Genomic DNA, 72,089 nt, shown 5'->3' with positions numbered 1-72,089 from the left:
GAGAGTATGTGGCACCATTTGTGATCATATTTTGACCAAAAGTTAGGTAATATGGGCTTGTCCCTATTGCTGAGTGAACTGATGAACGTAATGAGCAGCATATGCTACTCAGAAGTTCATCCCAATTATTCTGATCTGGTTTAATATATGCTTTTATAGCCGCTAGTACTGACCTATTCACCCTCTCCGATGCGTTGGATTGGGGAGAATGAACAGCCGTATAAATGTGTTGGACACCATACCTTTTCAGTAGCTGGTTAAATACAGATGATTTAAGCTACGTGTGAAAAAGGTCACTTTCAAGATATTTTACCACAACATCAGCAGTAAATTTCTTTATGGGCTTTAAAAATGGAAATTTCGAATAAAGGTCCAGGACAATAAAAATGCCGATGTGTCCAGTTTTTGATCTTGGGTATGGAACAAGAAAGTCTACATACAGTTTTTGAAAGAATCTACATGTTTCTGTAGTCTTTCCCATAGGGGGTCTGAGCACCGTGTTAGGATGTTTTGTAGACTTGCAAATTTCACACTTATTGATGTAGTCTTTTACATCTACCACCAAATTAGGCCAATAACAATATTTTCTTATCCTGGATAAGGTTTTATTTATTCCACCATGGGAGGAAAGGGGGTGATCATGAGCTCTTTGCAGAACATCGGGTACCAAATTCCGAGGTATCCACAATTTCCAGACTAAATCGTCGTGAATCTGCTCGCCGGTGGAATGTTCTGTTCGCCTGTAAATATAATCATCTACTATACGAAGATCTGGCATTTTATCAAGAATTCCTCTTATCTTGTTTAGAAGTTGGAGATACTCCTCTGATTTAAAATGCTCAGATTTCAGATCTACAAACAAACCACTGTCACTATCTTCGTGGGTGAGACCACAAATAGCAGAGAATTCCTCCGTATTGGCCCTTGAAAGCTTATCAGGGACTATGTTTAAATTACCACGCCTGTGTTGAATGCTAAATTTGTAACCTTGAAGTTTTAGCGACCACCGAGCCAGCCTTGTACTTAGATCTGTCTGGGACATGAGCCACTTTAATGACGCATGGTCAGTAATTATCGTGAACTCATGCCCTTCGACATATGGTCTAAATTTCTTAACACTTAGCATCGCAGCCAACATTCTTGTTCGGTAACTGAATAATTACGTTGGGCTTTGTTGAGTGTATGAAAAACGGCTGTGAAAAGTTAGGGCTGTGCAGGACAGGGGCTGAACTCAGGTGAGACTTTAGAACTTCGAAAGCCTTTTGGGCTTCTTCGGTCCATATAAATTTTTTTCTGCCTTGCAGCAGATCTGTCATAGGTGTGGTAATTGAAGCATAATCCCTAATAAATTTTCGGTACCATCCGGTCATTCCTAGGAACCGTCGAACTTGCTTTATAGATCTCAGTGGAGGAAATTCCGTAATGGCCGACACTTTCTCCGGGTCTGTACGGATTACGCCGTTTCCAACTACATGGCCCAAATATCTAACCTCGGGAACGCAAAAATGGCTTTTTTTCGACGTTAATCGTAAGGCCAGCTTCCCGAATCTTCCTCGCAACTCGCCTAAGAACTTCGAGATGCCTATTGGAAGATTCCGATATGACCAAAAGATCGTCGAGATAGACGAACACTTCCGCCCTCAAGTCCGGGGGTACCACTTTGTCCATCAACCGGGACATGGTTTGAGGCGCGTTGCACAACCCAAAGGGTATGACCTTAAAGTGGTACAACGGCCTCCCCGGGACGGTAAATGCTGTCTTTTCCCTCGATTTTTGGTCCAAAGGAATCTGCCAAAAGGCATCTTTCAGATCCAGGCTAGTTATAAATTCTGCTTTCGGAAGTCTGCTCAGTATGCCGTCAATCTGAGGTAAGGGGTAGGCGTCCCCTATTGTGACCGAATTCACCTTCCTACTATTCAAACAAAGCCTATTCATTCCGGGTTTTCTATGGAGAACGACAGGAGAGGACCAAGCGCTATTGGACTCCTCAATTACATCGAGTGCTATCATCCTGTCGAGCTCCTCATATATTAATTTCTCTATAGCAAGGGACACCGGGAAGTGACGCTGCTTAATGGGCTTGGCTTCACCAGTATCAATGGTATGACAGAGAAAATCTGTTCTGCCAAGACCCTCTTTGGCGTAGGAAGGGAATAATCCAATTATTTGATTAAGGCGCTGTTTTTGTCCATCATATAGAGGGATCTGTCCGGAAAGCTCTGATATACCAGGTGTTACATGGCTATTATTTCGTTGGAATTCGGGTGGCAATAAATTGAATTTTTGCCAAAAATCAATGCCAAGAAATAGGTCTCTGTCAAAACTCGGAATAATAAAAATATCGATTGGCATTTTAGCGTCTTTAAAGGCTATCAAGGTTTCGACGAAACCAATAACCTTCTGTCCTTTACCATCAGCTGTCCGAACGGTTGTATTTAATTTTTTGAAGGGTAAATTGGACTCTAAAAACTTCTTGGCTGCGTTGGAGCCAACACAACTAATGGAGGCTCCTGTATCCAGAAGTCCCATCATTTTCTCCCCGAATAACTCTACTTCAGCATACGAAAGTACATCTGAAGGGTTATCCAATAGGGAACAAACTAGTTTCCTCTTAAAACTTTTTACCTTCTTCCAAAAAGAACTAACTCTTTCAGAGGATCGTGTAGATTTGTTTGGCTTAGTCTCCCCAAAAATTCTCTGTCTCGCATTATTGTATTCCATTAACCGAACATGGAGAGGCTTGAAACTATAATGAATTTTCGTACTTTCATTATTTGAAGATGTAGTAGATAAATATTTTGACAACATATTGTTATCACTATCTGACGTAATATTTTGTGGTTTTGGTATGTCATATCTGGATATAGGGGCAGGAATCGGAGGGATAGGTTTTAAACCAGATCCATCGATCCTTGCATATTGGTTGCACTCTTCAGTGCATTCGCTCTTGAGTTTTTTGGATTACATTTAGGGAAATTGGGTTTGTAGGTGTCCGACGCTCCGCACCCATAGCAGAAAATACTACGCTCCGACAGACACTCTTGATACCTGTGCCCGCTCTTTTTGCAATTCCAGCAAATTAAAGAAATTGCAGAAACTTCATCCGTTTGCAAATCCTGATTTTCTGGGATTTCCTGTCCCTCAACATCAATCTCAGAAACTCGTTTAAATGTTGACATTGGTTTTTGTACTCCGAATCCATGCCTTCGACGCATGTCCTGCATAAAGAACTCGCGTCGTCTGCAGGTGTCCCTCAAGGACTGCAAGGATTTAACCTCAATATTGAGCATTTCATGTTAAATCTCCGGAAGGAGGTTTCTTCGGAGTATTTCAACCAATGTAGCATCAGAAAGTGGAGTTTTAAGTCGGTCCGTCAAAGCTATAATTGAATCGTAGAAACAGTCGAAAGATTCGTTTGGTTTCTGCTTACGTTCTCGGATTAGCTCTCGGATATCGATATCGGTGCGGGAATCTTGGTATTGCTCCATCTGATCGAGCTAACCGAACGATGGTATCGCCAAAACCAATCGTTGGCTTTTCCATCAAAGAGGGAACTAGCATTTCCACATAACAAATCATAATTCCCCTGTAAGGTTTGAGCCGTTAAAGCTTCAATTCTATATATGAAATTATCAATAGACAATCCGTTCTGTCCTCCGTTAAACTTCAGTTTCCAATTAGACATAATCTGGAGAACCTTGTCAGGACGTGATTGAAGATCGGACGAAGTATTGGTACCATAACCTGACATGTTCAACCCATGTCTATTTTGAGGGGGTCTATTCGGAGTAGTGTTATTTTGTTCATTATTAGGCGTAATGCATTTGTTGAGGGGAAGTTACGGTTGGTGGAGGTGGATTTTGAGGTGAATTATTAGACATAAGTCTAGACATACTAGCCGATATATTCTGCTCAATCAATTGAGTCATCTGTACACTAAATGCTGCGAGCTGTGCAGAGACAATATTCGTAACCATCGACTGAATTCGCTCCTGACTTTCTGCTGAACGGTCTATATTTTCAGGGGCATTATTGGCAGTTTGAATCGTGTTTGAGGTGTCTGAGACGGTAGTGTTAGCTGTATGTCTGGATTGGGCCCTAGTCCGGATTTGCGAAGTACTCGGTGTTTGGGTTTCAATCGAAATCCTAGCATTACAAATCGGACAAAAAGGTCTAGCCGTAACACACACTTCCAAGCACGATTTGTGAAAAACGTGGCTACACGCTATCTTTTGTAATACCGAAGCTGAAGAGATCGCCTCACCACACGCATTACAAGAGGGGTGACGATCCCCTTCAGAGGTTGCAGATGCATCCGTAGGACTCGTAGCCATAATTAGAAATTAAAATTTAGTATATATATACAGAAATCCAATCGAAATTTAGAAAAAAAAAATGGATGTGTAATTGAAACACAAGAAAAAATTCAAACAAAACCAAATTTCAAAACAAAGGCAGTTCTGAACAACAACTAAAAGCGCTATATTGCACCATGAAAATTAATTGCGATAATCTTTTGAAATTTATATATGAAATCAAGTAATGCAAATTTAAATGATAAATTTCAAAGGAAATAGTGGTTGATTTAGAAAACTAAATCAAAAAAAAAACCCAGTGTAATAATATTTGGTGTAACAACTGTTTAATGATTCTGATCAAAACAGAGGTTATATGCAACCGAAAAATTTTTAAGAATATAAATATATATTTTCAGAAGCACTTTTATACGTATTTAGACAGAGGCAAAATCAACCAAACACACCGAATGCTGCTGCTCTTAATTAATTCGAAAACCAAAAATATCTCGAAATTGAAACATAGAAAATATGAAAATATTTCGATATATTTATAATAAAGGATATGATTGAACATAAAGGGAAAAAATAAAAGCTTGTAATAAAATATTAAAAAAATCTTTAAATTTAAAAAAGAGCTATGACTAGTTTCTTGATTCCAAAGCTTTTGGGTAAGGTTAGTATTGAAGGAAAAAAAATCAACCAAAGAAATTAAGAAGTGTGAGAGTAAGAAGCATAGTAAAGAGGGAAAAGGTTACAAGAGGGATCTGAATCATGACTATGTGAATGATCCAATTTTCCAATCCTGTAAAGATTGAAGTTACTATAGCTGCTTATAATCTGTGGTCAGAACCAACTTACTCTGCCAGAATCTGTATTCCTATCAGACCAATAGCAAAAATAGTATCCTCAAGTGAATGTATGGAAGGGAGATTCTTTTAATGAATAGGTTATGAAGAAATACTAAAAATATTATGATTCTTTTAAATTCCATACATTACAAAAAATCTTGTATTGATACACAAAAGTAACAGAAGGAAGAATGAAACTATTAGAAAAAAATGAAGCCGAACAAAGTTTTAAAGATAGGTTATAAAGCCTACTACTAAAAGATGTAATGGATTTAAGGTTGTTGTTCGGGCCCCACGTTGGGCGCCAAAAATAATATATTATGTAGCATACAACTAAGGAAAATGGAAGGTGATGGTTTTAGAGGCATTGAAGGAGAAGCTGGAGCACGTTCATCTCCGGCCTTATTGCTCGTGGGTTCTTTGCTTCTATGCCTTTCCTTCATCTACATAAGATTATTTTAAATGCGTGCTCGTTATAGGTGTATTCAGGATAGAGGATAGATTTGAAGATAATATTCTTTGATGGACTTCTTAATTTATCGAACGACTAGATGTTTTGCATCCGAGTTACCCTCCCAACCGATCACAGTGTGTTTTATCAGTGGAAAACAAAAGAATTTTACCTGTGATACCCATCCTTCGACTAACCTATTTACCCTTTCAAGCTACGGAATCAAAAATATAAATGTTTACATAACGCAAGACATTATGGTTTTATTCAAAAATAATTCAACAGTATTCATAATTAAACTATAGATATTTTCACTTAAACACAAAATTAATTCCTATTAATGTTTTAAAAATATTCTTTAAATATTGAAATACCCGCATATTTATTCAAATGGATATATAAAGAATTATACCTTTATGCATTAATCGATAAATGTAAATAAATATGATCAAAAGGGCGATCAAAATTGGATTGATAAATTCCAACAAATAAAGTGTGACCCACTTTAAGGTATCTCATATAATAGCTTGGAATTCAAAATCTAAGAATACCAAATGTTTAGAGAACAATGTTAAATCAGAATTCAAAAAAAAAAAAAAAAACAGCAAATAGGATGATAATAAAGAGTGTAATAATATAAAAGTTGATAAAGAGAATGCAAAATAAGAGATGTTGATTTACTCACACTCACTGTTGTTTGATCTGCTGGCTCCCACGTTGAAAGGCCTTTCGGCGTGAACAGCTGCTAGTTGTAATTATCGGAGAGTTACATTACAAAATTTACATCAACCGTTTGTTCTCTCTCATCAACAATGTTGCTAAACATTTGGTGTAGCTATCAGCAACACACTTATGCTTATGATCTTATCGCACACAACCCACTTAGCAATGTCGCAAATAAGAATATATATATATATATATATATATATGCAATTGTTATCACAAATGTAGTAAAGGTTGTGTGTGTATCTAACTCCCTGTAATGAACGAAAAAAAATGTGACTACTTATAAATTAAATTTACTGTGTTTCAGGGTATCGGCACAAGAATGGTTAAATATTTAATTTATGAAACATAATGAATGCATTCGACGGTTAATAACAAAATCAGAAAAGGGGATTTCCCGAAATATAACCAAAAAGAAAAATTAAACTTTTTCCACCTTTTATGCCACTTGAAATGTATGTTATTTAATTCGTTTACCTATACACTGCACACAGAATATTTCAAAAATAGAATTTTAAATTATACTTAAATAATTGTCTTAATAATTTTTAGAATTTTAACTGCATTCCATCAGAGGTTTGTTGCTTGGTGCGTACTATTTGCTGGGTTTAGTGGCTATTCTGGACGGTAGATTTATTGCCTCACAATGTCAATTAAAAGTGATTTTCCCCACAGTTTTAATTCAATATTAATTTCTTCAATTCACTGATTAATATTTTCTTTTTATTGGCCTGGTTTCATCTATTTTAACCACAATTTCTTGAGTTTTTGGGCAATTTTTTTATAACAATTTTTTCCTGTTGGCACACTGCACAATTATTAGATCACAAATATATGCTGGTGATCTATATTGTGAGAGCAGAGCTAAAAAGTGATGTAGGGCATAAAAAACCAGTATTTTGCCGCTTCTTTTGTTTGTGCTTAGAAATTGTTATATGGCTGGTGCAAATCTGTATAAAGAGATAAAGAAAAAAAAATCAATTCTCAATTAAAGTGAGAATAAGCAAATTATAATTAGGTTTATTTCCGTTTCTCCGAAGTGCCACCAGAATAAATAGATAATAATTCAAAGAAGAATCTTCGGATTTTTTGCAAGTTTTGCCGCTCACGGAATTTTATGTTAGAAGAAGTGTTGCAATCTATGAATTTTAAGATTCCAGTAAGAATAAATGAAATGTCAACTAATTAGGTTCAGGAAACTTACCAAAGAAATTAGAAAAAAATAGTTTGGTTAATATTGTTACGTTCTTGGATTTTAGTTAATCCCGTGTATACGTTGTTTTATTTCCCGATAAAATTCGTACCAAATAAAACGCGGGTTCTTTCAGATTACGATTATTACAATGACTTTATTCACAGAACTTTACTTTGCACTTTACTTTACACGACGGTTTCAATTCGCGATCTGATTCACAACTGACTCACTGCCTTTCCATTCCCTCTATTTATATGAGCCCTGCCTGTCGCTACAGAAGTTTCTAGACGATCTGGTAACACCTAGATCACGAACAATCTACCAATGCAACAAACACATTGAGTAACAATAACAACAACAAACTTACTGAGTGAACAATAACAACAACAAACTTGAGTAAACAAACTTACAATAACAACAACACATATACAGGCGAGGGAATAACAAAGAAAGAGGAATAACAACAACACATATACAGGCGAGGGAATAACAAAGAAAGAGGAATGACGTTTAACAAGAATTGTACGACAATAACAAAATAGAAAATGAAAGAGGAAATGGAAGGATGTAGAAAAATCTATACAGTGGTTGTTGTTGTGAAGTTATTCAAATAAACTGCGTAGTAGAAATTTACGTTACAATTCAAATTCTTAAATTAACGGAATTCATCTAAATTAACTTAAATCTAAAGTTATATTCGTAACATTGCCCCCCGCTTAAGCCTGTTCGTCCCGAATAGGCACAGTTCCCGTTCCGTAGGGGGTCAGCCGCTCCAAATGTACAACTTTCATCTTCGACCTGGGACTGTCGCTCCTCTGGATGCGATAAACGACGTCATTTATTTTCGTGACAATCTTGTAGGGTCCTTCCAAGTGCGTTTGCAATTTGGGGCATAGTCCTTTCTTTCGTTGTGGGTTGAACAATAGTACCAGTTGCCCTTCTTGAAACCCATCGGTATTTGCCGCTCGATCGTACCTTGCCTTCATGCGGTTGCTAACCATTTTTATTCGATGTCGGACTGCATCGTGGACTTTACTAAAAGAGTTTTGGCTGTCTTCATCTTGGTTCACATCGTCGTTTGGGGTAGCGCCGAATATCAAATCGCCAGGTAGCTTTAATTCATTTCCGAACAGAACTTTGGCTGGGGTCCGGGATGTGGAATCATGAATGGCCGATCTATAAGCCAATAAAAACTTTGGAATATGCTCATCCCAGTCTCGTTGGCCACTGTCCACCACTTTCCGTAGATGTTCTTCAAGGGTGCGGTTGAATCTTTCCACCATGCCATCTGATTGTGGATGTAGGGGCGTCGTTCTGGTTTTCTTAATTCCGTAGGAGTCACACATCTCCTTGAAGATCGCTGATTCAAAATTCCTACCTTGCATGGCCGACGAGACAGGGCATCAGCATTACCGTGTTTTCCGCCTTTTCTGTGCTCGATTCTGAAATCATAACTCTGGAGCCTCTCGATCGAACGGGCTAGTTGACCTTCCGGATTCTTAAACCGCAGCAACCATTGGAGAGCAGCGTGGTCGGTCCTCAGCAGGAAATGCTGACCATATAGGTATTTGTGGAAGTGTTTAACGCTCTCAAGGGCAGCAAGCAGCTCTCTCCTCGTCACACAGTAATTCCTCTCAGGCTTCGACAATGTCCGGCTGTAGTACCCGATGACTTTTTCCTGTCCGTCGATTTTCTGGGAAAGGACGCCACCGATGCCGCACGCACTTGCGTCTGTGTCCAGAGCAAACTTTCCGCCAGGTATAGGGTATGCCAAAATGGGGGCTCTACATAGCATGTCTTTGAGTTTACTGAACGCCTCTTCTTGGTCGTTGCCCCACTGGAACCTCTGGCCTTTTTGCGTTAAGCGGTGTAGACAGGCGTCGATGTTGGCAAAATTTGGGACAAATCGACGGTAGTAGGTGCAGAGACCCAGAAAGCTTCGCAGCTCATGGAGATTTCGGGGCTGCGGCCAATCTCTGACGGCTTGAATTTTCTCCTTATCCGTCGATATGCCCTCCGGCGTCACGTGATGCCCCAGGAACTTCACCTCTCGTTGGAAGAGACTGCACTTTGGGTTCAGCTTGAGGCCTGAAGACGAAAGCTGCTGAAGAACATCCTATAAATTCTTGATGTGTTCGTCGAAGTTGCGTCCCATGACTATGATGTCATCCAGGTATATGAGGCATGACTTCCACTGCAGCCCTTTTAACACACGCTCCATCAGCCTTTCAAATGTAGCCGGGGCGTTGCAGAGTCCGAATGGCATGACATTGAACTGCCAGAGACCCCCATTAACGCCAAACGCTGTTTTCTCCTTATCTTTCTCGGCGATCTCTACTTGCCAGTACCCACTCTGCAGGTCGAGGGTGGAGAACCATGACGTCCCGGCTAATGTGTCCAATGTGTCGTCGATTCTTGGGAGCGGATAGCTGTCTTTCTTGGTGACATCATTTAACTTTCGGTAGTCCACACAAAACCGGGTGCTTCCGTCTTTCTTCTTGACCAAGACCACTGGGGAGCACCATGGACTTGACGATGGTTCTATTACACCACTCTTTTCCATTTCACTTATCAGCTTCTGGACCTCGTCTCTTTTTGCCAGGGGAACACTTCTTGGAGGCTGTTTAATGGGTCTCGCGTCTGCTGTATTGATTTCATGCTTCACCACTGATGTTCTTCCTTGGTGCTCTTTTGTCAACGCAAAGGTAGAGGCATACTTCCATAATAGCTGCTTAGCCTTGTTCCTCTCGGAAGGTGATAATTGGTGTGTCCACTCTTTTATGTAGCCGTCGAGGTGCTTCTTCTCCATGGCTGCTGGCTTTTCGGTGCTAGTTTCCAAATTAACTACAGCTTCAGCTGGTGTGCATTGTCCAACTTCGGAAAATTGGCAAATTTGCTCTTGCTTGTTTGACAGGTTCAAAACTCTTACAGGAATCAATCCCTTCTCGTTGCTTTTCACCAGGGCATTCGCTATTAGGATGTTACTGTATCTGTTTTCTGCTGGTTCCACCACCCACAACTTCTCGGCTCCACAATCTCCATTCATTGGTACCCATATTATTGCTTCGGCACAGGGCGGTATTATCTCTGGATGGTCCGTAGTCAGACGTCTAATGGGTGTACTTTCATCGTAGCCCACGTTTAACGGAATTTCAACGTTAGACCAGGTCATCACACGCTCTTTCATATCCAGATTGATACCGAAGGCAATCATAAAATCTGCGCCTATTATCACTTCGTCTACGATATCGGCAACTATAAACCGAATTCACCGATTTATTGGCAATAGTCAGTCTTAGGGTAATCTTGCCGTGTACTGCCGCGGGCTCCCCCGTTGCTGTGCGCAGTCTGACTCCATTAATTTGCGTTATTTTTCCCTTTACCAGATCTGATCTTATGATGGACTTTGATGCGCCTGTATCTAACGTCAGAACTCGCTTGTCACCATTGATGTACCCAGTTGTTGTTAGGTTGTGACTTTTCTGTTGTACTATTGCTATGGAGATTGTGGGGCCATCGTCGATTGGAGCCAGTTCATGCCCCGCTGGACTGGCTCGATTTAGTTTAACGGTGACTCATTGGTGGACTGTTGGGTCATTCTTCTACCATCTTTCGTTGGAGGTGGTGACGATGACCTGGATCGTTTGCGCTTAGTTCTGCATTCGCGCGCAATATGACCTGCTTTATCGCAGTTGTAGCATCTAATCCTGGGCTTAGTCATCTTTGTTTCCTCTATTACCCTCCTCATGGCGTCCTCGATCGAGTTAACGAGAGATTTGGGTTCGAAACCTTCGGTCTCCAGTTGGCGAATCTTGTGGGTCTGGGGCTTAACAATTATTCTTGCCGTCTCTTGGGCAAGGGCAAACGACACTGTTTCGGCAAATGACGCTTTTGGTGACGCATATGTTGCACATTTAATCTCAGGGTCACGTATGCCATTCACAAAGGTTTCGATTTTCATACGGTCCACCAATGGATGATTCTCTCCTGGATACGTCATTAGCACCAAACGTTCCACCTCAGCTGCAAAGTCTTGTAACGTCTCGTTTGCCCTCTGTACTCTTCCCCTTAATTCCATAAGGTAGATGTTTTGTTTATGTTCGCCACCGTACTTACGTTCCAGTGCAGCAATAACATCTTCATAGTTGTTTCTAGAAGCGACAGGAATACTCTGAATAACATCAGCAGCACTGCCCTTCAATGCCAGAAGTAGTGCAACCGCTTTGTCGCTGTCGTTCCACGAATTTCTAGAAGCCACTGTCTCGAACTGTAACTTGAAAACATTGAATGACGTAGAGCCGTCGAATACAGGAGGTTTGATTTTTAGTGTGTTATCAGGAACTCGCACCGGACCACCTTTAATTTCCAGTTCCGACATTTTCTTCTCCAGATTCGTAAACCTGTGGTCGTGGGCCAGAAATTTCTCATCCACAGACAGAATCTTCTCGTCGACCGACTGCACTTTCTTATCCAACTCTTTAATTTGGACCTCCACGGTTTCCACTCTCCTTCCAATAATTTCTGTAATGTTCTCGAGTTTCTCGTTCATTACTCTCGAATTTTCGTCAAACATTCTACAATTCTCCGCCTTGAGTTCCTCTAATTTTCTGGAATTCTGTTCGAACATTCGTCTTGTGTTTTCTACTAACATTCTGGAATTTTCCTCAAACATTTTAGCCAGCATTTCTCTGAAATCGTCACCCCTGGCAGCTACTGACGAGACTTCTCCACCGTTGGATTCGCCCATTTCCGATAAATCCACTTCATCCTTACTGTCAAACTCATATGTATCGATGTTCATACCACGGCGCTCGAACTCATCCAACAGACGTTTTTGTAGTTCAGCCTTGTTGCCAGTAGACGACAATTCCAATTTATTGAGCTCCCTTTTCAAATCTTCCACTCGTAGATCCTTAAACTTCATCGTAGTATTATCGTAATCTCACTTCCGACACCAATTGTTACGTTCTTGGATTTTAGTTAATCCCGTGTATACGTTGTTTTATTTCCCGATAAAATTCGTACCAAATAAAACGCGGGTTCTTTCAGATTACGATTATTACAATGACTTTATTCACACAACTTTACTTTGCACTTTACTTTACACGACGGTTTCAATTCGCGATCTGATTCACAACTGACTCACTGCCTTTCCATTCCCTCTATTTATATGAGCCCTGCCTGTCGCTACAGAAGTTTCTAGACGATCTGGTAACACCTAGATCACGAACAATCTACCAATGCAACAAACACATTGAGTAACAATAACAACAACAAACTTACTGAGTGAACAATAACAACAACAAACTTGAGTAAACAAACTTACAATAACAACAACACATATACAGGCGAGGGAATAACAAAGAAAGAGGAATAACAACAACACATATACAGGCGAGGGAATAACAAAGAAAGAGGAATGACGTTTAACAAGAATTGTACGACAATAACAAAATAGAAAATGAAAGAGGAAATGGAAGGATGTAGAAAAATCTATACAGTGGTTGTTGTTGTGAAGTTATTCAAATAAACTGCGTAGTAGAAATTTACGTTACAATTCAAATTCTTAAATTAACGGAATTCATCTAAATTAACTTAAATCTAAAGTTATATTCGTAACAATATAAAAAATTTAAAATTACTTAAACACCTCAGAAAATAATTTTTCAAGACTGGATTACGATTCCAAACTTTCAGTGGGTGCTGATGGCGACAAACGCTAACGCTACGAAAGAAAAGTCCAATAAAAGCATCAAAATGACAAACTAGCTGATAAATAACAAGTTTGCTTACAAATATTCCTCCAGTAGATGGCGCTAATTATTTTTTTATCATTCGATATATTGGATATAATTTACGTTTAATGGATAGATGTGAAAAATCATGCAAAAAAACACTCCTGGCAAGCACCACTCGACATTCCCCCCTGCTCAAATCAGACTTCGGGGATGAACTACAACCACGAAGCTGATAAAGCTTGCCAAAATAAGAGAATATTTTTGTATTTATTGGCGAATATCTTTCGCATGGTACGTACCCATCAAGTTCCCTTTTAGGTCCTATAGTTCGTAATACGCGTTTCCTATACTCTTTCGTACACGGGCTTTCAAAAAAGTTGGGGCTAACATAGAGTTGTAGCCTTGTTCAAAACTGCTTTGTTTAAAATTCCTTCTAAAAACTCCTTGACCTTCCTTGTATGTCACATTTCGAGAACGTAAATTGTATGTATTTTCGTTTCGAATAAACTGTTTATGCATAAGGTCTGAAGCTCGTTTTGCCACAATGTCGCGGGAATCATTTTTATCGAACCGAACCGATCTATCTTCAAGCATCTCTAACTGTCTGAGGAGAGAGTATGTTAGGTAATATGGGCTTGTCCCTATTGCTGAGTGAACTGATGAACGTAATGAACAGCATATGCTACTCAGAAGTTCATCCCAATTATTCTGATCTGGTTTAATATATGCTTTTATATCCGCTAGTACTGACCTATTCACCCTCTCCGATGCGTTGGATTGGGGAGAATGAACAGCCGTATAAATGTGTTGGACACCATACCTTTTCAGTAGCTGGTTAAATACAGATGATTTAAGCTACGAACCATTATCCGATAAAATGACCTCGGGAACTCCAAAGGTGTGAAAAAGGTCACTTTCAAGATATTTTACCACAACATCAGCAGTAAATTTCTATATGGGCTTTAAAAATGGAAATTTCGAATAAAGGTCCAGGACAATAAAAATACCGATGTGTCCAGTTTTTGATCTTGGGTATGGAACAAGAAAGGCTACATACAGTTTTTGAAAGAATCTACATGTTTCTGTAGTCTTTCCCATAGGGGGTCTGAGCACCGTGTTAGGATGTTTTGTAGACTTGCAAATTTCACACTTATTGATGTAGTCTTTTACATCTACCACCAAATTAGGCCAATAATAATATTTTCTTATCCTGGATAAGGTTTTATTTATTCCACCATGGGAGGAAAGGGGGTGATCATGAGCTCTTTGCAGAACATCGGGTACCAAATTCCGAGGTATCCACAATTTCCAGACTAAATCGTCGTGAATCTGCTCGCCGGTGGAATGTTCTGTTCGCCTGTAAATATAATCATCTACTATACGAAGATCTGGCATTTTATCACGAATTCCTCTTATCTTGTTTAGAAGTTGGAGATACTCCTCTGATTTAAAATGCTCAGATTTCAGATCTACAAACAAACCACTGTCACTATCTTCGTGGGTGAGACCACAAATAGCAGAGAGGTCCTCCGTATTGGCCCTTGAAAGCTTATCAGGGACTATGTTTAAATTACCACGCCTATGTTGAATGCTAAATTTGTAACCTTGAAGTTTTAGCGACCACCGAGCCAGCCTTGTACTTAGATCTGTCTGGGACATGAGCCACTTTAATGACGCATGGTCAGTAATTATCGTAAACTCATGCCCTTCGACATATGGTCTAAATTTCTTATAACTTAGCATCGCAGCCAAGCATTCTTGTTCGGTAACTGAATAATTACGTTGGGCTTTGTTGAGTTTCCTTGATATAAATGCTATAGGAATCTCTTCACCCTCCGCATTCTTCTGTACCAATACGCTTCCTATTCCTGTCCTGCTAGCATCACAGTGTATGAAAAACGGCTGTGAAAAGTTAGGGCTGTGCAGGACAGGGACTGAACTCAGGTGAGACTTTAGAACTTCGAAAGCCTTTTGGGCTTCTTCGGTCCATATAAATTTTTTCTGCCTTGCAGTAGATCTGTCATAGGTGTGGTAATTGAAGCATAATCCCTAATAAATGTTCGGTACCATCCGGTCATTCCTAGGAACCGTCGAACTTGCTTTATAGATCTCGGTGGAGGAAATTCCGTAATGGCCGACACTTTCTCCGGGTCTGTACGGATTACGCCGTTTCCAACTACATGGCCCAAATATCTAACCTCGGGAACGCAAAAATGGCTTTTTTCGACGTTAATCGTAAGGCCAGCTTCCCGAATCTTCCTCGCAACTCGCCTAAGAACTTCGAGATGCCTATTGAAAGATTCCGATATGACCAAAAGATCGTCGAGATAGACGAACACTTCCGCCCTCAAGCCCGGGGGTACCACTTTGTCCATCAACCGGGACATGGTTTGAGGCGCGTTGCACAACCCAAAGGGCATGACCTTAAAGTGGTACAACGGCCTCCCCGGGACGGTAAATGCTGTCTTTTTCCCTCGATTTTTGGTCCAAAGGAATCTGCCAAAAGGCATCTTTGAGATCGAGGCTAGTTATAAATTCTGCTTTCGGAAGTCTGCTCAGTATGCCGTCAATCTGAGGTAAGGGGTAGGCGTCCCCTATAGTGACCGAATTCACCTTCCTACTATTCAAACAAAGCCTATTCTTTCCGGGTTTTCTATGGAGAACGACAGGAGAGGACCAAGCGCTATTGGACTCCTCAATTACATCGAGTGCTATCATCCTGTCGAGCTCCTCATATATTAATTTCTCTATAGCAAGGGACACCGGGAAGTGACGGTGCTTAATGGGCTTGGCTTCACCAGTATCAATGGTATGACAGAGAAAATCTGTTCTGCCAAGACCCTCTTTGGCGTAGGAAGGGAATAATCCAATTATTTGATTAAGGCGCTGTTTTTGTCCATCAGATAGAGGGATCTGTCCGGAAAGCTCTGATATACCAGGTGTTACATGGCTATTATTTCGTTGGAATTCGGGTGGCAATAAATTGAATTTTTGCCAAAAATCAATGCCAAGAAATAGGTCTCTGTCAAAACTCGGAATAATAAAAATATCGATTGGCATTTTAGCGTCTTTAAAGGCTATCAAGGTTTCGACGAAACCAATAACCTTCTGTCCTTTACCATCAGCTGTCCGAACGGTTGTATTTAACATTTTGAAGGGTAAATTGGACTCTAAAAACTTCTTGGCTGCGTTGGAGCCAACACAACTAATGGAGGATCCTGTATCCAGAAGTCCCATCATTTTCTCCCCGAATAACTCTACTTCAGCATACGGACGTACATCTGAAGGGTTATCCAATAGGGAACAAACTAGTTTCCTCTTAAAACTTTTTACCTTCTTCCAAAAAGAACTAACTCTTTCAGAGGATCGTGTAGATTTGTTTGGCTTAGTCTCCCCAAAAATTCTCTGTCTCGCATTATTGTATTCCATTAACCGAACATGGAGAGGCTTGAAACTATAATGCATTTTCGTACTTTCATTATTTGAAGGTTCAGATGTAATAGATAAATATTTTGACAACATATTGGTATCACTATCTGACGTAATATTTTGTGGTTTTGGTATGTCATATCTGGATATAGGGACAGGAATCGGAGGGATAGGTTTTAAACCAGATCCATCGATCCTTGCATATTGGATGCACTCTTCAGTGCATTCGCTCTTGAGTTTTTTGGATTACATTTAGGGAAATTGGGTTTGTAGGTGTCCGACGCTCCGCACCCATAGCAGAAAATACTACGCTCCGACAGACACTCTTGATACCTGTGCCCGCTCTTTTTGCAATTCCAGCAAATTAAAGAAATTGCAGAAACTTCATCCGTTTGCAAATCCTGATTTTCTGGGATTTCCTGTCCCTCAACATCAATCTCAGAAACTCGTTTAAATGTTGACATTGGTTTTTGTACTCCGAATCCATGCCTTCGACGCATGTCCTGCATAAAGAACTCGCGTCGTCTGCAGGTGTCCCTCAAGGACTGCAAGGATTTAACCTCAATATTGAGCATTTCATGTTAAATCTCCGGAAGGAGGTTTCTTCGGAGTATTTCAACCAATGTAGCATCAGAAAGTGGAGTTTTAAGTCGGTCCGTCAAAGCTATAATTGAATCGTAGAAACTGTCGAAAGATTCGTTTGGTTTCTGCTTACGTTCTCGGATTAGCTCTCGGATATCGATATCGGTGCGGGAATCTTGGTATTGCTTCATCTGATCGAGCTAACCGAACGATGGTATCGCCAAAACCAATCGTTGGCTTTTCCATCAAAGAGGGAACTAGCATTTCCACATAACAAATCATAATTCCCCTGTAAGGTTTGAACCGTTAAAGCTTCAATTCTATATATGAAATTATCAATAGACAATCCGTTCTGTCCTCCGTTAAACTTCAGTTTCCAATTAGAGATAATCTGGAGAACCGTGTCAGGACGTGATTGAAGATCGGACGAAGTATTGGTACCATAACCTGACATGTTCAACCCATGTCTATTTTGAGGGGGTCTATTCGGAGTAGTGTTATTTTGTTCATTAATAGGCGTAATGCATTTGTTGAGGGGAAGTTACGGTTGGTGAAGGTGGATTTCGAGGTGAATTATTAGACATAAGTCTAGACATACTAGCCGATATATTCTGCTCAATCAATTGAGTCATCTATGCACTAAATGCTGCGAGCTGTGCAGAGACAATATTCGTAACCATCGACTGAATTCGCTCCTGACTTTCTGCTGAACGGTCTATATTTTCAGGGGCATTATTGGCAGTTTGAATCGTGTTTGAGGTGTCTGACACGGTAGTGTTAGCTGTATGTCTGGCTTGGGCCCTAGTCCGGATTTGCGAAGTACTCGGTGTTTGGGTTTCAATCGAAATCCTAGCATTACAAATCCGACAAAAAGGTCTAGCCGTAACACACACTTCCAAGCACGATTTGTGAAAAACGTGGCTACACGCTATCTTTTGTAATACCGAAGCTGAAGAGATCGCCTCACCACACGCATTACAAGAGGGGTGACGATCCCCTTCAGAGGTTGCAGATGCATCCGTAGGGTTCGTAGCCATAATTAGAAATTAAAATTTAGTATATATATACAGAAATCCAATCGAAATTTAGAAAAAAAATGGATGTGTAATTGAAACACAAGAAAAAATTCAAACAAAACCAAATTTCAAAACAAAGGCAGTTCTGAACAACAACTAAAAGCGCTATATTGCACCATGAAAATTAATTGCGATAATCTTTTGAAATTTATATATGAAATCAAGTAATGCAAATTTAAATGATAAATTTCAAAGGAAATAGTGGTTGATTTAGAAAACTAAATCAAAAAAAACCCAGTGTAATAATATTTGGTGTAACAACTGTTTAATGATTCTGATCAAAACAGAGGTTATATGCAACCGAAAAATTTTTAAGAATATAAATATATATTTTCAGAAGCACTTTTATACGTATTTAGACAGAGGCAAAATCAACCAAACACACCGAATGCTGCTGCTCTTAATTAATTCGAAAACCAAAAATATCTCGAAATTGAAACATAGAAAATATGAAAATATTTCGATATATTTTTAATAAAGGATATGATTGAACATAAAGGGAAAAAATAAAAGCTTGTAATAAAATATTAAAAAAATCTTTAAATTTAAAAAAAGAGCTATGACTAGTTTCTTGATTCCAAAGCTTTTGGGTAAGGTTAGTATTGAAGGAAAAAAAATGAACCAAAGAAATTAAGAAGTGTGAGAGTAAGAAGCATAGTAAAGAGGGAAAATGTTACAAGAGGGTTTCTCTTTTGTTTGCGCTTAGAAATTGTTATATGGCTGGTGCAAATCGGTATAAAGAGATAAAGAAAAAAAATCAATTCTCAATTAAAGTGAGAATAAGCAAATTATAATTAGGTTTATTTCCGTTTCTCCGAAGTGGCACCAGAATAAATAGATAATAATTCAAAGAAGAATCTTCGGATTTTTTTTGAAGTTTTGCCGCTCACGGAATTTTATGTTAGAAGAAGTGTTGCAATCTATGAATATTAAGATTCCAGTAAGAATAAATGAAATGTCAACTAATTAGGTTCAGGAAACTTACCAAAGAAATTAGAAAAAAATAGTTTGGTTAATATAAAAAATTTAAAATTACTCAAACACCTCAGAAAATAATTTTTCAAGACTGGATTACGATTCCAAACTTTCAGTGGGTGCTGATGGGGACAAAATGGCCGAGGAATTTTATTTGTGAAACCACCAAATCTCGCTAACGCTACCAAAACGATTCATAAGCGAAAGAAAAGTCCAATAAAAGCAGCAAAATGACAAACTAGCTGATAAATAACAAGTTTGCTTACAAATATTCCTCCAGTAGATGGCGCTAATTATTTTTTTATCATTCGATATATTGGATATAATTTATGTTTAATGGATAGATGTGAAAAATCATGCAAAAAAACTCCTGGCAAGCACCACTCTACAGTATCTGTGCGCGATCTTTGGCATTCTCCTGGTCCGTGAACTTTATCACACTTCATGCAATTATATTTTGCATTACAATTGCGTGCAACGTGACCCCACCTCTGTCATCTACAGTGTTGCCAAAACTTCGATGAGGAAAAATGCTAGATTTTGTTGAAAAAAAATGCTAGAAAGTGCTAAAAAATGTAAAAAAGTGCCAGAAAAAAGTGCTAACAATTACTAGAACAAAATTGTTAATATTTAATAATGAAATATTAGTCAGAAACCCCATTTATTCTTAACGGTTATTTGTTGTCGATTTAACCATGTCCGTCCGATTGAGGTCGCAATATTTAAGACAGAGCTTTGGAATTTTACACATACGTTGGTACTACTCCTATGAGATTTGATATTGGAAATGGAATACATCGAGATTCCCGCTGAATTTAAAACTTGTTTTCAGAAAGTTCCAATATAATTCATGTTCATTATTATTACATCGCTCTCATAAAATGTACAACTTAATTTGGTTTTTCATTTTCCCAAACAAACAATCTACCAACAGATAATGTCATAGTCACCCCATGAAGTACCCGACCATTTTTTAAGAAATTTGGAATGCACGGCACATGCTGGATAGCATTGGAAAATTAAATTCATCGCGTAAAACATAGCGAAAATTCAATGCGTCAATATTAAATCGAAAAACGGGATTTTTTGGATTGAAACCAATTTTGTAAAAAAATTCCTAAAAAATTAAAAAATGCTAAAAAAGTGCTAGGTGCTAGATCAATTTTTTTGGTGCTAACCGAGTTCAAAAAGTGCTAAATCTAGCACTAAAAGTGCTAAATTGGCAACACTGGTCATCTATGACATTGAATATCACCTGATTTATTCTTTGGGTTTTCTCAGTAGATTTTGTCGCCAAAATTTTTGCCTGGCAATAATGATACTAAAAATAAGCCTGTGTCTATGATACTCTTAATTGACTTTGGCGTTAAAAATTGGTTACCGAAACCACAATATTGGGAACCACAATGTCTAATACGGCCTTGACCTCACTGGGATCGTAATATGACTAAACCGACATGCTTCATTTCCTTTGGAGTGAAAGAGTAAGAGTGGATCTCCTTAGCTCTCAAGATCGCCATCATCGAAGTGTGGACATCAGGATCAGCAAAATAAAGTTTGCTCTTATTTTTATTTATATTTGATTTTGAACTCTGAATTCTTGATGGTGGTTCTCAAAGATTCTGCTAAGGCTTTGATGTTTACATTAAATACAAAAATGGGTGGACACCATTTTTATTGTCGATGTGGTATTCTTATTTTTGTTATTAGCAACTTCATTTTCTTTTAACATTGGAGGACATTGAATATCGACGTCTGGCAATACACTTAGTATTCCAAATTTGTTTTGATCATTTGGATCATGATTCACCAGTTTTTCTCGAAGCTCTGATATATCAATGTTCAGGGATGAATTTGATTTCTCAATTTGCATTCTTTTACGTTCGTTCGTTTTTGCTGTTGCTTTTGCTATTGAAGCAACAAGTGATTGGCTATTGGAAGTTGATGCCACCTCTTCTGCCACATCAAAATCCATGTCCGGTAAGGTATCAGGCATCATTATGCACACAAATGCAATTATGACGCCTGAATAAGTATAATTTCCAATAATAAGGATTTGATTTTTTTAAAAATTCTTTGCTACTTAGAAATATACGTCTAACCAATTTCAGAGTTGCCGCCTTTTTTCCAACCTACAATATAAGAGAACGTGAACTTACTTGATGATCGATTGAACTCCCACGATGAAATGCCTTGAAACCAACGCACTCTATCAACTGAATCCAATGAGAATCTCAGTCTCCTCCTTGGGCAAAAAAAAAAAAACAAACTTGTAGAGTGAAGGGGATATCGGTATGCAAAATGCACCGGGGAAAAGGGTATTACAATGATTATATTAAATTCATAATTCTATGGTATCACCAAGAAAGACGCTAATAAACATGGGATGATTACAACATCCAATTGGATAACCAAACAAAACGTTTACACTAATTTTAGGACATTTTTTATATAAAATTAATGATTTTGTCAGTGTTTTCCCCGCCAGTTTAATAAAAAATCTACTTGGGATAATAGGAGTACAACTATATTCACCTTTTGGCAAAAAAAAAAATAAAAATTTAGGTTCACTGACCAACAGTTTCCAGAAAATGCATGCTCAACCAAATATTGCCACGGAATTTATAAAAGCAATAAGGAATATTTAAGCCAAGTTTGATGCAATTTGGAGACATTTTTTTTTTGTCTCTCAAGAGAATTAATTAATCGTAGATTTCTTCCCATTATTCATTGTGCTTTGACTTCGTTGAATGTGGTTTTTGGCATTATATTGCGGTTTTACGGTTTACGGTTTTACACGATAATTCTTCTAAATGATTTATTAATTTTAAAAAATTAAAAATTTAGGTTCACTGACCAACAGTTTCCAGAAAATGCATGCTCAATTAAATATTGCCACGGAATTTATAAAAGCAATAAGGAATATTTAAGCCAAGTTTGATGCAATTTGGAGACATTTTTTTTTTGTCTCTCAAGAGAATTAATTTAAATAATCGTAGATTTCTTCCCATTATTCATTGTGCTTTGACTTCGTTGAATGTGGTTTTTGGCATTATATTGCGGTTTTACGGTTTACGGTTTTACACGATAATTCTTCTAAATGATTTATTAATTTTGCATTATGATTTACATATTTTCTCATAGAATTGAAGACAACTTTCTCCGTACATTTATTTGCTTACCCGAAATTATTTCTACATGAAATAAAGTCATATTCCTGTGATTGTTTTTTAGCATTTAACTGCATTAATATATAAATTTTTGCAATAGCATACAAAATTAATAACATAAACGAAAAGTTGTTATCGTAGTAAAAAATTTTACATTGTTGCATGTTCTGGAATATAAATAAAATTGGTTTCAAGCCGGAACATTTTTGAACCGAGCTTTTTTGAGCGCTGTTCAAAAGTGCCCCTCTCTCCCCTACCAAAACAAATTGTATGTATAATGTATCATAAAAAAAAATTGTTTTTGTAGTAAAGAATTGTACATTCTTGCAGGATCTGGAACACACTATATATGATAAATATTAATAAACAACATACTTGTAGCATATCAATAAGGTTCCGATTCCCAGAGGATAATACAATATTTCCATTATTTAAATATTTTTACATTTTACTCAAATGTTTTTCTTGGAATTTGGAGAACATTTGTATACCGTTGTATGTTGTTTGCAGTGTACGAGTATATCCAATTTATTTTATTAAATATAAATAAATATTGAATATAACAAGGCTCTCAAAAAATTTAGAATAAAAATAATAATTCAGTTTAATAAATTTGTATAATCATCTATTATAATTATTTTTATTATAAAATAATTGATATTAAAAACAATAAAGATTTAATATTTCTTCATACATAAAAAACGTGTGTTCCATACTACCACATTTTAGGGTTTTCTATAAGTGAAACACTGCGATTTTTAGTGTTCCGACAAGTGGAACACTATTTTAGTTTTTGTATAATTAAAAGGCACAGTTAAAACAAACGGACTGAGGCTTAGTTCAACCAATAATTAACTAATGATATAGTTCGGTTTAAATTACAAAGCCACTCCCTTAAGTCTTCTTGTGTATCAGCTGCAAAAAATATACGTTTGGTGGTTTTGTCTCTAGTCAGCCCGGGTATTGTGCAGTTTACGCAGAATGAACGTGGACGTGCGCACAATTCCCTAGGTGCCGGCAATAATTCGTTCTTTGAATGTTGCAAATACAGACATAGTATTGGCGACTCATTCAATACATTCTCATCTCGCCACACCTGCAAAACAATGCCGTCCAATATACACCATCGTCGATTCCAGCTATGTTGAGCATTAGGATCATTGAAATTTAAATAGCCCGCATGTATTATTTTTGGTATACGTAATTCGGCACGACCTTTTACTTGTATATCTTCCAATAAATTAGATGATGAAGATATAGATCTTAGAACAACATTGCACGATTGACTGGATCGTAGATAAATTCGATCTGACTTTAGTGATTTGTGCGATACAATATCGAAAGGAATGAAATGATTGCAATCCAAATTAAAAGAAGCTTGTAAACGAAACCTTGACACAATATCCAGTGATGATGACGATGAAGTGCAGGAGGCTGATTCTTTAATTTCCTTGAGTTTCTAAAAAATATTTAAATAACAAATGTAGAAATTGGTTTCTTAATAATTTATGTATGTTATGAATTTATTAAATTCACGTTTTTTTTTTCATATACTGATTGAAAACTTCGTTTAGGTGCAAAAAGTTTAGCTTATCCGAAGTTATTGTAATTGAAAATTCTGCATAATATAAAACAAATTTACTGAAATTATAAGAGAACTAATATACTAAATGGTACTAAAATTTTAATTAATGTCGATATTGGTGGATAGGTTGATTAGCTCTTCTGACATATGTAGATTTCAATGAAAACAAAATAATGTATATACAGAGGCGAGCAAAATTTTCTACTAAACGTCTAATTGGAATGTTTATTCACTATTTGTTAGATAATATCATGGTAAAAAATAAAAATTACTACTCTGGTTATCGGCCATTCACTAACATGTAGCAACATATGCTTGTACTTATACTAGTATGGCTGACTTTGGAATAATGTCATAATAATCCCCAATATATTTCGGGGATTATTCAACAACCTACCTGATCATATTGTTGGGAAAATATAAAACATCTTCCTGTAAAAGAATAAGAAATACTCACCTTTTTATTAAATTCGCTTGTGAGACAAGATACTTTTCGAAGCCGCAACATAAATATATTACAATGAATTTTTTCTCGTCCAATATCTCCACATCGATCTGTATGTAACATAAATTCCATGCCGCAATCACGAAATATTGCCACACCATTTTGACATTCTGCAGATTGGGTCGAGCGGATTATGCCACCACATTCAAACGTCACGATGTAGAAATAATTAAAATATATATCACGTGTGGGATCTTCTCGAATAGGCAAGTACATATCGTCTATAAATACACATGCAATTGTAGGAGGATCCATTGTTCTGTCAAAGTGAAAGTTCAAATATTTTCCTCGACTTTCGAGGCGCAATGCAGAAAATAATAATAATCTTTCGGCTTCAACCATCTCAGATGCAATTTCAGATTCTGGCATATTTCGACAAATGTTCACTACATGCAATAATTGGTCGTTAATGGAGGCGTCTTGACTAGCTGATATTAAAGAATCCAAATCAATATCAGACCCTACGGTCGAGTCTCGACAATCTGAGGCATTTTTAAAAATATTTGGACGCAACTCATCCGACTTAGATCTTTTAAAAGTTAAGGAATTAGGAAACTTTTTTGTATCTCTTTTTACGAAATTCTTGCTTTTTCGAAATGACTTGTTTAGAGCACTCCTCAAATTGGGCAGCAGTTTAGAAGATCCCAGACTTATTGAGTTGAACTTTATATCTGAAATTACATTTAAACTGTAAGCTCTAGAATTTTTTGGCGTCTTAATTTGGTGCATTAACATTGGAGTATTTGTATAGCTGGTACTATGGTGATCATCAAACTCCAATTCCTGATGCATTTCAGCACAATTTTCTTCCTAAATAAAGAACAATATATTCCATTAATTTATAATTGTTCTACTTGATTTCAGGATGGCATGGAATTTTATTTCAAAATTGTATACAGAAATAAGAAAATTTTTAAGAATAAAGTAAAGGGGTTTTTTACATTGTAACACTTTATACAACTTATTACAAACAAATGAAAATGAAATCAAGTCTAATAGGAGTCTACAAAAAATTCTACCTTTGTAGTAAATGTAGGTTTCTTTGGTGTACTCTGATTTTCTGAAGATGGTGGAGATAATGTATTAAACCCGTTTGAAGAATCCTCACTATCAGAAGAATTTACAGCGCATTGTTCGTCAACTGGGACTTCATACGACACTGCATCATGGTTATTTGTGTAAGCGTCACTTTCAAGATCTAAATCTTGGGATGATGATTGTCCACAATATACATTTGACGGTTCAGGACTCTTCTGAAAATTATATTGTATGAAATAAAAATAAAGTGATTACCATTTACAAATGTTCTTACATTTTCCACCTTCTGCAAATTTTTTCCATCCACGCAATCGTTCTGCTTTTCAACAAAGACCTGACTTCTGCACAAATTCTCAAGAAAAATTTCACTGCGATGCAAAGACAAATCGGATTTGCTAAGATTTCTTTGCCTTTTAGGAGGAGAGTTGTGTTCCATTACACGAACATTGTTAAGCGACTGGTAGTGTATTATCTGTCGTTCAAGCGAGGGCGAAGAATACGATGTCAACTCCCCTCCAGATGGTTCGGGTAAAGGTGATAACGTTGGCTTTTGCTGTGCGTTTCGTTTAGACTTAAGTGAATCATGCAGGATTTTCCCCAATGAAGCTACATGTTGTTGTTGAGTAGTATGCGATTTTAAGTTCTTATTGGACTTGTCGACTAAAGCATACAATACATTTGGGTTGTCATTGACATTAAAGTGTTGTATACCAGTGTGATTCTCAACATTTGGGCTTTCCGAAACGTGAATGCTATCATCATCTATTTCGGAATATATTGGTTCTTTGTCATACTTAACATGCGGAATATGCGTTTGTATTTCAACGGTTGGGGCGTTGACTTGTTGCGCGCGATCAATCTCCTAAAATTTAAAATAAAATTATTTTATTTTGTGTGGATGTATCTTAAAAAAAATATTTTTGTATATCTACTTTTTTAAAGATATATTTTTTTTTTAATTTCAATTTCTTTTTTGCGTATAATATGGATACTTGTACAATTTTTGTTGTTATATATACATATATAAATATATACATATATATATATATACATATATATATACATATATATATATACATATATATACATATATATAATATATATATATATACATATATATATATATATATATATATATATATATATATATATATGGGCAATATTGCAAATTTTTTAATATTTCATTTTCAAAAAATCAGCTTATTTGTTTTTGTGGCACATCAATGATTTTTGGTACACATATAGAGAAAAATGTTCTGACTCCTAAACTGTTCGCGACCAAATTTTTGGTTGATGCGCGCAAAAGTTATCGAGGTTTTAATTTTGGGCATAAGAAAAAAATTTTAAAATTACGCCATTTATTATATTGACCAAATACGTTGATATAGATCTTCCTCCCTAAAATAAGAATATGAATATATTATAAAAATCGGATAAAGTTGCACATCTTCGCGAAATATGAGAAAAATAAAAAAAATATAGCTGGTTACATCAATATTTTAATTATATTAATGACATACACACACCTAAAAATTAATTTAAAAATATCTACATAATCTCCGTGTAGCGGTTTGTAAATCACAGCGACAACAAAAGAAGATATTGAGGAAAAATATTTGTTTTTGGTTCGAAAAAATGTCATCATATTTATTTTTTAATTTTATACAAGAAATTTCAGAAAAAAAATGTTGGGGTTATTCTGCTATTTTACCCGAATTTCGCCGAAAAATTGGCATATAAAATAATTTGATGCGCATGCGGTTTCCAGGAAGTACTGAAGTTTATCTTCCAATCCATATATATTTTGCGAAATTTCATTAGACGGGTAAGATGTGCCACACGTTGCATTGAAGTACCCAAAAAATCGTAAAACGCGAATAATTTCCGAAAACTCCATATGCCATTAACGCGCATCCGATTTCGGTGTGCACCATAAAAAAATACATCGATCTATACCGATTTCAATGTGGTCCATTAAGAACCATGGATGTGCCAGCTCACACTATTTTTGAGATAAATTGGGTACATCTCTCTTTCGGCTGAAGTTTTTAAATTTCTCTTTTCGAAAAAGATCAAAATCCGTATGAGTTCATTTATTGAAGCGGAAATGATCCACAGAAAACGCAAAACAAAACGCAATATTTTCAAAAACATTTTTTGCCAAATTTCGTATTTTTGGAAGGCCAGTTCCCGCCGTTCTAGTAGATGGATTTTCACGAATAAGATTTTATATCATCCGAAACGTAAAAAACCTTATTGATCGCGGGTACCCATATCATTGAGTTGACAGATCTAAAAATTTGGCCGGAAAAATAGGTTTTTTAGAAATTTGATCGCTCAAAATTTTCACCATCGGATGAGTATTACTCTATAATTTCTTTTTCTACTTTAACATTGTTTGATGTATAATTCAGTGAGTTGTTAACAGCTAATATATTATTTCAGGGAAAAGCGCAAGAAAAAAACCCTTTTTGAACAATTTATACAATTATGATGATATTAAATCATTAATATGCGGGTATTGGGACATTTTACATCTTTCGACAAAATGTTCTGTGAGTCTGTTGATCTTTTTTGAATAGTCTCAAAACCTGACAAACAGTGTAATCCTTGTGTAGAATACAACCATGGAAGGTTATATATCACTTTAAGAACAAAGTTCTTAATAACAGATTTGTAATTTGTTTATGTGACATTTTGCAAAGGATGATCAAACTGGAGCACCATAAAACATTAATGGTTGAAAAATAGCTTTATATATAAGTTTCTATTTTCAATACTCATCAGCGTCGTGAGTTTGTGTATTTTATCCACAATGAATGGTATGTGGCTCTTGAAATTCATTCGGGTATCAAGCATGATGCCTAAATACCTAACATCACTTTTCCATAAAATGTCCTAGTTTTTAAAATTAATCAAAGGCTGGGGAAGGAATCGCGAACAGCGCTTTCTGCTAAAAAATATGGCTTCCGTTTGTCTTTGGCTTCCGTTTTGTTGAAAAGAATTTTCCATTTGAATAAAAAGTTGTCTAGCTGCATTAAGGCAGCTTCTAAACAGTCAAGGATATTACAGGATAACGTGCCTGCACTGAGAATCGATGTGTCATCTGCAAAAATGGAAGCTGTACATCCTCGTAGAACAGGAATGTCGGAAGTGTAAATGTTGTATAATATAGGTGAAAGGCATAAACATTGAGGACATCCAGCAACAATCGATTTTTTCTCTGAACAATATGCACCTATGACACAAAGAATGTTCTTCCACAGAAAAAACTTTGTATTAGTTTAATGATTAGCATAGAGAAGTTTAATTTATACCTCTTGTAGACCAAACCAATGTGCCATACATGCTGATTCGATTTGACCATACCAGTAGATTTGCCAGAGGAAAAGTTTTCATGAACAAAATTTCTTATTTTGAGGTTTGTGTTGTGTTCTCTCCTGAATCCAAATTGCAGAGGAGGAATAATATTTTTACGATCAATAAAATTAATTATGTTTTCTTTGATTATTTGTTCCAATATTTTACTTATTGAAGACAAAAGGCTAATAGGTCTATAATCTGAAGTAGAAATACAAGATTTGTTTGATTTTTTAATTTTTTTCCCCCATTTTCATTCATGTGGGAAATAACTCAACCGTAAACAGGAGTTTATAATTGAAGTTAACACTGCAATTCCATTAGGATGTAAGTTCTTCAAACAAATGTTATTTATGTCATCCCTGCCAGGCGATTTTCTTTTTTTCAACTTCTTCAGAATTTCACAGGTATTGTCAACGCGTATCACAAATTCGTCAGACTAACTTTGCTTTCTTTGACCTTTACGACAATTTTATCCACTTCATCAATAGTATTCTTATCACTTAGGTGGTATGATAAAGAATGATTCCTGTCTATAATCTGAAGAATTACCAGATTTGTTTGATTTTTTAATTTTTTTTGCACATTTTCATACATGTGGGAAATAACTCAACCGTAAACAGGAGTTTATAATTGAAGTTAACACTGCAATTCCATTAGGAGGTAAGTTATTCAAACAAATGTTATTTATGTCATCCCTGCCAGGCGATTTTCTTTTTTTCAACTTCTTCAGAATTTCTCAGGTATTGTCAACGCGTATCACAAATTCGTCAAATTCCTTTACGACAATTTTATCCACTTCATCAATAGAATTCTTATCACTTTGGTGGTATGATAAAGAATGATTCCTGTGAAAATGTTGAGCTAGTATTTCACATTTATCCTTCGATGTAATGTAAGACGCATTATTGTTTGAAATAGTGGGAATCTGTTTGTTTTTCCTTTTTAGAACTTTGGAAATGTTCCAAAACGGTTTAGATGCTTTGTCTAAAGTAGATAAGATTTCGTTCCATGAACGATTCCTGTGTTCAAAAAATTCTTTCTTAATTTGTTTGTTAAGTCGATTCATTTGGTAGCGGTCGTTTGCATCACGAAAGCGTTTAAAGTTTCTGGAATATATCGTCATCATAAATGCAAACGGACGTAACTACAGTAAAATTTGTTTGATTATTGTTCGTCTAATCAAAGCACATGTTCACGCAAAAATTTAGACACCTAACGTCAAAAACAGCGATTAAAGAAATTCAAACGGACCTAACTACAATAGCATGTTTTTATTAATGCAAACAGACGTAAAAAACTAAAGCTCGCAATATTGAAGATAGAAATTCTGAACATATATTAATGTTACTACTGGGATGTTTGATATTGAAAATGAGATATATCGGCCAATTTCTTAAAGTAGCCCCCATATAGCGGTACCCCAAAATTAGGTATTTTAAGACGTTTCTTCATTTTTTAACTAATCAGCTATAATTTTTGTGGAAAAGTATGCTGTGCAAAGTTCTATCGATATCGGAGAAATATTTAATGTCTTTAGTGCAACATTTACATAAGATACAAAATCTGGCATCTCTGCAATGAAGTGTCAATAAAAATATTTTGCTCCCGCGAAAATTATTAAAATTAATAAATAGCTATTGAGCAGTATAAAAAAGAAATAATTTTATGTGCAATTAATTATTCCTTGCAAGAAGATTGAGTGTAGTTGAAGGAGTAAACTTTTGTTTGCTTATAACGAAGTTTGTTGCAAAAGTAATAAAGTTATTTTGAAGAAGAAGAAGACGTCGAGTTGAGCTGCCGCTTTATGCTTTTTGTGCAAGAGGTCATCATACATCATTTTGCTGAAAAAATAAATTAATATATATATATATATATATATATTCTCTCAAGAAATTGCTGAACACCAGTTGGAATTGCATTTGAAGTCTTGGGCGCACTTAGTGCTGGTGTCATTTGCAGCAACATTGTTGTTTGTGTGCTGTTGTTGTTGGACTATGTTGTATCTTGTGCTGTGTGCGGTTCATTTTCGTGAATAATGCCGTCTACACAGAAAACGTATATATGCCCTACATGCAGCAGTGTGGTTAAAGGTAACCAAAATAGTGTTGGATGTTGTATGTGCGGATTGTTCTTTCACATCAATTGTGTGAATGTTACTAAGGAGCAGCACAACTTCTTATACAAAAATAGAAAAAATATGATGTTTTTGTTCAAATGTCCAGCATGTATTAAGAAAGTAGCGACCAATGAAAGCGATTGCCATGATGATTCTAATACCAGTAAAGCAGATACGGAGGGTGTTAGCGACGTGGATGATCTTGTTTTTGAAACAGTACGAAAAGAATTTGATTCGTACAAGTTATGCTTGGAGAAACAATTTGAGAGTTTTTGATGAAGATGAAAGACGTTGTCAAGACAATTCGTGCGGGCGTTGACAAGAGCATTCAGCAGTATGATGTATTTATGCGAGATTGCAGTAGTACTATAAAAAAAATTAGAGCAAACGATGCAAGAAGTAGAGATTGAAAATGATGTTCTTAGAAGACGCTTGAGTAGGTCTAACGTCATTATCAGTGGTTTGCCCGATGGCATAAAGAAATTGAGAGATCCGGTGCAGAGAATAGCTTCAATGTGTGGAATTGATATTCAGTCTAATGATATTAACCATTGTTGCTATATATCAAAGGGCAAATCTATACTGGTTAAATTTAACTCTGTTTACGTTAGAGATAGCCTCATGGCGAGTTATCAACAGCGCCGTGATCCGCTGTTACTTTGTGATGTTACTGGTACTGATATAAGAAGTAAAGTTTATTTGAATGATCACCACAATCGTGCTGCTTCCAAGTTTAAGTGCCTGTGTCGTAAGCTGTGGAGGAGTAATAAAATTCGCAAGTTTAAACTTATGAGTGCGGATAGACCGAAAGCGATTGTTATGCTTCCTAATGGCACGGAGGATGAGTATGATGTGGATCGGTGCATAAGTTTGTTGAGTGCTGATGATGTACCAGCTTCTACTTCTGGGCTGAGTAGTGGTAATATTGGGAGCAGTTAATTCTTTATATTTTATTAGTATAATTATTTATTTATTTTTATACATTTCCGGGGTTTTTTCATTTATTTATTTATTTTTTTTTTTTTTTGCAATGAATTCAAATTTGGATGATGTAATAAGCGATAATAGCTTTTTAAATAATCAACTATGTAACTTGAACAATAATTTCAATATTGGTCATATTAATGTTCGAAGTTTCAATTTGAGTAGAAATACGTTTAAAATCCATGAACTTAGGAATATTTTAGAAGGAAAAAATCTTGACATTTTCGGGGTCACTGAATCTTGGTTAAAACCTATGGTATCATCTGATTCGATACAAATACCCAATTATGTTTGTTATAAGAGTGATCGCCTTGATAATAGAGGAGGAGGTGTTGTGTTGTATGTTTCTCAATGTATGAAACATAAATTGCTTTGCAAAGGCAATTCTTTTGGTGTGGTTGAGTATGTTTTCTGTGAAGTTGTAATTAATAACAATGTTGTGTTAATTGGTGTAGTTTATTTGCCACATGGTGATATTATTGCCATGGAAGAAATATCTGATATTGTTGTTAGGCACTCCAATGTTGTTATTATGGGAGACTTCAACAATAACATGTTTGATTTGTCGCGTAGTTTGGTTGTAAGACAATGTTGTAATAGAATGAATCTATCTGTTGTGCATAATTCAATGCCGACTCATGTTGACATTGCACATTGTTCTACCTCGTTATTGGATTGTTTTCTTATTTCTTGTGTGAATTCGTTGGTTTTATCGAATCAATTTTCGTGTCCTGGTATTTCGGACCATTCATTTATATTTATTTCTCTTAGTATGCCTTGTCGTCAGATTAGCCAGTTTTACGAGTATCCAGATTATGACTCAGTTGACCCTGTTGCTCTTTTTGGTGCCATTTCTTTGTGTGGCTTAGATAATGTGTATTGTGTAGCTGATGTTAATAATCAAATTGATATACTCAACAGTGGGCTTCGTCATGTACATGATATTGTTCCTGTTAAGAAAAAGCTGCGCAAGGTATATGGTAATGATTGGTTTAAGTCCCCAGATGTGCGTTATCATTTAAACCTTCGAGATATTGCCTATAAAGCATATCTTCGTAACAAGAATCTGATAAACTGGAGAAATTATTGTACTTGGCGCAATCGAGCGAAAAAAGTTGTTAGGAGAATAAAACTAGATGCACATAAGGACATGTTTGCTGATAAAACCACGAAGGAAATATGGTCAATTTTAAATAAGAATGGTATAAATGATAAAGATAGTGAGGTAGATGATGTAGATGTTGAGAGGTTAAATTATAATTTTGTATCTAACCAGTCTGTTAGCCAGTTTAATGTTTCCTGTGTTCCTGTAGGATATTACGATGGATTTTCGTTTCGTGCAGTTGATTTGTTTGAACTTATGGATGCGTTTGGCAAAATTAGGTCCAGAGCTGTGGGTTACGATGGTTTCAAGCTAAAGTTTTTGAAGTTGGTGTTTCCCTTGATTGGGGGACATTTGTTGCACGTTGTGAACTCAATTTTCCCTGATGTGTGGAAAATTGCTAAAGTGGTGCCTATACATACAAGTAAAGATACTAGAGATTAACGACCTATATCCATAATGCCTATTTTATCTAAAATGGTTGAACATATCCTAAAGGATCAAATGCTTGGTTATATTAATGAGCGATCCCTACTGCATGATAGCCAATATGGATTTAGGCGTAATCGTAGTACGACATCCCTGCTTGTCGGCTTGACTGACAATGTAAGGAAAACTGTTGGTGCTGGTGGTTGTGGAGTGTTATTGTCACTGGACCTTAAGAAGGCTTTCGATAGAATCAGTCATTCCATATTGGTTGATAAATTGTATCGATTCTTTAATTTTTCATCGTCAGCATGTAAGCTAATTTTTTCATATTTGTTTGGCAGAAAATAATATGTTGCTTGTAAAAATTGTTTTTCGAGTATGTTGCCAGTAATGGTGTTTCTACACGATATGTATTTTACATATGTGCTGTCACTTATTTCATCCATATGTAATTCCTTATGTGTGTCAAAATTAGCGGCGTACACTAAACATTTATTTTTGTGTTCAAATCGGCATATGTATTTTACATATGACATAAAACAAAAAAAATCACTTTTATTTTTTCTTAAATCAACATATTTCTTTATTATACACCTCCAAACGAAATAATAATTTGTAATTGTTGCCTTTTCATCCTTTTCTTTGACTTGCAATTGAAATATTTTCTTCCAACAATGTGTTTCATTCAAACAGCTGATTTCCTTATGTTTCACATACGAAAATAGAGCGCGTCCTATTCGGAAAAAATACATATGTAATTGCATATCGTTTTGACACATTGAAATTTCCGTATGTTTCACATGACGAGTTCGATTTCCATATGTAAAAAAGTGACAGCACATATGTAAAATACATATCGTGTAGAAACACCATAAGTAGTGGTGTGCCTCAGGGGTCTGTTCTTGGTCCCCTGTTGTTTGTAATGTATGTTAATGATATGTTCAGTAGTATTAATAGTATAAGTTGTATGTCATTTGCGTTTGCAGATGATATACAAATATTATTTAAAGGAGAATATGTGTTCATGGATGTGTTGCAGGCCTCGATTGATTTCACTGTTAATGTGTTAGTTACGTGGTTGTCTACCAATAGTCTCTCAATAAATGTCGAGAAACCCAAAGTTATGTATTTTGGCAACATGCGAGCGGATTCAATAAATGTTTCCATCTATAGTTCTCCTATAGATGTTGTAAGCTCCATGAAGTGTCTTGGATTGTTGATTGATAGTGGTTTGGTGTTTGATGTGCATGTTAATTCGTTAGTGTCCAAGGTAAACTTTATTTTACGAAAGTTATACTGTTTGGACGTTGCCCTGCCGAAAAATATTAGGATACAGGTAGTACATGCGCTGATTATGCCTCACTTTATGTATTGTGTTGAGATTTTTGGTGGCAGCTGTGGTTTTGTCTTGCGCAAACTTAGGCTTTTATTCCACAGAGTAATGCGTTATGTGTTTGTACTTAAGTTGCGTGATCATGTTTCTCCTTATGTCAAAGAGTTTCTTGGTACTTCGTTTGATGATTTCCTTAAAATCAGATGTATGTTTTTTTTCTATAAGGTTTACAAAACCCAAACTCCTTCCTCAGTAGTTGAACTTTTTTCGTTCAATAGGTCTGTGAGAAATACTCAAATCCAAGTGCCTCGTTTGAACCCATTGTTGGAGAAGTCTTTCCATGTAAGGGTGGCTCGGGTGTTCAATAGTTTGCCACAGGTTCTCAAAATATTCAGTGTTTCGTTAAAATGTTACAAGAAAAAGTTACTTCAATATGCAGATGTTCATGGATTTTAATGTATATATTTTGTTAAATATTTATAGATGATTTATCCTATGCTTAGTTTCATATATTTTTATTTTTCATATGTTTTAATTTGAATTTATGAATTGATTAATAATTAATCATTAATTAATTTTAAGCCTTTGGAGGAGTTCATGTATTGTTGGTTATGATATAATTAAGTGATATACTGTTAATTTTAAGCTTTTGGAGTAGTCCATGTAAAGAAGTTTTTGGAATCGCTCATGGCCCTTTGGGCTAGGTTTTTGTTTATGAAATAAATTGAAAATTGAAATTGAATAAAATCGGTCCAAAGTATTTATGGGAGCTATATCGAAATCTGAACCGATTTTCACGAAACATAACAGACATCACTCTAGACTCAATTCAATACGCTATGCAAAATTTCGTGCAAATCCAAAGAAATATAGGGGCTTTAATGCACCACTTACACAAAATGGGACGAAAATATATGTGGGAGCCAAGGTTTATTCATAACAACGTTACCTAAAATCCGACGGGACGTACAAAAATATTCAACTTCCCCAATATGGCAAAATGTTGTGTACGGCCGTATTACCTAAATACGTCGAATCCATTTCTTCAAAAAAATTATACAAACCGCAAAACAAAATTTAAAATTTATTAAATTAATCCACATATTTTTTGTTTCCATTCAAAATTTCAAATTTCCAGAATGTTTTGTTTTTGTTTTCAACAAAAGAAAAAAATTAAAAATACGTTCTATCAACTTGAAATTTTGTACGTTCGACGTATTTCGGTAACATTCATATAAATACATGTGTTCTACTTTTGGGGTGAAAAACGTTGAACGAGCTAGTTGAATTTTAGGTATGGCTGTAAGGTTAACAGGGAGGCAAATTCGTAGTATTCCTTCACTGTCAAATTTATTATTTGAAGAATAAATAAACAACAAATATTTTTATTCGAATCAAAATATATGTGCAAATTACTATCATTACGTTTTCCTGAAAGATATTTTGAATTTTTATCCTGTTCTGGTTGGTATTTCGCGATTAAAATATTGACAGCAAGAGAAGACTAAGGCATGAATTCGCCTGCCTGTCAACCTTATGAATAAACCTTGGTTTAACGTCTTTTTTTGCCGATGCGAAAACTAATTTTTTCGCCTCTAAAAAAAGACACATCTATATTAAACTCTTGAAATAGTCTAAATGTGCTTCACAAAGACAATATAAATTAAAATTGAATTAAATGTTGAGAAAATATTAATATTTTCGTTTTGACGTCTAACACAATTTTGTATGTATGTATAGGTTTCAAAATATGATTGACTGCAAACTTTATACTCACGTGTGCTTACTGGACGACCTTATATAGGCCTTGGTCGGTATTTCGGTAACATTAGCTCTGTCTGTTAACTCGATATTTGGTAACAATTGTTACCAAATGTTACTGAATGTTGTCTGTTTACACAAAAATCCAGTAAAAGAGAGTAAAGTGAGAGAATAAGTTTGACAGTTGAACAACAACAAAGTTGCTGGAGATTACTGAAAGAATTTTATTCAGTAAGATTTTGCAACTCAGTCATTTTCTGATCAGCTTTTTTCTGACCAAACACAAAAATTATTCAAAAGATGTTTTTTTTTTTAATTTGCAAAGTTCAATTTGAAGTTAATTACAGAAAATGGAAGAAAATTCGTAAGTAATGCAAAGTTTCATTAACTAATTCCTTATATATTTTTAGGCAAGTTCCAGATAGAGGACAATGTATTGCTGCAGGGAGCTTAAATGTTCCCGGGGAACACACCAGATCAATTTTTCTTTTATTATTCATTTTATTTTTAATATTAAATGCAATACAAATAATTGTGTTCGTCCTTTGTTTGTTGTTTATTTTGGTGCAAATCAAATGTTTTCTTGAATCAGCTGTTTATTTGCTAAATCTTAGTAAATGTCTTTTTTCAGTATTATCGCAAAAGAGAGTAAGAAAGGCTTACTCTCTGAACTAGAACTTACTGAATAAATGTTACTGGAAAAGTAACCAGACACACCTATTCATATAAAACAGGGCTGTACACACTAATAAATACAACTTTTGTGATTGTATTTGTATCAGGGTCGTACCTAAATTTTTGTTTTCATACACTAACCGAAAAATGAGGACAGTTCGGAACAAGTCCAAATATGTGATCAATACTATGGCGCGAGGGCAAAGCAGAAAGAATTATATATTTATATTTGTAATGAATATAACATTTTTTCTTTTCCTTAAAAATTGAAAATAATATTTTTAAAAAATTTCTCACAGTACATGACATAGAAAAAGAACTTTTGGCTCGTACCTAATTCAATGCGTTGCGTACTAAAATACCCACCTTCTCACTTTTATAGGGTTTGTGGAACGTCTGTATTACCCAAATACGCAAGGACCGTATTTGGGTAATCCCACGGCGGCTGGTTCTTTCTACCGGATTGACTCGGAGATGGACTCCGACCAGAGGCTGCCACCTCAACAATTACATGTTCGTGTTCGTCATTTTTGTCATGAGAGCGGCATTATATCCCGGAATGCCTGCTCCAAACCCTACTGGTCTGTGCCGGGATTGAAAGTAACCCGGACGTTGGTTCTGAAGTGTTTGCAGAAACAGCATCCACCACAGATCTGTCTCGGTGAGATGCAATGGATGTGGAGAATGGGTGCATTTTCGAGGCTGCTCTGGACTGAACAGGATCCAGGAGTACTGCGAAAGGAGTTACGTCGCTTCATGCTGCGCTAGCACGTCTCCCAGTGTGTCTCAAGAGTCGTCGTCCGATTCATCATCCGAATCGTCATCGTCGGAGTACGAGACACCCCCGCAGTCTCCCCAACAGCAAAATGCGCAGCATTTAACACCACATATTGCTGTTCCGCGCCTTGAAAATGCATCGTTTTTGCAGTTTAACAGCGAAATTGTAGAATTTATGAGTAGAAAGAGAATAATGGTCGGTGCGATCCAAGAAACCAAGCTAACTGAGAACTGTAGCTTGCAGCGTTGCGATGGTTACAACGTTGTGCGGAAGGACCGTACCAGAAGCGGAGGTGGGGGACTCGCATTCTTATTACACCATTTTGTCCAGTACAGACGTATCTCGCTTGAGCTAGACTCTAGTGACCCATACATGGAATGTATGGGGGTAGGAGTCAAGTGTGGAACTGCCGAGGTAGAGGTGCTCAATGTTTATATACCGCCGATGAATAGCTGTACAACGCGTTATTTACCGGATATCAGTCCGCTTTTAGAAGGTAATAACCGCCTGGTACTAGGGGATTTCAATGCCCACCATGAATAATGACATTCCGTCCTAGGTAGGTAATGACCAGAGGGGTACAGCGCTGGCTGAGCAAATTGATAGCTCAACATTTTGCACGGTTAATGAGGATGCCCCCACGAGGATAAGAGGAGATTGCCACAGCTCGCCAGACATCACCATTTTGGCACCGGGTCAGATAAATGACGTAACCTGGCAACCCGTCGTTTCACTAGGCTCAGACCACCTTCCGATCATCGTCTCCGTAAACAGACCACCAGACTTCATAACCTCTGAAAGCCGTACTTTCCTGAACCATGGGAAAGCTGATTGGTCTGGCTTCAGAGAATTTACTAATCACCGCTTCAGAGAGCTGCCTATTCCCTCAGATCCACGGGTAGCTGAGAGGAATTTCCATAAAATCATCGCTACTGCTGCCCCTCGCTTCATACCTGCTGGTCGAATACCCGAAGTAAGACCTAACTTCCCAGCAGAAGCAACGGTATTAGCTAATGAGCGTGATGAGCCCCGTCGTACTACTCCTGAAGACCCAAGGGTGCGAGAGCTTAACCTTGAAGTCAACAGATAAGTATTCGAGCACAAAAGGAAAAAGTGGCTAGACCTCCTGAAGCAATGCAACATTGCCACCGGAACAAGTAAATTGTGGGCAACGGTTAAGTCACTCTCGAATCCTGGAAGGAAAGATGACAGGACGGCTGTTACATTTAACGACGTAACTACAACAGACCCGAAGAGGTGCGCGAGTTATTTTAACCGGCAGTTCAATTTAGAAAGGAGGATGTTGCAGATGTCATTAATAACGCTAAGTCATCCAAAGCGTTGGGCCCGGACGGAATTTCCATGGTAATGCTAAAGCAGCTGGATGAACCTGGAGTTGAGTACCTAACATCAGCCCTAAACTTGTCGTTAACCACCCACATAGTTCCTGAAGCCTGGAAAATAGACAGGGTGGTCCCGCTACTGAAGCCAGGCAAGAATGCCAGCAGGGGTGAATCGTACAGGCCGATTTCACTCCTGTCGCCGGTAGCGAAGACACTTGAGGCGCTACTCCTCCCATCGTTGAGAAGCAGTTTTCCAGTTGCCCAACACCAACATGGATTCCGTAAGATGCATAGTACAACAACAGCATTACACGCCATTTCCACACGTATTAGCAGAGGACTCAACCAGAACAGTAAGCCTATTCTGTAACTTTTTAACAATATTCTACATTGTTTATTTTACAACAATTTCATTTGTTTGTTTTGTTGTTTTTACAATAACAAAAGAAAATTAAACAATATCGAATGTTGTTAAAAGTTACAGAATAGACCTACAGGCCGTGCAACCGAACAGTTATGGTGGCACTTGACCTATCGAAGGCCTTCGATACCGTCAACCATGCCAAGCTGTTCGAGGATATAGAGAGGACAAATCTACGACCGTGTTTGAAACGTTGGATAATCAACTATATGTGTGGACGCCAGTCGTATGTGGAATTCAGAAACAGGAAGCCCCGTAGAGTGAAACAGGGAGTTCCCCAAGGAGGGGTGATATCTCCGGAACTGTTTAACCTCTACCTTTCTGATATTCCACAACCACCGGACGACATAGAGATCGTAATGTATGCGGATGATTGCACGATCATGGCGTCGTGATGATGATATATGTGAGAGGCTGAACGTCTACATAGCCGATATTGTTAACTACTTCCATCTGAGGAATATGAAAATATCCACCACCAAATCAACAGCCACACTGTTCACCACATGGACGGCTGAAATGAAGCTCCCACTGAACATATTGGTCGATGGAGAATTGATTCCGACCACCAACTACCCCAAGATATTGGGAGTAACGTTCGACAGCCTTTTCAAGTCGTCCGCGCAAGCCACTGCTTTATGCGATAAGCTGAGAAGTAGGAACAAGGTCCTCAAGTCGCTAGCCGGCAGCACTTGGGGCGCTGACAAAGAAACCTTGTTGACCTCTTAACGTATTTACATATGTGTCAATTAAAATCGCCGAAAATGGATGAAAAAAGTATATTTGATAAATAATGTTTGCTTTTACAGTGTTACCCAAGGTGTATTTAATAAGGTGTATGCATCCGATACAACAACATACAATTTACAGCCTTACCTAAAACTCAACTAGCTCGTTCGACGTTTTTCACCACAAAAGTAGAACACATGTATTTATATGAATGCTACCGAAATACGTCGAACGTACAAAATTTCAACTTTAACAGAACGTATTTTTCATTTTTTTCTTTTGTTGAAAATAAAAAGAAAACATTCAGGAAATTTGAAATTTCGAATGGAAACTAAAATTATGTGGATAATTTAATAAATTTTCAATTTTGTTTTGCGGTTTGTATTATTTGCTTGAAGATATGGATTCGACGTATTTGGGTAATACGGCCGTACACAACATTTTGCCATAGTGGGGAAGTTGAATATTTTTGTACGCCCCGTCGGATTTTAGGTAACGTTGTTACAAAAACAACATTGTTGTTATAGAAATTAAATTGTCATTTTGACAAAAGTAAATAAAAAATTATATAAGTTTCTTCAGGGGATTTTGCTTATATTTTAAATTACAATATATTTTTCGAAGTGGCTTCTTCTTGGTATGCAATCTGTCAATAGACAACACAACAGAATCTCATTTTAAATTGTAAAAAATTTGTATTTAGCCAGGCGTTTGTAGAAAACTAATGGACAAATTCTAATACAAGCTATGTAACACAATTTTCTTCATTTAAAGGGAAGCAGGGGATTTATGGGCAGATTTCAACACGGGATATGCAATAATCTCCTTTTGGGATTGAATCGATATACATATCGTCGGCTAAAATGCAAAAAGGCGTAACTAACAAAAAATTGAAAATTGAATTTTTGTTGACAAAGTTTTACACGTCTGCGGTCAAAAAAGGAGCTTCTATTAACAAAAAACAAAAAGACGTAACTACAAGTGGGTTAATTTGCTAAATGCAAAAAGGCGTAACTAACAAAAAATTCACGTTTTTACTTAATTGTTATGACTGCCAAAACTAAATAACTAAATTTGTTAAAAAAAAAATAGTCTATTATTCGTCATATGCAATATCAGCCTGCCGGGCATACTTTTTCATTTCACATGACATGTTTATAGTTTTCATTCAAAACAGTTTTTTGCTTCTCCTACACAATTATGATTTTGTTAGTTACGCCTTTTTGCATTTTAGCTAACGATATGTATATTTGCATTCTGGAACCCAAGTTGTACTTGCGGCAATTATATGGAACAAATCAGCGGCCGGATTTAAAACTGATTTAAGCTCACGTTTCCTTGTCGTCACTTGGGGCATTAACAAATATTCCATCCCTATAAATGCATTATTATTGGACTTGTATTAATAAAAAAAATAATAACCGAAAATAAAAGGCAATGTTTTAAATCAAAATGAAACTTTGACAAATATTTTTGACAATTTGCTTTACAAACAATAACAGCCTTACCTAAAATTCAACTAGCTCGTTCGACGTTTTTCACCACAAAAGTAGAACACATGTGGTCTTTTCCCGTACTGCTAGATTTTACTATTTTCTTCGATATCATAAAGAAAAATTCGTTATTGTAGTAAAAAGTAGTAGATTCTTGCAGTACGTGAACAGACCAATGTATTTATATGAATATTACCGAAATACGTCGACGTACGAATATTCAAAGTTGAAAATATTCAACTATGACAGAACGTATTTTTGTTTGTTAAAGAAATCATGAATTTTTCAATAAGAATATGAAACTGTTGGACACATTTTATAATTGTTCATATTTATTTATCTATCGATTTTGTTTAGCTCGCTAAGAGATATGGACTCGACAAAACATTTCGTCATAGTGGGGAAGTTGAATATTTTTGTACGCTTCGTTGAATTTTAGGTAACATTGTAAAGAAAAAAGTTTAAAACCCTATGATTGTCACTTATAGTACGTTTACATTTTACCGGATTTCGTTAACCCAGTGGGTTTCAATTGTCATTTCCTTTGCATATATGTCAAATAAATCCTCATGAAGTAGGTTAACCCGGTAAAAAGTTCTAATGTACAAGGAGTTTTACATCTTATTAAATACACCTTGGTGTTACCTAAATTCCAAAGAGGCGTACAACAATATTCAACTTCCCCACTATGGCAAAATGTTCTGTACGGCCGTATTACCCAAATACGTCAAATCCATATCTCTTAGCGAACTAAACAAAATCGCGAAACAAAATTAAAAATTTTAAAATGTGTTCAAATATTTTACATTCTTATTAAAACAATTATATATTTTTGTGTTTTGTTTCTATTTTCAACAAAAGAATAAAATAAAACTACGTTCTGTCATAGTTGATACGCAATGCGTATTTGGGTAATAATATTTATCGCAATATATGTACATATTTAACTTTTGAGGTGAATAAAACTGTACGCATACACATGATTTTAGGCAAGCAAAAACTATCGCGGAAGTAAAGTCGAAGTAACGTCAAGGCAATAGAAAAAAGTTGCGGAAGATAGTTGCATTTTAACAGAATCGACTCCAAAAGCCAGTTTGTTATTAAGTTGTACTACTCATTTAAAAATAGAATTGTATTAGATGTTATAGGTTATACGTTCTTATAACAAAGATCAAAGATCTGCATTAGAGTACAAAGAATTTAAATCAATACACATTTTACTGGGTGGATCTCCCATAGAATAATTTGTGCGATGAAAATCTACATATAATAGTTGATAATATCTACTAGATTGAAAAGGAACATTTATTCCAAAAGAGGAAATTAGGAAATCAGAGGGTATATTACCATTTATAGGTAATCGAAATATTTTAACCTGCTAGTGTAAGAAGACAACACAAAATCACTATTCCAATGTAAACCTTTCAGTGCAAAAAGTAAGAATTGTTTTTACACTGATTTGATTTTTTCAGAATATATTGCATATTGAGAATCCCACACAACAGAACCATATTCTAATATAGGTCTAACAAGAAACGTATATATTTGTTTTGTTACATAAGGATCCGAGAATTATTTACCATAGAAATAACATGATTGTTAAAGTTTAACTCTGGATCCATTAAAATACCAAGATCCACGAATGATTCTACTGTTGATAAAACCGAACCGTTAATACTACATTGCCTTATCAATGAAGAATTTCTAGAAAAAACACATATGTTTATATTTGTTCAGATTTAAATCCATACTATTTAATCTGCACCATTGAAAAAGGTTATTTAAATAATGTTGGAGTAAATTGGTTTTTTTTTTCTCAGAACTATGGCTTGACATAATCTGCATACATTAATAATTTAGAATGTACAACAGAAGTTGGAAAATCATTAGGAAACAATAGAAAAAGAATCGGCCGAGGTGACTTCCTTGTGGAACACCTGAAGGTACGTTAATTGATTTTGAGAGACATCCTTCAAACAAAACTAGCTTCGATCCATTTTGTAAGTAAGGTGATATCCAATTGACTAAGTTTATTGTCTTCTCTTAAACCATTTAGCTCTTCCTTAAAATATTATCGAATTCATTTATACGATTACTTCAACCTCAATTCGTCTTAAAATTCATGGGTTTTGTTTTTTTGTTTGTGTTTTTATTGCATAACTGATTTCAACATTAAGATAATTATAACTATAATAAATTATATTTTTTGTATATTGATGATTGCGATCTAATAATAAGATATTTAAACCTGTAAATTGAAATTAGTGATGGAGAGTAGATATAATATTGTAGTCCTTGGCCCTATGTGCTAGGTCGCTACATCAAATAATCTAATTATAATAATAAAAATGTTTTTGAAGTACAATGGTTCTGAACCCCTCCAACTGAATAGACGTTAAGATATCATTAAGCTAATACATTGTTAATTTTAAGCTTTTGGAGTAGTCTACATTTTGTTGTCTTTTGAATCGCATTTGGCCCTTTGGGCTATATTCTCGTTTATGAAATAAATTGAAATTGAATTGAAATGGTATCAGTTTGATTTCGCTAAACAAATCCCTGTATTACAATTGAAGTAAACTGTATAAGATTTGTTATAGTTGAAAGATCACTACGAAAGCCATGTTGTTATGGACTCAAAATGGATTAAATTTTCCTAACAATTTTGGGGTATCACTTAATTTTGCAATTCCTCTATAGTTTGAGACGTTTGATAGACTACCAGACTTGTGTAATGGTACTAAAAAATATATCTTCCATATAGTAGGAAAATAACCAATAACCATCTGGACCTGGAAGTGTAATTGGTTTTAAGGTACGTAAATTTTTAGCAACATCTTGACTTAAAAAAAAGACATATGTATATATTTTATCTATTTTGGATAGCTCATAAGTATATGAAATTATATTTGGACAAACTGCAAATGAATAAGTAGTGCCGAAAAAATTGCAAAGCATGCTGCTATTTCAGAGTTTTTTTACAAACTCCAAATTGTTGCATTTCAAAATTGTGGGTTTCGAGGAGACTTCTCTTTTAAAGTTAACAAACTATTAAAATGACTTCGGATTAATTTTAAAATTATCTTTGATCTTGTTGAGGTAATTATTATACATACAACCTACGGGACTCTATGGTATATTTGGACCTAGCAACAGAATAATTAGCGTAGTCTATAGATGAGCCTGAACTATAATTTTTTCGAAAAAGTTTATTTTTTAATTTTTTTATAATTAATAACTAACACGAAATCCATGGATATCTGTCAGAATTTCTAATTCTAACAGTTGGAACACATTCTGAAATAAATTTATTTAGAGTTTTATAACATTTATCTATTATAAATTCAAAATCGGTACGACTCTTACATTGACATGCAGTTGTCCCATTTACAGACGAAATGAGAGAATTAAGCTTTCGAAAATTTGCTTTTTTATAGTTAAGAATATGTTTAAATGAGTTACATGAACTTTCATTAATTGTGGAATTATGGCTCATGGTTATATATAATGTGGGATGACGATTATCTTCCGGAACTACTACGCAATAGTCTCGCGGAAGTAACTTCCCGAAGTTAAGCAGAAGTTACTTCTTGGAAGTGACGCGGACGTGATTCATTTCTTCCCGAAGAAGGTGATTTCCTTCTGCGATCTTTTGAAATTAATCTTTTTCAAATAGATAAGGAGGTGATTTCCCCGACAAGAATGCGATAATATTCCGCAACTGTTTCTATCGCCTACTTCATGGTATAATAATAGAAGGTAAAAGGCCAACGTCTGTCACCTCAGCCCGTTGTGTAAAAGCATTTCTTTTCTTTTCTTGTTTTTAAGTTACACTAGTGTCAACATCATTTGACAGAAAAATGTAAACAAACAAACAAATTATCAACAAATTATTGGTTTGTTCCCGTACTACAAGAATCTACTATTTTTTACAATTTATTTCGATATCATAAAGGAAAAAATGGTTATCGTAGTAAAAAATTTATTTTGAAAATGAAATATTTTCGAATCCTCAAAATAAAATTGAAAAACGTGAATCTATCAAATTTATATTTCTATCGCTTCCACATCTTTCCTATAATTAAGCCATTGCCACTTATATGTGTAACACATATGAAAATGCTGGGATTTGCGAGTTATTCCATGAAGAAAGATTTGCTTCCTCAAACTTTCCCAGCAGGAAGATTGAGTAAATTGAATACGGGAGCACATTTAATAAAGAACAATTTCGAATTGTATGCGTTTCCAATTTTCCTCGTGGGTGATTTTTAAAAACATAATTTGTCATATTCATATTGACACTAGTATTACGTTGGAATCAAATCAGCTGGGTTTTGCTGTTACCTTTTATAATTGTATCATGCACCTACTTCTTGTATGAACCATGGTATAATTATTACAAGGTAGGGCACAGCTACCAACTGATTACAATTTTTTCTCAATGAAATCAAAATACATATTTTGTGTATGTGTGTGTCTGTGTGTGTATTGTTTTGAATACAATCCCAGTAGAAAATACTCTCTTGCGTGACAATTTCGTTAACGAAACGTTGACGAAAATTATGGAATTGTCATTCATAACTAAACACATGATATGTCGTCGAAAATGTCGTTCTTCTCGAAATATGAAAACAAAACAAAAATAGTTTGAATCGAGTGTACTATGAAATATTGACAGAAACAAATAGAAAATTCTTCCTGAAAATATATATGTATAAGAAATTTGATAAAGAAGACGTGTTTTCTTGGTTAAAATAGGTAAGTTTAAAAGAATATATAATTATTTATATCATTATTTAAGTGCATTGTTTTACTCTTAGGATGGGGCAAATGAATGGCAATTGGTGAAATATTGTAAGTAATATCTGAAAGAAGTTTCATATTCCAATGCATTTTAATTTTGTTGTTTCTTTACAGATGATGTTACAATGGAGATAATCATTACGCCAAATTCTCACACAATGTGCTTATTTATATTATATGATATTATGTAAATATAAAGTATGTTTTTGTAATATAATAAATTTCATGCTATAAAAAATATAAATGAAAAATATGTACATATACATATATATTATTATTTGAATTTTAAATGGGGTATGATTGACGACAGGATTGATGACAATAGGTATACAGTCATCAATGAATGTGTAAACGACATGAAGTGAATCTGTCGATAACGAAAAGTAGGGAGATTAGTCGCCGAAGTTGTCGTCAACGACAACTTCGCTTACCCTGTCGCCCAAGTTGTCGTGCATGAATACTGCGACACTTGTGTGAAAATTTCGTCAACGATTTCACATTGTTGTCTGCAAGGTGTCTTCAAGGAATTGCCATTGTCTTACAGGATTCGTTAATGTTGTCTGCAAGACACTTTCTACTGGGATGTCAAATAAATTCAAAATATATTCAAGTTTAATTGAAATGAAAACAAAATGTTTACCACGTTCGTCTGGAAGAAATTACTTTGTTATAGATGAAGCAAACATTTTATGGTATTCCCTACTGGATTTTGGGAAGAAATCTAACCTTTCATTCATTTTTCGCGTTTTTAGTTTTGTGTTGAAAAATGTCAAATAAACACAAACACTTGTTGCGAATATTTATTTTATTTTTGGCAGAAGAGGCCACATGTTCATAGTTGTTTTTTTGTTACTCACCTCAAGCTGCCCTACCTTGTATTATTGTACAATGGTATGAACGATTTGCTAAGTGAAATATGTTATAAAATATGTTATGTTTTGTTCTTGTACATTTGATCAAACTTCTTTTTTTCTCCTAGACGTCACTCAGAAGTAACGTCATAACGATATAATACAGACAACAATACTTTTGTTGTTGTAAACATACCAACTGTCGCCTTACCTGAGAGGGAGGGAGGAACTAACTCCCAAATGCTTGAAGGATCAACAATCACAAAACTTGAATATATTAATGTGGACCAGGGATGGAAAATTCAGTACAATAGTACTTTTTTCAGTACCGTTTTATCCAAAAAAGTACCGTAGTACTCCCTTGACCATTTCAGTACCATTCCAATCCTCCATTAAACCATGATATATATATATATATATATATATATTTTTTTTTTTTTTTGATTATAATTTGTTATGGATTTGACCGGCAAAAGTATTGCAGATAATGATGTTGATGTGATTGCAATATTCTTCTTAAAAAAATGAATGGGTTTGCGACTGATAACTGTTAGCTTCCTGCCAAACTTATAGATTTAAGCAGGATTAAGTTAATCAAAAATTACTATTTGAATAACTATTAATTAATGTCACTGAAATCTTAATATTGAGCTACAGCAAATTTGGACATATTTATATATATACATTATCTATACATTTCCCACAGACAAGCTAATTATTAGCTTCGTGGGATTTCAAATAAAATGTAAACTTTATAAATGATCTCAAATAAATAATAATAAAAAAAAAGAAAAAGTTATGATTAAAATTACAAACATTAAATTAATTTATCAGTTCCAATTCTTTTTAACCGGATATGTTTGTCAGATACTTAATTTGGCGTACTCTGTGCTATCTCCTGAGGTAGGCAAATTAATGGCATTCATAGTCGTCGTGATTACTTCAATAATAAGTGCTCTTGAACACTTTGGAACTGAAATTCATGTTAGTTTGGGGTATATTGACTTTCGGGAAAGACCATCAGAAAGATAGACTAAGTGATGATATCTTGAAAATCGATCTTTATGAAACTGAAAAAGTACTCTTTTATTAAAAAAGTACTCCTTTGGTACCTTTTCACATTTTTCATTTTCCATCCCTGGTGTGGACAGCCCTGATATAAATACATATGTTTTACGTTTGTGACGAATAACGTCGAACGAAATTTAGGTAGGTGTGTAAAAAAAATCGTGAATACCCCTTGTATTCACGACATCGACTTACGAATCCCTTACTTACTTAACACACAACTGTTTATGTCAAAGTACGTGATCTTAATGTTTCGATGTGTATTTTATTAAAATCTTCCAAAGTATTTACAAATGCTCTTTGTAATAGCAGAAATTACAATAACCAACTACGCAATTTTGTTACAAGCATCGTGAATAAATATAAAAAAGTGGAAGACATAATTATGGAACGCAGATGGACGCCTTTGCCCAATGCCCGTTTAGATACATGCCGTGAATATTGCTTGTTGTCATACAATATTTTGGCACAAGAATTGCTCACGGATAATATGTATCTCTACTATGACATCAATCAAAAATACCTTCGCTGGAAAAATAGAATTTCGTTATTGGGGCAAGAGATTAACCAACTTCGTCCAGATATATTTTGTTTGCAGGAAGTTCAACATATGCACCTCAAAGAAATCATAAATTTATTTTCTTCTAAAGACGAAGGTCATCTAAAGTTGGAGTACGTTTTTAAAAAAAGAACCGGTAGCCGTTGCGATGGATGTGTAATAATATTCGATAGAGAGAAGTTTAAGTTAATTGGCGAACGTTGTGTAGAGTACCACGCTGAAGGTCACTCAGTGTCTGACCGGGAAAACATTGCATTATTAGCAAAACTTGCACCTCGGGACGATCCTACAAAACCAATTATTGTTGCAACGACACATCTCCTGTACAATCCAAGACGTCACGATGTTCGTACTTATCAAATTAATAAACTAATAGCAGCCATTATTGATTTCGCAAAGGGGCCCGTAAGCAATGACATCCTTTGTCCCGTAATACTAACAGGCGATTTCAATTGCACCACTGATAGCTCTCCGTTTCGAAAATTAATTGCAGAGCGCCGGCTTGCATGCCATGAAGCATGCGATGAATATACAAGTTTTCAATTGGAACCAATTTTTTTCGGAACCGATACTGCCTCTACATTTCAAAATCATTGGATTACAGTAGATTACATTTTAAAGTCCTGTCCAGTGAATGGAGAACACACAATACGGATAAATAGTACATACAATTTGCCTAAATTGGAAACATGCCAAGCACTTGGAAAATTACCTAATAAATATATTGGATCTGATCATTTTTCATTAGCCATTAAATTCTCTATTGTTTAAGCACGTTTTATATTAAATGTTTTGTCGTGTAAAAATGGTTTTGTATCACTATAAGATTATTACCAGCAGTCTTTTAAGCCCCAAGTATTTCACGAATGGTTGTGTATATACACAATTCCTTTATATGATTTTAAAATGAAGCGTAAAAGTCTATTTTGAGTTATAGGCAGATAATGTGGTGCAGTTGATTTTTTCATAAACTAAAGCTAAGATTGGAATTATTTCAAAAAATGAGCATTTGTGGTTGAATCATTCATAAATGTCATTTTCTCCTTCAATGCGAGGGATTTTTCAAAGAATACTACATACAGTTAAACTACAAATATGTTAATGTAGTCAAAATGACTATTTTTCTAGTCATTCTATAAACATTACACGCACGTTTAAGGACAAATATATGGATTTTAAAACTTATTTTTTTTTATTATAACCATTCTCTGCGATTTTTTATTAGCTCCAAAAAACAAATGCTATGGGCTTGCTGAAAAAACTGAAATGGACTTCCAGAAATACAGTCAAATTTTAGTTTTTTTCTAAAATTTACAGTTTCTCGTGCCCTTTTTCTGAATTTCTCAAACACAAAATAGGGTAAACGCACCTAATTCCGGCATGTACCAATAGTCGGCATGTGTTTTAAATAACTTCAAGTAACCAAAAAATCCTATAACTAAATATGAAAAATACCTTGAATAATCTTCAATAACACTGCAACCTATATCTGTATAAAATTTAATCGAGCTAAGTACATTTATTCAATCAAAATTTAGCATTTGGTCAATGAGGTTTGTCAACACTAGCGAAAATTCATGTTTCTTAAGAAGAAATTAGTGGACATGTCGAGCTTAAAAAACTTGTAACTATATTAAATTTATATATTTTTCACAAGGATATTTTTTGTAATTGTAAAGAACATACAGGAGAACACTTAAGAATTTAAAATGATTAAAAAATATTTGTAATTATGATATTTTTATCGATGCCGTCCTTAGGAACAATTTTTTTTAAGTTGTTCCAATAGTCCGCACATGGGTGAATAATAAGCAACTTTTCGATAATTTTGGCTCAAATTTGGAAAAAAAAAATTAAAATAAGTGCTCTAAATACCGATTAATATATAAAAAATCAGTTTTGAGTGGTTTTACATAATGGAAGACATGGTTTTAATCATAAATTCGTTTAACCTCTGAAATGACTTACTTAGCCCTGCCGACAATTGGATAAAAGGTTCTCGAAGTCGGCACCATGTTTTATAATTGTAATATTTTAATAAATAAAATTATTTTATATATATATATATATATATATATATATTTTATACTAATGGAAACGTCCGATAATAATAATTTATTAATGAAAATAGCAGAAAAATGTATTAAGTAAATAATTTTTGTTTAAAATACGACATGCCGACTATTGGAACATGACATGCCGACAATTGGAAAAACGTGCCGACTATTGGCACAAAGGCACTATTTTACATAATTATCAATTAAATCTACTTTAAAACAAATTAATTAAACAAATTTTTATTGCATTTGGGAGTAAACAAAAATTGGAAACATATGAACCTAAATACAATATAGTGAAATAAATGCTCTCGGGATGGTGAAACGTTTAAATTACGAAAATCCTTAAAGTGCCGACTATTGGTGCACTTACCCTATACTGTCTTATGGCAAAATTTTGCCGATAATCGATAACAGCAAATAATATTTTGCTTATAATTTCGTTATTTACCAGAAATATTCGGTAAAAGTTAAAAATGGGAAAATCGAAAATAATTTCGATTAATTTGTAAACAGTTTTCACAATATATTCACAAGATTCTGTACGTCTACAATTCCACTTTACAACGATCAATAAGTGTAATTACTTACCCGGAATATTCGAATGGCTTGGTCATCGCTTGCTTCCAATTTGGCACGAATATTACTGAGGATGTAACCCATTTTGGAGAGTGACACGTCGTGGTCCAATTCCTCGTTATAAGATTTGTACGTTTTCTTTTCCTTATTATCAATAACATCTTGTATACATGAGTTGGAACCATTTAAAGGAAAATTAAGTTTGCGTTGGCTGGATCGTATGGGTTTTTTTGGAGGGGAATTAATATGGCGCGAAAAATCAAAATTTATATTTCCAGATTCATTTTCATTTGTCGTAATGTTTTGCGATTCACTACACGACAAAGACTGTGGCAAAGATGACTGAATGGGTGAATGATAGCTTCCTGGTGGCGACAACCGACTAAAATCGTCCTCTGTAGTTTGTACAGCAACAGTGCGGAAGGGCGTTTTGCGTATTTCAATATTAACACGCTCCTTATTGTCTTTTTTCGGCGACACTAATCGTAATATTTTTCTTGTCGAAGATTTCAAAATTTTTTTGGAATTAAAACCTGCATTGCCGCTGTGAGATATATTTTTCTTCTTAGACCAAGGCGAAAAATGTCGTAAATGTCCAGACCACACTCGTTTTGGCTTTACGTTACTTCCTTGAGCCATTTCACATTTAACTGGAGTATTTTTGATTTCTATATTTGAAGCCATATTGTTACGTGCAATTCCATCTACAGTATCTATTTCAAGTTTCGGGGGTGCATGCCAGCCTACACTATAAACAGTTTTTTGTGGCTCAGCCTGTGTGGATGTGCTGCGGAACATTTTGTCATTTGTGTTCAATTCATAACTTAACATTTCACGAATTCTTGAATCATTCCATCCGATTCGTTGTGACTTTATATTGTTGTCTTCTACTTTCCTAATATTTTTTTCGTTATTAGAAAAATGTTTGGAGTGAATAGTGTCTTCCAAATCAATTAACGAAGGGTATGTAGCTAATACCTGATTAGCATGACACAGCTGGTCTTCCGTACCTAATATGTTTATACATAAAAATAGAATAAAATATAAATGTGACTTACTAATTGTTATTATAATGTAGTGCTTTATTTATATGTAGTATAGTTATGCATATGAAAACAATATTTGTAAAATAAAACAAAAAAATAATTTGTAAGAAAAAAATAAAAAATAAATACTTTTAAATTATACTCCCACTTGTGACTTTGAAAAAAAAATTTATTTTGAAAATGTAACAGTTACATTTCTCAAGATCAGACTAACATTTGCTGAGATATGAAGTATAAAGATTGGGAAATTGAATTTCCAGAGTGGCTGTTAGATGGCTCTAAACGCTTAACATGCCTGAAAAACACTTGATCTGTATTTACGATAACATAATGTCAAGCGTTTTTATTTGTAAAAGGTCTCTATAATGCCAGAATGATTTGATATGATTTCATATTCGCTGGTTGGGGATTTTTAGCTGTTGGACATTTCTATATGGTATATTTTTTTTACGCCTCACTTTCCTCTCTTCGTAGGGATCGCGTACACACCATAATCCGCATCATGGTGGAATATGAGAAGGGAATAGAAAACCAGCTACAGAATTTACTCCAACATCCAGTTTATTATTAAGTTGCACTACTCATTTAAAAATACAATTATATTAGATTTTATCAGGGACCGAAAATAACAGTTATTTTTTAAAATGCGAACAAAAAAATCTTCATGTTAGAGACATGGGACACTAATAGTGTCATATACCAATAGATTCGTACTGAGGAGCCCATTGAGGATATTGAGTGATCTTGAGAAAACACTCTCAGTTCCCATGTTAAGGATTATTTTTTAACGGAAAAAATAAACGTTGATTTTTAACTGTTAAAAATGATTTTTATTTTTTCCGTCAAAAATAAAAGTTTTTTTGCGATTTTTATTTTTTCCGTCAAAAATAAAAGTCTTTTTGGGACTTTTATTTTTCCGTCAAAAATAACAGTCTTTTTGGGACTTTTATTTTTTCCGTCAAAAATAAAAGTCTTTTTGGGATTTTTATTTTTTCCGTCAGAAAATAAAAGTCCTTTTGGTATTTTTATTTTTTCCGTCAGGAAATAACTCTTTTTATGTAAAGAAGTTTATACAACTTGTAATCAGTTATAAAATTACAATTTATAAATCTCTGTCCTTATTACAATAAGTGTACACATAAGTAATCAAGATCAAAGGTAAAAAATATTTGTTATAAATTTTTTAAAAAATAGTCTAGTGTACCAAATCATGAATATAAATTAAAGAATCATTCCCTTGACTATTAGGTCTAAGGTTATATAACTGGTACCAAACTCTATATGTTTATTTACGTAAAAAGACTTTTATTTTCTGACGGAAAAAATAAAAATCACAAAAAGACTTTTATTTTGACGGAAAAAATAAAAGTCCCAAAAAGACTTTTATTTTTGACGGAAAAAATAAAAGTCCCAAAAAGACTGTTATTTTTGACGGAAAAAAATAAAAGTCCCAAAAAGACTTTTATTTTTGACGGAAAAAATAAAAATCCCAAAAAGACTTTTATTTTTGACGGAAAAAATAAAAATCATTTTTAACAGTTAAAAATCAACGTTTATTTTTTCCGTTAAAAATAATTAAAGTGGATTTTTTTTATTTAGGTCACATAATAACAGTTATTTTTTACCTGATTTGATATAAGTTATAACCGTTACGGTCCCGGGATTTTATAAGTTCAACATTCTTGCTAAAATCAACATTAGAGTACACAGAATTAAAATCAATACAAATTATACTGAGTGGATCTCCCATAGAATAATTTGTGCGATGAAAATCTACATATAATAGTTGATAATATCTACTAGATCGAAAAGGAACATTTATTCTAATAGATGAAATTAGGAAATCAGAGGGTATATTACCATTTAATATTTTTAGTACCATCATAGTGTTCAACATAATACGTCTACTTTTTAATGTAGGTAACGGAATTAATTTTAACCTGCTAGTGTAAGAAGGCAACACAAAATAACTATTCCAATGTAAACCTCTCAGTGCAAAAAGTAAGAATTGTTTCTGCACTGATTCGATTTTATCGGAATATATTGCTCCCATACAACAGGTCCATATTCTAATATAGGTCTAACAAGAGACGTGTATATTTGTTTTGTTATATAAGGATCCGAGAATTCTTTGGCCCACCGTTTTATAAAACATAATACACCGAAGGCTTTATTTACCATAGAAATAACATGATTGTTAAAGTTTAACTTTGGATCCATTAAAATACCAAGATCCACGAATGTTTCAACTGTCGATAAAACCGAACCGTTAATATTGTATTACCTCATCAATGAAGAATTTCTAGAAAAACACATATGTTTACATTTGTTCAAATTTAAATCCATACAATTTAATCTGCACCATTGAAAAAGGTTATTTAAATCATTTTGGAGTAAATTGGCTTGTTTCTCAGAACTATGGGTAATGAATAACTTGACATCATCTGCATACATTAACAATTTAGAATGTACTACAGAAGTTGGCAAATCATTTATATTCATATAACTGACTATATTTACCTAACGGATGCGACTTGTGCTTTTCCTTCTCCTGTTCATTGGCATTCTGCTTTGAAAGTGGTTGATCAACTTTGACATTTTTAGATGTATTATCTAATATTTGTCTATTGTATCCCCTTCTTACTAAAAAATCATCCAAAATACGCTCGGCTTCTCGTACTGATGATGATGATGAACAAATTGACTTCGACGACTTTTCTTCTGCGCTAAGTGAACATCTTGGAGGCTTTGGTGGCGGATCATTGTTTTCGCGCCGTTTATACTTGGCGTTTGAATTGGATAATCGCTTCTGTAATAGCCGACCACCTGCCTTATTTCGTTTTTCCATATTGTGTTTCTCTTTATTGTATGAATCATCTCTTGATATGCTATATAGTGGTGGTGCACTTGGTTGGTGCGATTCCAAGAGTATAGGTGACGAAACAGTATTTTGTTTTATGTGCATTTCCTGATTTCCTTTTTTGAAGCTTTCGCAGTTTGGTTTATAACTTCGATAACTAGAATTCAGTTTTTTCTTATTGATCCGTACCTCAGAAATAACACAATTATCGCGAAGTTCTTGTATTATATGTATAAGGGGGGCGTCTTTCCCTGTAGTTTCTAGGCGGCTAACTGCTGAAATTTGTGGGCAATTTGACACCCGAAGTTCATTTTGTTCCTGAGTATTGTCCAATTTTGTGTCTAAATGAATTTTATTTCTCTTATTCGTTTTAGCATTGGCAGGCTACATAAGGAAGAAAAAGCTTTAGAAATATGTTCAGTAATACTTACAATACAGTAATACTCACCATATCAAATTTCGCATTAATTTGAGCACATTTTGCTGAACCTTGTGCATATTTACGGTACATCGTTTCTCCAACACTTCCATCCCCACTGTCACTGGTAAAACAGTAACAGAATCCATCTTTACAAGGCTTACATTTGCGCTCTTGTTGTTTATTCGATAAATTTTGATTTATCAAATCCTTATCTGTTGTATTGTGTCCTTTCTGGCCGTTGCTTCGATTTTCCCCTTCTGGGCGACTGTGAGAAGATATTCGGCGAATTCTTCTAGCTCGGAATTCATTCATACATTCCTCTAAACTGAATGATGTACTAGTAGCACCATCACACTCACCCGTGTTGTCATCTGTGTCTGATGGCCACTTCGAATTACCACTGCGAATATCTTTCATGCTACTTTACATTAAAATTAGTGCACTAGAAAATAAACAAATGGTTTGTCTATCAAATTTATTTACAAATAATCAAAATACAGCTTATAATAAAAATATGAGGGGACCGACGTGGTCCGTGTTGATGGATGAAATTAAGCACATTATATTATTTGTACCTTTACTATAAATTTCATACGTACAATACCGCATCTAATCTATGTTTCGAGATCTCTCATCTTTTGATTTATAATATATTTTATTTTATAATAACTTTCAAAAAGCAATGACGGGTCGTGTCGCGTCCTTAGGCAAACAAAACAATCGAATGGCATCTTAAAGTAATTTTTGGAGCATTCACCAAAAAATGTGGACCCGCGAATTGAGCGGATCGCTTTTGTCCAAAGTTATTTATTACATGTATAAAGCGTACTTTACACCATTCGTCATAGTCATTTGTCATGAGAGTTTTTTTTCTCTCATTGGTAAAATGGGTGTAAAAGCACATTTACATAACATATTTATATTTTTATAAAAATAAAACGTTACCTAAATTCCAAAGGGGAGTACAAAAATAATCAACTTCCCCATGTTTTGTACGTCCGTATTACCCAAATACGTCGAATCCCCATCTCTTAGCGAACTAAAAAAATCACAAAACTAAATTAAAAAATTTGTAAAATGTATTTTTGTGTTTTGTTTCTATTTTTAACAAAAGAAAAAACAATAAAACGTTCCGTCATAGTTGATTTTTTTCAACTTTGAAAATCCGAACGTCGATGTACTTCGGTAACATTTATGGTTCAATTATACAAGATAGGTAGCTTTTGCCAGAAAGGAAAAAATAAACCTTATAAGGTATTATGAGCAACAATATCAGAATGAAAACAAATGCAACAAGTCGTTCTGTTCAATAGACATATTTTTAACATTTTGCCAAAAAAAAATTAATGGAATGTCAGGTTTTCTTTTCAAACTCGAGTTGGGGATATGATTTACATGTTGGTCCCAATTTATATTAGGCGAGTTTAATTGCGGCAAGTCTTTGTTTGAATGAGAGAGGGGCAAGGGGAATAGAAATTGAAAAAATTGCTCGTACCGGCAATTCGTTTTGTGAATTTTGTTTGTAGTGTCAGTAATTTGAAATACCAATCCAGAACATTGTCAAAAAAAATATTTTTGAAATGGAATTGCCTTGTATAGACGAATGAAGCAAGTTCAAAAGAGAACAATAAAAATTGCCGCAAGTAAACTCGCTTAATATAAATCAGGACTTGTTTCATTCACAAATCATACATTTCTTCATACAAATGTTGTAAAATTTATCTTCAGACAAATCGATTTTCAAACATATTTTGTTATATTTTTCAAAACTTTACGAAATCCGGTTAAATGTAAACGTACTATAAGAATATGAAATAATTGGACACATTTTATAATTTTTCAGGTATATTCTTCGATTTTTTTCCTATTTAAGTTATTGGCCCGCCTCCCGATTATCGAGTATAATAGCGCCACCACAGATTATGTAGACTTTGTCTACGAGCCTTCAAAATACATTCAATTTTAACACTGCTTTCCTTGGTTAATTGACCAAATCGTTAGGATAATTCCAATGATAATGAAATCCTCAACCGTTTGGATTCCATTGAACGACTCGGACTTTATAGGTTATCCGTATTCGAAAAAAACACGTGTTAGTTAAGCGAACGCTTAACAACCGTCATTTTGTAAAAATCTATTTTTAAGCCCGTGGGCGTATAATGCTTTTTTAAACTTTTTAGATCACGTCCTTCTTGTGAGCCGTCCGAAGACGAACTGATATTCTTCGATTTTGTTTAGCCCGCTAAGAGATATGGACTCGACGTATTTAGATAATACGGGCGTACAAAACATTTCGCCATAGTGGGGAAGATGAATATTTTTTTGTAAATTAGGTATCGTTGTTATAATTGATATTACCATGCATGGTATAATTATTACAAGGTAGGCACAGCTACCAACTGATTACAATTTTTTCTCAAGGTGGCTTGTTCCATCAAATCAAAATACATATTTTGTTTATGTATGTGTAATGTTTTGAATACAAGTCACATAAATTCGAAATAAATTGAAATATATTCAAATTTAATTGAAATGAAAATGAAGTTCTTAAACCGTTCGTCTGGAAGTAATTACTTTGTTATGGATGAATCAAACATTTTATGGTATTCCCAACTGGATTTTGTGAAGAAATCATAACATTTCACTCATTTTTCGCGTTTTTTAGTTTAGTGTTGAAAAAATTTCAACTAAACACAAACACTTGTTGCGTATATTTATTTTATTTTTGGCCGAAGAGGCCACACGTGCATAGCTGTTTTTTTGTTACTCACCTCAAGCTGCCCTACCTTGTATCATGGTATAATAGTTACAAGGTAGGGCTTGTTCCATCAAATCAAAATACATATTTTGTGTATGTATGTTTTTAATATTATGTCAAATAAATTCAAAATAAATTGAAATATATTCTAATTTAATAGAAATGAAAATTATGTTTTTAACATGTTAAACAAATATTTGAAAACAAATATATGTGAAACAAATATTTGATGGTATTCCCTACTGATCTTAGGAAGAAATCATATCCTTTCATTCATTTTTCGCCTTCTTAGTTTTGTGTCGAAAAATGCCAAATAAATACAAACACTTGTTGCGTATATTTATTTTATTTTTGGCAGAAGCCACAAACACAACCCATTAAACAAAATGAGCACAAAATGCAGCGTACTGATGGCGCAGCATCTCCAATCAATATTGACGTTTCAGATCTTGCACAGTGGTTATCGAACTATAACCCCCAAGATCAGAATAAATTTGGCATTTTAGGAGCATTAGGTGATATTGACATCGAGGTTCCCACTCCCGTCAGCAACACAAATCCCAACAAAGTCAAAGATGTTAACCCCAACGCACCAATCTTTGTTTTTAACGTAAACATTAAAGCTCTTGTGGAGACTTTGAAATCATCTATTCCAAATTTTGTCTTCAAAATCAGAAATATGAACAAAAATAAAAGCAAGCTATACTTTGCTGATCCGAAAGTACACGCATCAATGATGGCAATCTTGAAAGCCAAAAACATAAATTCTTATTCTTTTACTCCAAAAGAAGATAAAAAAGTATCATTGATTATTCGTGGCTTATATTCTTATTATAATGCCGAGGACAAAAAAGAAGAACTGGATAATTTGGTACCAAATACAGTAGCCAACGTTACAAAATTTAAAACAGCGGCCTCCACAAAAAATAACTTTGATACTGGTCTTTTCTTAGTATCATTACTTCCAGGGAAGAAATTTGGGGAAGTTACCCATATTCGTGAGCTACAATTCCAGTACATAACCTGGGAAAAGCCAAAGAAGAAGACAAATGACATTCAATGTCACAGGTGTCAGCGTTGGGGACACATTTCTTGCAATTGCAATTTCATGTACAACTGCATGAAATGCAATGAAAAACATCTTCCAGGGGAATGTAAAAGAAATCGCTCATATACATCTGAGCCGTATTGCGTCAACTGCAAACAAACCGGGTATCCCACAAACTGGAGGGGTTGTCCCTCATATAAAAGCTTTGCCACGGCGAGAAAGAAAATCATGGCCAAAGAAATACAGGATAAAGCAGCGGCGCAAAACAATGTCGCAAGAATCTTATTGAAGATTTTCTCAAGCTTGCCAATATGTTTTTGGAGCCTGAGGAACTCACATTGGAGCAAGAAGTCCAGATTTTCTTATAAGAACACAAAAACATGTCAAAGATTGAAGCAAAAAAACAATTTCTGATGCTTCTAAAAAAGTGAAATCTAATTATGGACCATAGATCACTAAAGTTTTTAACATTCAATGTGCGATCACTTGTGGATCGAAGTCGCCAGTTAGAGTTGAAGTAGATATTGCAACACAACAACATTGACATAGCATTCATCGAAGAATGTCACTTGAGATCCAACAGACGGGTAAAGTTAAGTGGCATGGTATAATAATAAAAGGTAACAGCAAGTGTTGTTGTACAAAAAAACGATACAACAACCACATGGAAATTTGTTGTTGTAAGTTCTACTATTGTCAACTCATTTGACAGAAAAATGTAAACAAACAAATTATAATCAAATTATTTTTATTTTGAAAATGAAATATTTTCGAATGCTCAAAATACAAATTGAAAAACATGAATGAAAATCTATCAAATTTTAAAGAAACTCGAAACAACAAGATTTACAATAATGTTGGCTACTCCTTGTTTAGGAACTACTTCCAGCTTATGATCTAGTCCATCAACTTGGGCAAGCGTGGGTAATGATCTTAAGCCTTCAGTGTTCGCTTAAACAAATTAGAGCCGGGTGGTCCAGGACTCGGAGTTAAGCGATTTTATTGAAATTTGATTGAGCTTAGGTACTAATTATGAGAAGCAAGATTCTTATCTAGTATTGGTTGTGTAAAAAGGTAGTGATATCAGTGATGTAGTTTTTGGTACTATTTACAAAATATTTACATAGTTAACCGTTAATTTCAAATGTTTAAAACAGAGTTGCATTTAAATATGGAAATCATAAGATCAATAAAACGTGTTTACACTATTGTAATTAAAATTGAATAAAAATAAAGCTGATCCGCTTCAGTCTCCCCCTCTGATGCTGAAATCGTCCCGATGATGCATCAGCAATAAAGGGTTGTGGAATCTGATAGATGATAAGTAGAGCTGGAGTGTGGATTCAGCAATGAAGATGGCGTTCTCGTAGTCATCATATCTTTCTGGGAGTTGGTACGTCAGGTATACTCCTTCTCCCCCTAGAACAGAACTGCAAACTCGGAACTGCATAATCTTCCAATAGCAGCTGCAACCCGTTTACTACGTCGGCGTCTGAGATGGACTCGATGTTTCTGGATGTCACAAATTCTTCAACTAGGCGGCATCTCTCTGCCCCCACAAACGCAAGTACAATGCGAAACGAACCCGTCCGGTTGTTGTTCGCCATTGCCTGGATCAGTTGTTTGAATTGGCTCTCAGTAAACTGCGTCATATCTTCTTCTTCGCCTGACACGTACTCGTCGTTATCTGCTTTGGTTTCAATGTTTGTGTCGTTGTTCGTGGCCACTTCGTTGGGCATCTATAAAGAAGGCCGTCTGATTTGTTGGTGTTGTCCTCGGCTTTTACTTATAGGTCGTAGTACATGGCCACTGAGTTGGGCGCCAATAAAGAAACTCGAAACAACAAGATTTACAATAATGTTGGCTACTCCTTGTTTAGGAACTACTTCCAGCTTATGATCTAGTCCATCAACTTGGGCAAACGTGGGTAATGATCTTAAGCCTTCAGTGTTCGCTTAAACAAATTAGAGCCGGGTGGTCCAGGACTCGGAGTTAAGCTGATTTTATTGAAATTTGATTGAGCTTAGGTACTAATTATGAGAAGCAAGATTCTTATCTAGTATTGGTTGTGTAAAAAGGTAGTGATATCAGTGATGTAGTTTTTGGTACTATTTACAAAATATTTACATAGTTAACCGTTAATATCAAATGTTTAAAACAGAGTTGCATTTAAATATGGAAATCATAAGATCAATAAAACGTATTTACACTATTGTAATTAAAATTGAATAAAAATAAAGCTGATCCGCTTCAATTTATATTTCTATATATTCCACATCTTTCCTTTAATTGAGCCATTGCCATATATATGTGTAACACATATGAAAATGCTGGGAATAGCGAGTTATTCCTTGAAGAAAGATTTGCTTCCTCAAACTTTCCCAGCAGGCAGATTGAGTAAATTGAATACGGGAGCACATTAATAAATAACAATTTCAAATTGTATGCGTTCTCAATTTTCCTGTTGGGTGATTTTTAAAACCAAATTTGTTAAATTCATATTGACACTAGTATTACGTTGGAATCAAATCAGCTGGGATTTGCTGTTACCTTTTATAATTGTACCATGGTTAAGTGGGTACACTTTTGTTTACGACAACTCCTCCATTGGCGTTGGAATATTCATCAAGAATTCAATTAAATTTTAAAGGATATCTTCATCTGACATAGGCATTTGTACCACACTCATAAATATTGAAATGATAACAACAACTCACCCAACAAATATCTAATTGGATCAATATATATTCCATGCAGTTATCCTGTTCAAAGACTCGAAGCATATCTGTCTAAGCTAATCCACTTATCCAGAAATTTTGATGGATTTATCTTGGGAGGCGACCTAAATTGCAAAAGTCCAAATTGGGGTGATACCTACGAAAATTCAAATGGTAAAGTTCTGCGGTCCTGGTTGAATGAAAACTCAATTGAGGTAACAAGATTATCTGACACTTGCCCTTCATATCCAAATGCTTCGTCATTTCTGGATCATTTCTGGTCTAGATATTTCTCTAACTTCACCTCAATATTTCACATCTTATAAAAACACTATTTGGCGCAGCTTTCGCCGGGATTTGGACATTGTTTCTAATGAATTGATGCCTCCTATCAACAGAACTCTGGAGAATGATGAAATTGATGGTGTAATCACTGATTTTAACAACCGGTTCTCAAACATAATAAAAGCCTGCCATATTCTGATAAAATCAAGAATTTTCTCAAAATCAAACATCAATGGCAACGAAATCTGAAAAAATCTTCCATCGATCAGGCAACAGGACAAGCCGTGAGTACTCCATACTTTCTAATCAAATCCAGTTATTAAAAATAATAATCAAAGAGTTGGTCCAAATGAAAACTGCAATGATTTTCAAAAATAGATTGGAAAAAATTGAACCTAGTCTGTCCGCATTTAGAGAAATTTCTCGATTCACTGGGAAAAGTTGCTCCCCATTTTACCGCCAGTGCAGTTCTAGAGTGTCAGCTTGTGTTAATTTCACCACTCCTCACATATATAGCTTTGGAGATAATTTTAATGCGCTTCAAAATCCCGATACGTTACACTTCACCAGATCTGAAAATATAAAAAGCATAATATGCAACATTAACTCAAAGAAATCAAGTGGTCCCGATGGTATTTCAAATTTCATCATAAAGAAATTCCCAGAATCAACAGTCAACCTACTAACCTGCATTTTTAACAATTGTATTAATAATGGGTATTTCCCAGCTCCATGGAAAATCGCCAAAATCATACCAATCAAGAAGAAATCATCAAATATTGGAAAAATTTTTGAATTGGTGCTGAAACAGAAAATAAATAATGAGTTTATTATTGATCCAATACCAAATTATCAATTTGGATTTAAATCAGGTCACTCTACTCAACATGCGCTTCTTAAGTTCCATAATGATATAACATCACATCTTAGAAGCCAATCATGCACTGTCACCATCTCACTGGACATACAAAAAGCTTTTGACTCTGTTTCTCACACCGGCATTTTGTTTAAACTTATTCAAGTGGGTGTTGATCCTTTTATAATAAAAAAAAAATCATGCAAAGTTTTTTCACATCTCGCAAATTCTCCGTTCAAATTAGTGATTCGTCATCATCTTTGTGTTTGGCGAAAAACGGGGTGCCTCAAGGAAGCATACTGGCGCAATACCTTTTTAACATTTTTCTGCATGATTTCCCGCACACATTCCGGCACTCTCAAGCTATTTTATATGCAGATGACTGTTTAATTTATGCCCATAGTCCTTCACCTTCTGCTGCCTTGAGTTTTGCATCAAATCATCTTCAAATTATTAATGGCTTTTATAAACAATGGCGTATCAAAATCAACGCCTCTAAATCCGTTGCGATATGTATCCGGAACGCATCTGGAAAGTGTCCAAGAAATGTGGTTCCAGAAAGCAAGCAACTGAAATTATCCTTAGATGGTGAAGAAATACCTTTCAAAACTTAAGTATCTCGGGGTCAATTTTAGCCGTCTCATGAATTTTAACGGATATGCTCGATCCGTATTGCAAAAAGTAAGAGGAATATTAGGAAAATTTTCAAACGTACTAAACAGTAATTACTTACCGCAAAACACAAAGCTTCTCATATATAAGGTGGCAATCAGGTCTATCCTGTCCTACGCGTTTCCAATCTGGTTTTCTATTTCCCCAATAGTGGCCAAAGAATTGGAAGTTCTGGAAAGAAAGGTGTTAAGAAAATGCATTAACAAACATTATAAAATAGAAAATAAAAAGTTTTCAAATACTTATATATACAACATTTCCAATGTTGTTCCTCTTTGTAAGTATGCTCAACAACACCAAAGGAATTTGGCGGAAAGATTGGCCACTCATGAAAATATCCTTGTAAACACTATCCACGATATTGAGAAAGAAATTTCTTGGTCAGAAACGTCTTATTTATCACCAGTGGGGATCCTCAATGAACCCTCGATGACACAAATGGTTATGCACTGCCACGCTTTTACGTCAAATCAGTACCTGGTTCCCACAGAGGATAAAACAATATTTTTATTAATAGTAAATTATATGCACTGTATAAACTCACAATAATTAAGTATAATTAGTCAGCTCAATGAGCATTCGCATTAGAAACTGAAACTCACCTGTGATATTTTTTATAAACTTTATACTCATTTATACACTGTTTTCATCCAGACTACAGTCTCGTTTTGTTATTTAGTTTTAATTTTATTATTTACTTATTTATTTATTTTTGCAGACATTATCGCTCTGCTTGTTATATCTGAGGTCATGAGCAAGCCTTAAATCACTTTCATTCATTGTTTATTTTTTTTTTTTATTCCATTGTCACTATTAGTTAGAATAAGACAACAATAGTTCTAACACATCTATTTATTCATGTTAACCATTCAGGTTGTATTCAATTGTACTATCGAAAAGATGAAGACTCAATAAGCTTTACTTATGCCATGTTCTGACGGGCATTCGAACAACGTAGTTCGCTCTCAGAATTAGGAATTAACCCGAATTAACCCGTTCATACAACACTATTCTTAATTCCTGTCATCAGAGTTTTTTTATTTCAAACTTTTTTTTCTTGTTTTACACCAAAATTGTAACATATTTGCGTGAATCACATATGGATCTAAATAGAAAAAATAATTCTCTTTCTCCTGACTATAATATCAACCCCTATCTCTTTACTTTTAATTCATGTTTTCCTTTTTTCCTGAAAATATTGTTGTTTGTGGGGTGCGCCTCTTTATGCTATTGGGAATAAGAAGAAGCATGCATATTTACGATCATTCACAATAGTCAAACCATATGTTTGTGAATAATGTCAAACAAAACACGACTGAGAGAATTGGAATAATGTATAAACAAAAGAATAAAAGATGATGACAGGAGCTTTTCTTTCTTACGAAATGGATAAATTTCGTTCCTTTTTGATTTGACGCTTGATGAAGATTGGTTGTGTGGCCCTGATTGGGGTGACAATAATACATCTTTTGTAAATTTCAATTCGAATTTTTTTTATTGCGGAATATTGATTTTGAACTTGAAAGAAAACACAAAACAGCAATACAATACAAACAGAAACCAACTGAAGGTGCATGAACATATCAAACATTTGAAAAACAATTTTGCTTAAAATAAAATTAAAAATAAATATCAGGAGCCACAGCATCGCACATCCAATCCAACGAGGGAGAATCAGCACTTTATGGCATGACCAGTCCGGCATGCCCAGGTATCTTGCCAAAGCGACTAGCTACTTTAAACTCTGGACGGACAGACGGACGGCCAGCTTCGAATTTGATATATTCCAAAACTGATCTTGCTATAAAAAAATTGAACAAAGTTAAAGGGTGAACAAGTGCATTTTCTTTATATCAATTGTGCTCACCTGTTGTTTTTTATTGTTCTAATTCGGGGTTGAGCTCAGGCCAGGATTAGGGACCACCAACATAGACAGTCTTTAAAGTGTAAAGGCAGACACGTCTTGGTTGTCTCTTTCTGTATATTTGAAACACAAAAAAAGAAATTAGAAAATATAAAAATACTGGAATGTATTAAAAAAGGCTACTATATACTTACGAACATACCATACGCGAGCTTTGGGGAAGATTACCCTGAAAATAGTGGAGAAAAAATATGGTAATTAATGATATAATTTTCTGTAAATAAATTGAAATGTATTTGGTGTGAAGAATATTTTAGGAAGGTGGTAGGGATGTGGTAAAGGAGAGGAAGGGGTAGGTCAGATTAGGGACACAAAAATGTGTCATGGCGAGAAGGAATCTCGGTGGGTGGGAGTTTCCTCGGCAGGCTAACCGTCGGGGGAACAACTGCTTCTATACTTATAGGTTTGTGTAGTTGAACTACAAGCATTATTTTCTAGATATTCTTTTTCTGGCATATTTCGGGTTTCCCAAAATTTCATCAATTTATTTCAATTAAAAGTCCGGTATGATTTAGTTTGTTTTTGTACAGCCGTACCATTCTTTTGTTGGCAAGAACCACCCCTCATCCGACGAGCTTTAGCCGCGCAAAACGCCAGCATACCGCAAAGCCAATCAACGAACATAAAATATAAACCTTTTCAAAACATCGGCGGTTACAAAATGGCGCCCAGAACGTGGGGCCCGAAATATGTCTTTAGAGTCAATAGTCCTTTTTATGACAATAATTAATGTCCTTTCTGTGTTATTTAATGAGTCCCGTTTAGGTAATTTTGAGAGTCCCTGACGCGTTGCTACATCGAAGACACGAGAAATCATCAATACAGCTGTTGATCTTGCAAGACGTCAGTTCTGTCAGGAAGAGGAGGAACGAATGAGAGTGTGGGTACCCTAGATTGTGGAAGCCACGAGACGCTCTTTAGGGGTTTATGGCGAGCAACCCCCGGTAACTGTCCATCCAGCCAGTTGTGGTTTGCCATCAGCGAATGGCCCCACGCAAGTCCGTCTACCTATGGATGTGGATTTCCACCAACAAGGCACTTGGCTTCTGATTCTGTGGTCCAACAACCTGTCCCAAATACAACCAACTCGTATTCACCGTATCAACCAGAGCAAATGGCTCCAAGCTACTCACAAGCTCCGTTACGAAGCCATCCGACAATCCCTAGTGCATATCCTGCAGGTATAGTTCCCCCACAGCCACCTCTGTTTGGGAATACGATTCCGGCTGGATTACTAGCGCAACCACCACCACCTGTACCGCATTTTTCCGAGCATCCACCAGCTCATAGAGGAGGGGTTCCACAGTTGGCCCGACCGGAGCAGCAATCACAATCGACATATAGGCTACCGAATCCTGTGAATATGGGAGTAAAGTCGGAAGTATACGATCCATATGGTCCCAGAGCTACAGCCAGTGCAAATTCCGAGGCTACCGGACGTCTGAATTTGGCCAAATGGGGAGTCAGTTTTGATGGCACCGTTAAGACAATGAATGTTCAAGAATTTATATTCAGAGTTGGAGAGCTAAAACGTGATTACAATTGCCATGAAGAGGAATTTATAACCAAGTTCCACCAGCTGCTGAACAAGCCAGCTTTGGATTGGTATTGGAACCACAGAAAATTTGTGCAGTTTAGATCTTGGAGCGAAATAGAATCGGCCCTATTAAATCAATTCCAGCGATACGAGAATGTGTTCCAAATTCAGACTCAAATTCTTAACCGACGTCAGCAGCCCCAAGAATCTTTCGATGATTTCTACAAAGCTGTAATAAAGAAAAGGACTAAGAAATTCCCGTACCAGGAGCATGAGATGGTAGAAATCATGAGAGGTAACTTGAAGCCATCCTTAGCGCAAATGATCTTCTCCGCCCAAATTAGAGATTTAGGAGAATTCTACCGGCAAGTTAAAAGAGCTGAAAGCCTGATTGCCAGTCACAGACAGCAACAGCCAAGATATAATTTTCCACAGAGGGTGCATGAAATTGAGTACCAAGAAGAAGAATTCGAGGGAGACCTGCAAGTAGATGCGATGTGCGCACAATCTAGATTTAAGTGTTGGAATTGTGGTGTGGAGGGTCATAGTTGGATGGACTGTTAAACGCCACGTAAACTCTTTTGTTATAGTCATGTAGTCACATTCTATTTGGTACCTTCTCTGAGGAGGGAGCTATTTCTCGGTGTGGACTTCATGAGGTCTTTCCGAATGTTTGCTCAGGTTGACGGTTTGTCCCTCCATCAAGTGTGCAGAAACTGATGTATGCGGAATTGGATAGAATGCTTGATCTGGGAGTCATTGAGGAAAGCGAGAGTCCATGGAGTCACCCGGTAACTCTAGTCCGAAAGGGCGAAAAGAATCGGTTATGCCTGGACGCTCGTAAACTCAACGCGCTTACAGTCAAAGATGCCTATCCATTGCCGCATATTGAGGGACTACTCAGTCGGAAGACACGAGAAATCATCAATACAGCTGTTGATCTTGCAAGACGTCATTTCCGTCAGGAAGAGGAGGAACGAATGAGAGTGTGGGTACCCCAGATTGTGGAAGCCACGAGACGCTCTTTAGGGGTTTATGGCGAGCAACCCCCGGTAACTGTCCATCCAGCCAGTTGTGGTTTGCCATCAGCGAATGGCCCCACGCAAGTCCGTCTACCTATGGATGTGGGATTTCCACCAACAAGGCACTTGGCTTCTGATTCTGTGGTCCAACAACCTGTCCCAAATACAACCAACTCGTATTCACCGTATCAACCAGAGCAAATGGCTCCAAGCTACTCACAAGCTCCGTTACGAAGCCATCCGACAATCCCTAGTGCATATCCTGCATGTGGATGTGGGATTTCCACCAACAAGGCACTTGGCTTCTGATGGTCCAACAACCTGTTCCCCCACAGCCACCTCTGTTTGGGAATACGATTCCGGCTGGATTACTAGCGCAACCACCACCACCTGTACCGCATTTTTCCGAGCATCCACCAGCTCATAGAGGAGGGGTTCCACAGTTGGCCCGACCGGAGCAGCAATCACAATCGACATATAGGCTACCGAATCCTGTGAATGTGGGAGTAAGGTCGGAAGTATACGATCCATATGGTCCCAGAGCTACAGCCAGTGCAAATTCCGAGGCTACCGGACGTCTGAATTTGGCCAAATGGGGAGTCAGTTTTGATGGCACCGTTAAGACAATGAATGTTCAAGAATTTATATTCAGAGTTGGAGAGCTAAAACGTGATTACAATTGCCATGAAGAGGAATTTATAACCAAGTTCCACCAGCTGTTGGACAAGCCAGCTTTGGATTGGTATTGGAACCACAGAAAATTTGTGCAGTTTAGATCTTGGAGCGAAATAGAATCGGCCCTATTAAATCAATTCCAGCGATACGAGAATGAGTTCCAAATTCAGACTCAAATTCTTAACCGACGTCAGCAGCCCCAAGAATCTTTCGATGATTTCTACAAAGCTGTAATAAAGTTAAGGACTCAGAAATCCCCGTACCAGGAGCATGAGATGGTAGAAATCATGAGAGGTAACTTGAAGCCATCCTTAGCGCAAATGATCTTCTCCGCCCAAATTAGAGATTTAGGAGAATTCTACCGGCAAGTTAAAAGAGCTGAAAGCCTGATTGCCAGTCACAGACAGCAACAGCCAAGATATAATTTTCCACAGAGGGTGCATGAAATTGAGTACCAAGAAGAAGAATTCGAGGGAGACCTGCAAGTAGATGCGATGTGCGCACAATCTAGATTTAAGTGTTGGAATTGTGGTGTGGAGGGTCATAGTTGGATGGACTGTTAAACGCCACGTAAACTCTTTTGTTATAGGTGTGGTCATGATGGCGTTACGGTGCTACATTGTCCAAGATGTCAGGGAAACAGGTCCCGGAACCCGCCTTACACTGGGCAGGCGAGGTCCACTCCAGTATAAGCCCAGAATCTCAAAGTGAAGAGAAGAAGAGAGAGAGCGTTATAAGCGGAGGAAAAATTTTAGGCAGGAGATAGCATCGGCTACCTTATATGAGGGAGAGGATACCCGACTATACACCAAATTAGCTATCAACGGTCAGGAGGCGGAAGGGTTACTCGATAGTGGAGCTACCGTTTCATGCCTGGGGAAAAATTGTTTAGAATTTGTGGAAAAAGCAGGTTTGGCTATCAGTCAGTTCCATTCCTTTATAAAAACCGCCGATGGTAGCCCACACAAAATTGTGGGAAAGGCAAAAGCCCCCGTGAAATTTAACAAACAAGAGCATGTAGTCACATTCTATTTGGTACCTTCTCTGAGGAGGGAGCTATTTCTCGGTGTGGACTTCATGAGGTCTTTCCGAATGTTTGCTCAGGTTGACGGTTTGTCCCTCCATCAAGTGTGCAGAAACTGATGTATGCGGAATTGGATAGAATGCTTGATCTGGGAGTCATTGAGGAAAGCGAGAGTCCATGGAGTCACCCGGTAACTCTAGTCCGAAAGGGCGAAAAGAATCGGTTATGCCTGGACGCTCGTAAACTCAACGCGCTTACAGTCAAAGATGCCTATCCATTGCCGCATATTGAGGGACTACTCAGTCGGTTGGGGGACACATATTTTATATCCAGTGTCGACCTGAAGGATGCGTTCTGGCAAATCCCATTGGACCCATCTAGTAGAGAGAAAACAGCTTTCACAGTTCCTGGGAGACCCCTTTATCATTTTACGGTCATGCCATTTGGTCTGTGTAACGCAGCCCAAAGGTTATGCCGTTTAATGGATAAAGTGATTCCCAGTGCACTTCGTGATAGAGTTTTCGTCTACCTAGATGATCTTTTGGTGGTTTCGCCAGACTTCGACACTCACCTGGTACTGTTGGAGCGAGTGGCAGATTGTTTGGCAAAAGCAGGACTCACTATTAATGTTAACAAGTCGAAGTTCTGCTTCAAAGAGCTCCGATACTTGGGATACATTGTTGGAGGGGGCAAACTAAAACCTGATCCGGCAAAGGTGGAAACCATAGTGGGGTTCACAGTCCCAAAGTTAGTGAAACAGGTGAGAAGTTTTATGGGTACAGCAGGGTGGTATCGGAGGTTTATTGCCGACTTTGCCATCATTGCTGCTCCCATCTTCGAGACCCTAAAGAAAGGGAAAGTGTTCGCCTTCTCAGAGGAGGCCAGAAAAGCCTTTGAACGGCTAAAACAGGCTTTAATAAGCAGTCCGGTGCTCACACATCCAGATTTTTCGAAACTTTTTTAGTTCAGTGCGACGCCTCAGATTTAGGTATATGGGCAGTACTTTTTCAAAATGATGATGACGGGGGAGAACACCCAATTGCGTATTTTTCGCAGAAGCTGACTTCCGCTCAGAGGAACAAATCGGTAACTGAAAGGGAGTGTTTGGCAGTGGTGTTGGCCATCAAAAAATTCAGGCCATATATCGAGTTGATGCCATTTTCAGTTATCACCGACCACAGCAG

General features: G+C 35.8%; 1 protein-coding gene across 1 annotated transcript; it reads right to left on the bottom strand.

Annotated features, from left to right (window-relative positions):
• Nucleotides 1-23,323: 23,323 nt before the first annotated feature.
• On the bottom strand, nt 23,324-56,804 carry LOC133324613 (uncharacterized). Its single transcript, XM_061533449.1, has 7 exons — nt 56,415-56,804; nt 55,627-56,350; nt 52,073-53,070; nt 25,891-26,478; nt 25,598-25,831; nt 24,531-25,388; nt 23,324-23,947 (listed from the first exon to the last, which is right to left on the bottom strand). The coding sequence occupies exons 1-7, from the start codon at nt 56,802-56,804 to the stop codon at nt 23,324-23,326; spliced, it is 4,416 nt and encodes a 1,471-aa protein (XP_061389433.1).
• Nucleotides 56,805-72,089: the final 15,285 nt, after the last annotated feature.

This window comes from Musca vetustissima, unplaced genomic scaffold, assembly GCF_032173495.1.
Source record: "Musca vetustissima isolate MV318-11 ecotype Yass unplaced genomic scaffold, APGP_CSIRO_Mvet_v1 utg7427, whole genome shotgun sequence".
Classification (NCBI taxonomy): Eukaryota; Metazoa; Arthropoda; class Insecta; order Diptera; family Muscidae; genus Musca; species Musca vetustissima.
The sequence above is the reverse complement of the archived record's forward strand: the minus strand, read 5'-3'. Positions and strand labels throughout refer to the sequence as shown.

What these genes read in the sequence shown, in the direction of transcription:
- LOC133324613 (XM_061533449.1), bottom strand. Translation starts at nt 56,804, where the DNA reads ATGAAAGATATTCGCAGTGGTAATTCGAAGTGGCCATCAGACACAGAT. An exon ending in GCACAAGTCGCATCCGTTAG is followed by an intron (nt 53,071 to 55,626) that starts GTAAATATAGTC and finishes TAAACATATTAG; the next exon opens with GTACGGAAGACCAGCTGTGT. An exon ending in CAAGCGAATTTAATAAAAAG is followed by an intron (nt 23,948 to 24,530) that starts GTGAGTATTTCT and finishes AATATTTTTTAG; the next exon opens with AAACTCAAGGAAATTAAAGA.